General features: G+C 39.0%; 3 protein-coding genes across 5 annotated transcripts; all 3 read left to right on the top strand.

The window, feature by feature from the left end:
- Positions 1-55,943: 55,943 nt before the first annotated feature.
- LOC145103582 (transcription factor TCP10-like) lies at positions 55,944-60,128 on the top strand. Of its 3 annotated transcripts, none has more exons than XM_079040899.1 (3): positions 55,944-56,698; positions 56,790-56,903; positions 60,007-60,128. In XM_079040899.1, the coding sequence occupies exons 1-2, from the start codon at positions 56,077-56,079 to the stop codon at positions 56,861-56,863; spliced, it is 696 nt and encodes a 231-aa protein (XP_078897025.1). In that variant the 5' UTR covers positions 55,944-56,076; the 3' UTR covers positions 56,864-56,903; positions 60,007-60,128. The 3 variants fall into 3 exon arrangements, 2 of the variants coding, with proteins under 2 accessions (XP_078897025.1, XP_078897024.1); XR_013706691.1 differs by having other exon boundaries at positions 55,946-56,698; positions 56,797-56,903; XM_079040898.1 differs by lacking the exon at positions 60,007-60,128 and having other exon boundaries at positions 56,790-57,066.
- Positions 59,429-63,714, top strand: LOC145103613 (transcription factor TCP10-like). The gene is made up of 2 exons (XM_079040900.1): positions 59,429-60,584; positions 63,593-63,714. Exon 1 carries the CDS (start codon positions 59,758-59,760, stop codon positions 60,388-60,390), a length of 633 nt encoding a protein of 210 aa, XP_078897026.1. The 5' UTR covers positions 59,429-59,757; the 3' UTR covers positions 60,391-60,584; positions 63,593-63,714.
- Positions 63,188-64,217, top strand: LOC145103629 (transcription factor TCP10-like). Its single transcript, XM_079040901.1, has one exon. The coding sequence runs from the start codon at positions 63,344-63,346 to the stop codon at positions 63,974-63,976; it is 633 nt and encodes a 210-aa protein (XP_078897027.1). The 5' UTR covers positions 63,188-63,343; the 3' UTR covers positions 63,977-64,217.
- Positions 64,218-72,089: the final 7,872 nt, after the last annotated feature.

The following is a 72,089-nucleotide window of genomic DNA, read 5'->3' as shown; positions in this document are numbered from 1 at the left end:
ACTAACATTGTTAACTTTAAGACATCCGCAGACGTACTCTTACCTCTGTTGCTAACAGCTGGGTTATAGGAATAGTTAATCCCTTAAAGTATACCTGTAATGGTACCAACCGTTGACATCAGTGGATGTGCTTTTACCTCTGTAGCTAACAGAGATTCTAGGAATGGTCAATCCCACAATCGTATCCTTTGGTACTAGGATATTAAATCCATTCTATCTCGTAAAATATGTGATTGTATCACAAGGTAAAGGTAAGAATGAGGCTTTCATAACAGAGTCGATACATATAAAATGTAATAGGACTCCTCCTGATATATCTATGCAAAAGTACTCCTATAAGTGTGATCATGTAATAGTATAGTAGAGTACTGAAATGTTCTACGTGTGCTAGCTGTAATGTGTGTTCTCTCTATCTAGCAAGTATAGTAATGTACTTTAATGTTCTACGTGTGCTAGTTGTAATGTGTGTTCTCTCCATCTAGCAAGTATAGTAATTGTACTGTAATGTTCTACGTGTGCTAGCTGTAATGTGTGTTCTCTCCATCTAGCAAGTATAGTAATTGTACTGTAATGTTCTAACAGGTATTGACTCATGAATGAACTGACTCATTTGTATGATATCGTGTTCTAGTAATTGTTCTAGTATCTTCCTAAACTACCCATATGGTAGTTTACTAGTAATCTATCTGGTAAGTATAGACATGGATGTATACCCTTGCTACCCAAGGGCATATGTTGAACTGGAAGGACCTTTTATGACTATATATGTACACATGATATATAACTAATATTTAAACGACTTTCGGAGGAATACCCGATATCCCACCAGACCACATCTCAAGGCGCGAAAAGGAAATAGGGTGGATAGCATTCCTAAGTCTTTTAAACATTTCTTATATAACTATACATATAGAGGCATGCAATTTATAATATAACAGTATAAATAAGTTTTGTAAGACATTTGAAACATAAACATTATTCTAGGAAAAGATTGACTTGATGTCAATCTATAAAACAATTTGAAGGCATAAGTTTTGATAAAACAGTTTAAGTATAAGGAAACATTTGTTTGAAACACGGTTGTAAATAAGTTTGAAAGGTAATTTACGGAGTAAGATGTACAGTGTAATAAGGAGTTTAAAACATATAAAATTTTTATAAAAATCATTTGAAGGAAACTGTTTGGTAAAACGGCTAATGAGTAGCCAAATTATTTGAATGTTGTATATTAATCACATGTGATTGATGTAATAAGTAATATAATCCTACTTACAAATCACATGTGATTGACATAATAAGTAGCATGATTCTACTTGTATCCCCCCCCCCCCATAAAACATTTAAAAATAGTTTAAAACATTAGTTAAAGGGTATGAACTCACCTGCAGTAAGTGACTGGAATTGAACGGACTGCTATCGTACGGAAGGATCGGACAAGTGCTTGGTGTCAAGTGGAGACTTAGACACACACAATGATCCTAATTACATATGAAAAAATATGTATATAAATAATTAGTGATTATAACACTAATTATACAAGTAATAACATTTAAACGCGAGGAAAACACTTTTGGTCGAGTGCTAGGAGGCTAATGGGTTGCAACAAAGGAGTGCAATGCCCCTAATGGAAGTTTAAGGTCTAATGACCATATTCATTGGAGTTTACGGCCCATGGGAGTAAGCTCTTGGCCGTAAACTCTCAACCAAGTCTTGAAATGGTGTTTAGAATTACTACAACTCTAGTGGGAATTGATTCAACGCTTATACAAGTGTTTGGGCACCATATTGACTCCTTTGGGGAGTTTACGGCCCAAAGACCCTTTTCCCTTGGATTTTACGGCCGTAAACTCCGTTGGGAGGGTTCTTATGGTGCTTTCCAGTCTCTATAATAACTAGGAACAATTCTAGGCTTTAGTACTTGGCTTTAGGAGGGTTTATGGCACCATTTGGTACCATTTTATGGAGTTTATGATCTTGGAACCTTTTGGGCCGTAAAATCCCTCACACATGGGGTTCTAAATGTTTTAGCTAGTCTATAACTCATCTAGGTACATGCCCAAATTGTCTCTTGGCTTCAGGAAGTGTTTAGGGTGTCCTTTGACCCCTTTAAAGGAGTTTACGGCCCAAGAAATACTCTTGGCCGTAAACTCTTCAACACTTGTGCTTTTCATGAGTTTTCTAGGTTCTAAACACTTAGGAGTACATGCCAAAAATAAAGTCTAAGCCTTAGGGAAAGTTTGAAGGCATTTTGGCACCTAAAACATGGAGTTTACGGCCTAAGGAGCTTCTTGGCCGTAAACCCCCTTCTAGCCATGATTTCTAATGGTTTTGTTGGTATAAAGCATGAGTTTAAGGCTTCTAGTTCGAGTTCTAAAGCTTTGAGGGTCATTTGAACCCTTAAGGACATTAAAATGGAGTTTACTCCCCAAGAACGTTCTTGGGCGGTAAACTCCCGGATCTCACTTATTTGGCAAGCAATCTATGTTATTAAGCTTATAACAAGTATTAAAACACATCTAGGAAAGTAGACTCACAATCTGGGATGAAAACCCGAAGATCCGTGAGAGAGAAATTGGCTTTTCTCTAATTGGAATTCAACTAATGAACCAATTTGGTTCAGAATTCTATTTATAGTCCTCAGATTTTTGGCAGAAAATATTTCTATTCTCGGAATGGATTCTATTGACCTAGAGTAATGGAATTACAGTGTTGCACAAAATCCTAGTGCATCCACTCTCCTAATATCTCTTTAGGTGTAAAACCCTGAAAACTGCCAAACTTACACTCGAAATTTGAGTTTTCACTATAACTGCTCTACTTCTATTGGCTTGGTGTGGTTTGATTAGAATGGAAATTTCGGGTTGTCACAACATCCCCCTGTTAAAGGGAATTTCGTCCCGAAATTAGAATTTTGGCATGGAAATATGTACGAATGATCGAGACGTGAGGAGGAAACTTCCTAATCGATTGGTTCTAGCGCACTTAAGTGAAATCAGGCTCTCGGTTGGCATTCCAACGAACCTTCACTAACTGGCGACGGCATTGCTTCGTCCGCTTGACCTCTCGGTCGAGGGTCACTACGGTTCTAATACGAAGGCGAGGATCCCGACGAGTGGACTTGTAAGAGTCCTAACGGAAAGGTATGGTTTCACGATCGAGATGCGAAGAGTAGAAAGTACGTTACTGAGTTCGCGGAGTAGGTCTAGTTTGTGCGAGGCACATAACCGATTCTAATAAGAATCTCGGAGGTCCTGTCTAACTTGGATTTAGCTTTCCACGCTTTACGAAGCATATTAAGCCATTCCCAGAGTGAGTTATCCTAAGAACTTGGTCAGTCACTTGGAATCTCAAAGGTTCCTTTTCTTGCGTAACTTCCCAGTCAAAGGCCACCCCTTGCTGGGTCAAAGTCGTACGAGTTTCTGTAGCTTGCGAGGAGTTCTGAATGAACTAAGGCGGCAGGTCGGTAAGACCTAGAATTTGGCGAAAAACTGTCGGCGTCTCTGGTGTCGATAAATGCTCAACGGTTTTGACAAATTGAAAGAGTACTCATAATTTCTCACATTAATAACAGTGTGTCATAGAAATTGACTCTTCAATTTCAAAACTCGTGCCTAAAGAACTTTGCTAAAAGTTCCTCTGTAGGAAATGTTTCCATGGGTTTTCTTCTTACTACGAGGGTAGATAAGTAAGTCATTACATGGAGAAATGACGAACTGGTCCAAGTAAGAGAGACGTACCCTATTCGTTTAGCTCATGAAAACTATGGGCGTATTGGTCCTATCCGAAGGGTATCACTACAGACTCGAAGTGTCCGCATCGAGTTCAGGAGATACTCTTCCGGACATCCTTCTCTAACACTCGAACTGGTGATATTCGGATCTTAGATCCATTTTTGAAAGAAATTCTTTCCTTGCGTTTGCTCAACCATTTCATCTATGCGAGGCAGAGATAATGATTTCTAATGAAAAATCATGACGGAGTCCTCGATATCCGAGGTACATACGATGCAATCCGTCGATCTCTGGAAGAATATGACTGGGGTTCTCCAGGGTGAGAAGCCTAGTCTTCTAATTCTATTTCCGTGTAGTTCGCTAAGTTGTTTGTATTGTTCTGGTATCTCCGTGGGTGTTTAAACTATAGGGTGATCTGTTTACGGGATTCGTATTGTTCTAAGTTTGTTCACAAGATGATGTGATTACTCGTAGGCTTAAGCAGTTCTCCGTCCTGAAGTTCTATTAGAATTCATACATGGTTTCACAATCACAACTTCGGGTACACGAGTCGTATATAATTAAGATTGAAAAGGTAGTTGAATAACTGATTCCTCTTTAAGCTCACATCCCATCGGGGAAAAAGAAGTTAAAGTGGAATCATGAATTCTAAACCTGTAGAAGCTTGATTATATATAACTCTTACGTATACCTTCCTCAGTGATAGATCAATCGCATGAATCCTTGGATTGAACTTGACGTACTACACGAGTGGTACTTCGGGGATTTCTTCGGAAAGAAAATAACTAGGTGGTACTTCTGGCATGAGTACTACGGCGTTCTAATATGACGGCTTCGCTGGAAAAGTGATTTAGAAGAGAGAGATGTACGTATGAAGTTGTTTTGGTGAGGATCAAATTTAATCGAGTGGTATGATAATGTTGGAATCATACTGAAACTTAAAGACATTAGATCCGAATATAAGACGATTACAGACAAAACACAACCGTTCAACCATGAACAGAGTTACAGTACTTTAGATTTACCACAAGACTATTGCTGCGAATAAGATATACTACAAAAGACAAGTATACGCAGCACGAGAATTCCTATACAGACAGGATCTCGCAAAAGGTAAGACTCTAGTTGCACTAGTTTTAGATAGTTTATAAGTCTGTTACAGCAAAACGCCTAAATTACATTTAACATGGTTCCGGAGCAGGCTCTCCTGCAGCTGTGATCCTGAGAATCTTCCCGTCTGCGCCAGAGTTTTGCATTATCGGGCAATCCTTCTGGAGGTGTCCAATTTCACCGCAGTGGTGACATATATGGGCAGTACCCACATTGGTGGTGGAAGTGAAACGTCGAGTAGGAGTTATGGGGACGCGGGTTCTTTCCTTTTTCGGGCAATCTCTTTTATAGTGCCCAAACTCACCACAGTGATAGCAAGTCTGGTTTCCATCGGCGTTGGGCGAGTTGTTGATCGGTCTTGATAGACTCTTGCGGTAATGTTTGGTGTGCCTCTTTTTGTTGCAGTTTGAGCACTGCTTCCCCCGACAAGGTCCAAGGTGGTGATAATTACATTTGATGCAGTTTGGGAGATTTCCAGCATATTGTCGGGCTGGGTTAGGGACAACTGGTATTTCCGAAGAGATGGTAGTAGGAGGTACAAATGTCGTAGTTGTGAATTTCGTTACCCAAGGTTGTTTCTTGTTCGCTCCTTTACGCGATTTGTCCTTCTTTCTATCCCAAAACTTCTGTTTGTTACTCTTCGTCTCGGAACTCGGGGTGCCGTGGTAGTTTGCTGCTCGTTGCGGTGTTTGATTGTTACTCAGGTTGGAATTGTTGTTAATAATCCCACTAACATTCGCATTGCTAGCGTTAAGGTGGGTCAGAATAGACGACACGGCAGCCGAGACTGCAGCTTGAAAGGTAGCTGCATCTATCTGAAGAGTTGGTGTTTGGTTGAAGGGTTGATCGTCTTTCTTTGGCGACATGATTCTGTAACACAAAAGATAAGGATTTTGTGAGCGATTCTGGTTGACCCTTGATGTACTTAGATTGTTCTTGAAAAGAGTAAGAGTATGTTCTCGAAAGTTTGACCTACATCCCTATGATGCAGTCCTAGTACAGAATGAAAGTATGTTCGCGAAGGTTTGACCTACATCCCTATGATGCAGTCCTAGTAACGGGTGGAAGTAAGTTCGTAGGATGGTCTCAAAACGTTCGTCGTTCGAGCTGAGGTATCGTGGGTTGGTGAATAACAAGATCCAACCACTGAAAGAGACTTGGAAATGTCCCCGGAGCTAAATTACTATAGTCCAAATGATTTGACTAAACCATGATTCAGATAGACTCAAATGAAAGAATGATAAGAGTACTTAAATGAATAATGACACAGAAGTTAGCCGGCTGTCAATATCTTTGATATTCACGATGTAAAGATTCTGGAAAATGACCTTGTAAAGGTCTCACATCTTATCCACAGAAGATAGTTCCTGACAGCATAAAGACCTAACTAAAGTACTTAAGGTACAAGATAATTTCATAGAAAATGCCACTTCAGGAATAGACAGAAAAATACGATTCTTCTTTATAAGAAAATAAAGTAAAGTGTCTACTACTGGCGACGATCATCCCTCTGGTGAACTCTCAGTTCAGCCAATTGACGTTCCATGTCAAGTGGGTGTCTTTCGAACACCATCTGGCGTACTCGGAGTTCTATGACTTCGGCTCGTGATTCAGCCAGTGCTTGCAGCAGGGTTTCATGGTTTCTCTCTGATCTCTCGTGTGCATCTTCTAGATGAATGGTGTGGAGGGTATGCATTCTAGCATAGGCGACTACTTCTGTAATCTGATGTAGGGCTGTCTTGCCTTGAATCTCATTTCGGGTCACTCTGCGGACCAAGATTGGCAAGACTACCTGCTGAGCCCCCATTGTTCAAGTGGCAAAAGCTTCGGTCGCCATTAAATGGCATGGGCTGAGCTTGTCCTTGGCTCCATGTTTCCAAGCATTCCACTCACTCAGGGTCGGGCCATGAAAAGGCCGGACGTGGGTTAGGAATTTGGAAAGGGAGCTGCTCGGGGTAGGTTTTTATCCTCTGCTTCGGAGTTAGCATCATATGAAAAGTCCTCGTCATGGTGATCATTCAAGGGGATAGGATGATCATTCACTGGTTCTTCTCCAAACCAACCAGCTATAACTTCGTTCGGAAGATACTGGTTGCTGAGGGGATGGAGTCCAACTATGTTTTCTATGCGAAAATTTAGGGTAAGAGGATAATTATTAGACGAACTATGTAGATAATTATTTAGAAAACCTTCATTAGTTACATCGCTATTTGTGAAGTGCATACCAGCTATGTGTAATCTAAACAGGATAGACCTTCGAATAAGTGACCTTAATTCCAAATTCACACAGAATAGGGGTAAGGCAAAATTATCACAGATTCTAAGTCTATAACATCCTAATTACATATAGCCTTAGTGTATCCACTTAGCAACTATCAACTTAGTAATGAAGATCCCGTTTTAAATTCTCAAGTATAAAGTACTTATAGTAACACCAAATACTCCTATAGTATTTTAATTTTTAATGTTATGTTCTATTGTTCTCATTGTGGTAGGGTTGGTAAGATTTTAGCATTGTTGCAACCACACACTTAAACTTAGGCACATGCTAGTCAACCCTCGGATAATATAGGTGATCAAGCTATATCTTCCTAGTTTTGACCATATGTCTCTAAGCCCACTTGTGTTGTCCAACAATCTTAATTCTTTTTTACTCTCCTAGTGACACTGATTTTAGTATGAATGCAGCACGTATACTTTATTAAATATTTTATTATTTAAAGTATAAACTCTTGGTCAGAGTATTTTTAATCCCTTATGTATTTATAGTTAGTATATCTTTTATGGGTTGATATACTTAATTCACTATAAACAATGCTCTGATACCAATCTGTCACACCCCAAAACCAAGAACGGCGGCAACATTCTGGGGCGGAGGACGTCATGTATAATATCAACAACAATGTAAAGTAGTAAACAAGCAACAACATCATCCATTGCATTAATAATATAATTATTATACATATATGTTCTGTCAAATTTTGATAAACACTAAAGCATAAATCAAAATGAAAGATAAGTCTTGAACAAGCTCCATCTTCCTTTCTCCTTGCATCGGTACCTGTCTATGATGACCTGAGGATACAAGTAATTTTGAAAGCGAGTATCAGCTTTGAAGCTGGTGAGATCATAAGTATTAATGTGTCTTAATTTGTAAAACTTATAATTTTTAAGACTTGACATTGTTTTGAAAGAAAGCTCGTATAAGTATGAAAATGTTTGTAGATCAACTGTAAATGTTTGAAAAACCCTAGAAATCCCTATGATTCCTATTAGTAACAAAAGGAGTCTTCTACCAAGACTTAATTGTTCTCAATATAATCTTCTACCAAGACCTAGCTGTGTTACTATTATTATTATTATAAGAAATTGTATCCTTTGGTACTAGGATACCTAAATATAATTCACCTCATTGGTTATGTGAATGAGTCACAAAATAAAGGTAATAATATAACTAACCTGAATATTACCCTTTGGTACTAGGGTAACTAACATTGTTAACTTTAAGACATCCGCAGACGTACTCTTACCTCTGTTGCTAACAGCTGGGTTATAGGAATAGTTAATCCCTTAAAGTATACCTGTAATGGTACCAACCGTTGACATCCGTGGATGTGCTTTTACCTCTGTAGCTAACAGAGATTCTAGGAATGGTCAATCCCACAATCATATCCTTTGGTACTAGGATATTAAATCCATTCTATCTCGTAAAATATGTGATTGTATCACAAGGTAAAGGTAAGAATGAGGATTTCATAACAGAGTCGATACATATAAAATGTAATAGGACTCCTCCTGATATATCTATGTAAAAGTACTCCTATAAGTGTGATCATGTAATAGTATAGTACAGTACTGAAATGTTCTACGTGTGCTAGCTGTAATGTGTGTTCTCTCTATCTAGCAAGTATAGTAATGTACTGTAATGTTCTACGTGTGCTAATTGTAATGTGTGTTCTCTCCATCTAGCAAGTATAGTACTTGTACTATAATGTTCTACGTGTGCTAGCTGTAATGTGTGTTCTCTCCATCTAGCAAGTATAGTAATTGTACTGTAATGTTCTAACAGGTATTGACTCATGAATGAACTGACTCATTTGTATGATATCATGTTCTAGTAATTGTTCTAGTATCTTCCTAAACTACCCATATGGTAGTTTACTAGTAATCTATCTGGTAAGTATGGACATGGATGTATACCCTTGCTACCCAAGGGCATATTTTGAACTGGAAGGACCTTTTATGACTATATATGTACACATGATATATAACTAATATTTAAACGACTTTCGGAGGAATACCCGATATCCCACCAGACCACATCTCAAGGCACGAAAAGGAAATAGGGTGGATAGCGTTCCTAAGTCTTTTAAACATTTCTTATATAACTATACATATAGAGGCATGCAATTTATAATATATCAGTATAAATAAGTTTTGTAAGACATTTGAAACATAAATATTATTCTAGGAAAAGATTGACTTGATGTCAATCTCTAAAACAATTTGAAGGCATAAGTTTTGATAAAACAGTTTAAGTATAAAGAAACATTTGTCTGAAACACAATTGTAAATAAGTTTGAAAGGTAATGTACGGAGTAAGATGTACAATGTAATAAGGAGTTTAAAACATATAAAATGTTTATAAAAATCATTTGAAGGAAACTGTTTGGTAAAACGGCTAATGAGTAGCCAAATTATTTGAATGATGTATATTAATCACATGTGATTGATGTAATAAGTAATATAATCCTACTTACAAATCACATGTGATTGACATAATAAGTAGCATGATTCTACTTGTATCCCCCCCCCCCATAAAACATTTTAAAATAGTTTAAAACATTAGTTAAAGGGTATGAACTCACCTGCAGTAAGTGACTGGAATTGAACGGACTGCTATCGTACGGAAGGATCGGACAAGTGCTTGGTGTCAAGTGGAGACTTAGACACACACAATGATCCTAATTACATATGAAAACATATGTATATAAATAATTAGTGATTATAACACTAATTATACAAGTAATAACATTTAAACGCGAGGAAAACACTTTTGGTCGAGTGCTAGGAGGCTAATGGGTTGCAACAAAGGAGTGCAATGCCCCTAATGGAAGTTTAAGGTCTAATGACCATATTCATTGGAGTTTACGGCCCATGGGAGTAAGCTCCTGGCTGTAAACTCTCAACCAAGTCTTGAAATGGTGTTTAGAATTACTACAACTCTAGTGGGAATTGATTCAAGGCTTATACTTGTGCACCATATTGACTCCTTTGGGGAGTTTACGGCCCAAAGACCCTTTTCCCTTGGAGTTTACGGCCGTAAACTCCCTTGGGAGGGTTCTTATGGTGCTTTCCAGTCTCTATAATAACTAGGAACAATTCTAGGCTTTAGTACTTGGCTTTAGGAGGGTTTATGGCACCATTTGGTACCATTTTATGGAGTTTACGGCCTTGGAACCTTTTGGGCCATAAACTCCCTCACACATGGGGTTCTAAATGTTTTAGCTAGTCCATAACTCATCTAGGTACATGCCCAAATTGTCTCTTGGCTTCAGGAAGTATTTAGGGTGTCCTTTGACCCCTTTAAAGGAGTTTACGGCCCAAGAAATACTCTTGGCCGTAAACTCTTCAACACTTGTGCTTTTCATGAGTTTTCTAGGTTCTAAACACTTAGGAGTACATGCCAAAAATAAAGTCTAAGCCTTAGGGAAAGTTTGAAGGCATTTTGGCACCTAAAACATGGAGTTTACGGCCTAAGGAGCTTCTTGGCCGTAAACCCCCTTCTAGCCATGATTTCTAATGGTTTTTTTGGTATAAAGCATGAGTTTAAGGCTTCTAGTTCGAGTTCTAAAGCTTTGAGGGTCATTTGAACCCTTAAGGACCTTAAAATGGAGTTTACTCCCCAAGAACGTTCTTGGGCGGTAAACTCCCGGATCTCACTTATTTGGCAAGCAATCTATGTTATTAAGCTTATAACAAGTATTAAAACACATCTAGGAAAGTAGACTCACAATCTGGGATGAAAACCCGAAGATCCGTGAGAGAGAAATTGGCTTTTCTCTAGTTGGAATTCAACTAATGAACCAATTTGGTTCAGAATTCTATTTATAGTCCTAAGATTTTTGGCAGAAAATATTTCTATTCTCGGAATGGATTCTATTGACCTAGAGTAATGGAATTACAGTGTTGCACAAAATCCTAGTGCATCCACTCTCCTAATATCTCTTTAGGTGTAAAACCCTGAAAACTGCCAAACTTACACTCGAAATTTGAGTTTTCACTGTAACTGCTCTACTTCTATTGGCTTGGTGTGGTTTGATTAGAATGGAAATTTCGGGTTGTCACAAATCACAATCCAGACCACCCAGCCACCATGAAGGTACGATGACTACGAAATGAATTTTTATGTCGAAAATATGCAGCTGCTTTTGTCCCTAAATAAAGATGAATTGTCAAGCTATCACGAAACACAAAAAACTCCACACAAGGTAAAAGCGATAATGGAAGAAATCAAGTCCATTGAGAGGGATGGCACTTTGAAGTTAGTCTCAATACCCAATAATACGACCATTATCTGCCTAAAGTGGGTTTTTATGGTTAAAAGGTATTTGAATGGCTCTTTTAGAAAGTACAAAGCAAGGCTCGTGGAAAAAAGGCTACTTACAACAACTTGTTATACACTTCGACAAGGTGTTTACACCAGTTGTTCTTATTGAAACCATTCAAATTCTTATTGTTCTTGCAGCTTCAAAAGGTTGGGAACTACACCACTTAGATGTAAAGTCTGCCTTCTTGCATGGCAAATTACAAGAAGAAGTATTTGTTCATCAACCATAAGGTTTTATGAATAAGGTTAGAGAAGACTCGGTTTACAAATTGATAAAAGCTTTGTATGGCTTACGACAACAAACATGCAGTTAGAACATCAAGCTAGATGGAATTTTGAAAGAAATGAAGTTTCAAAGATGTATGTAAGAACAGGATGTTGATCGAAGATGCATAGGAACATATTTAATTCTGGTTGGTATATATATTGATGATCTAGTGGTTACAAGAACAAACATAAGCATCATATCCATGTTCAAGTAAGAAATGGCTACAAACTTTGATATGACTGATCTGATTGTGCTAAGATATTCTTTGGGCATTGAAATATATCAACGAAAGGATGACATCATTATCACACAAGAAAACTATGCGAAGAAAGTACTCAAAGAGGTTGGCATGCATGACTATAATCCAACACTAGTTCCTATGGATTAAACGTGAAATTCTCAGAAGAATATTAAAGAAGAAAAAACATATGCCACAGAGTATAGAAGTATTGTGGGAAGACTGAGATGGTTACTGCAGACAAGACCTAATCTCTCGTATTCAGTTGGCATTACAAGTAGGTACATGCAAACTCCAAAAAGGTCTCATATGGAAGAAAAAAAAATATGAGGTAATCAAAGGAACTTTAGGATTTGGAATAAGGTATGATCGTGGTGAACTAGTGAAATTAGTTACATATAGCGATAACAACCACAATATTGATCATAATAATGGAAGGAGTAAAACTGGTCACATTTTCTATCTTTGGAAGTCACTTGTGACTTGGTGTTCATAAAAACAAGAAATGGTGGCATTATATTTGTGTGAATTAGAATATCTGGTTGCATGTGCAACAAGTTGTTAAGCAATCTGGTTACTTGATTTTCTTTAAGAAGTAACTGGATCTAAGTTATAGGAGGTGGTAATTAATATTGATAACAAATCTGAAATCATATTGGTAAAAAATTCTAATCTATCATGGCAGAAGTAAGTATATAAAATCTTCTTATCACTACATTCGAGAACACTTTGAAGAGAAGGAAACCGTGGTAGAACATGTCAGCAGGGAAGGAACGATATGCAGACATTCTAACGAAGGCTCTTGCCAAGATCAAGTTTATTGAGATGCGCTAGCTTCTTAGAGTAGAGGACCTCTCAATTTCCATTATGAAATTAGGGGGTGAATGTTGGAAATTTCTGAAAGACTCTTTTCATAATGTGTTGATAAGGGAAGTTTCTATACATACAAGTAGGTATTAGAATCGAATACAAAGTCCTTGTTTGACAAGCTATCTATATATGTGTTGTATATATATATAAAGGTTTGGATATGGATTCATGATATCATCATATTAAGGAGAGGGTTATATCAAAGTCTGAGTGATTTCTTTCAATATTACAAGTTAATTTCTTTAATCTCTTATGTGTTTCTGTTTCAGTTATATTTGTTATATATATATATATATATATATATATATATATATATATATATATATATATATATATATATATAAAACCTTATAAAGCGTAATTGGTTAAATGTTGAATTTTAAGTCGTAAAAACCATATGGCGATATTTATCATTAGTTTATGCATTAAAAAATATTGAATCTTATCCGGTCAATAAGATTCAAAATTTCAATAAAATAAATGGTTGAAGGTTTTTGGCAAAATGTTCCGGATATAAAGGTGATTTTACTCAACCACTTTAAATATCTCAAGCTAAACTATAAGAAGTCATCAAAATTTGAATATTTCAATTTTGAACAACCAGTACACTCCAACAAAATTGGCCAACACTATGTACACTTTGTATATCATCTTCACCCAATTCAATCTGTTACAACATACAACTAATTCCACACAATGATCAACACCACCATCACTGGTTACAACCTACCATTATCACCATCCTCACATGCCCTCTTTAATACCACTGAAATACTCAAAGACCTGTTGTCGTCAACAAAGCCTTTGGAAAAACCCTAGACATCAACACATCTCCACTCACCGCTATCTCCACCACTATGAGCTTCTTTTCTATTACTGGCTTTCTCTCTCTCATTCTGGATATAAATAACAAATTTTCTCCTAACTCAGTTTCCATTGTATTGTGCACGTCAAATTAATCAAAATGGTTATAAGTGGAGAGTTGTTAATCCGGGTTTGTTGGTCCTCCTTTCCTCTCTCTATATATTTAACTTTCTATTTTCGTTTTATCATAATCTTATTTATCTGGTGGTTTTAAAAATTTTGTTTAAAATTCAGAACATATGGAGTGTTGTTATTGTTAGAAGATATGAAAATTAGGAATTGCTAACAAATATTTCTTGAAAAGTCACTTTGTGATTTACTTTCTATGTAGATAAGTTCAAACACGAATTAATCTTTTAGATATTGCTTCAATATGTGTTCTTATTTTTAATGTGTATGATTTTATATATATCATTTTAGGTTGAATCTTTAGAACTCATATAATATATTTATCATTTGTTGAATCCTATTTGTTTTAGAGCCATATTATCTTTTATTAATACATTTTGAAAATTCATAGGTGTGAGACAACAAGCATTCGACCAGAGGATGTCATGCCATTTAGGAGAGTCTAAAGAAAGATTCAGTACTAGGTGTAAAACCCGTGTAATATACGGGTTGATTAAAAAAATATTAAATATCAAAATATAAAAATTAAATATTTTTTAAAACAAAATTTTGAAATAAGGAATGAAAAACATATTAATTGCAATTTATTATCATATTTATTACATTTAATACTTTACATATATATACATAAGTATTATGTGACTTTAATTTTAAAAATTGAAAATTCCAGAAATTGACATGTGAATTTTATTTTATTTGAAAAATATCACAAAATGATAAGTGTCAAAACTTATGAGAGATTGACATGTGACAAATTTGATTTTCATTTATTATAGTAGATTTCGTATAAAATGGTGAACCCATATGGAAGATCCGCCCAAGAGGTACAAGAAAGGAATCTTGTAGGTCATGGTTTGGATCATTATCTTAAAGGATTGAAATTAGAGTACCCTACAGTTAAAACCAGGCAAACACTTTCATTTCCATTACCATATTTTTCTTAACTTATCAATTGATACAATTAATTTGATGAAGATTTTGTGTACTAAATTTTAATTATAGGTATACAACAAACTATCCATCTTTAAAGAACAATATATTTGGTGGACCTTGATATGTTTTATTTGTTACATATACATTTGACGAATAATAAAAGGATGATAAGTAAATAAATAGGTTTTTTTTCTTATATAGCTGTGATATTCAGTTTGACATAAAAGACCCGTATGAAAATCGTGTTATAACAATGAGGCTTTATAGGAGGATGAAATCCCAGGGTCAAAGAAATTTGAAATACTCACTTGCTACATATCCATAAAACAAGAATAACATTGCTTCATAGAGACAAAGGTAACTCAAGAAGATGAGTCTTGATGAACTGTTGGAGATCTCAAGGTTTAATTACTACTGTTGGTGCTTAGAGGGGTTTGGTGCAACCAAGTCATTACAAGGGTATTTTTTAATTCTTTCATGAAAATAATGTGAAATGTGATATGATATAATGTAAATGTTTTGTGATGTTTCTTTTAAAAATGAAGGCAACACTGGAAAAGTTAAACCTCATATTTGTGGTTTTACTTTTTTTGCTTTGTGATTGTTGATTGTTGATTTTTATGAATATGGTTGAATTGGTAAGAAGATGACAATGTGTGTTAAAATGACCTTTTTATACTTGGAGTACATACTCATCAATAGTGTAGTTCAAACTTTACAAATGTCTGTAAAAAAAACCATGACATAATTTGAATAAGTAGTGTGTAAAATTTGATTCAGAAAGTGTGTTTTATCTATTTGAATCCACATTAACTCATGGAATTTGAATTTTGCATCTCGATTGCTTTATTTTCCTAATTTCCCAAGGATGAGGGGAGCTTATGATTTATGTTTACTTATTTTGTTGGAAAAATCAATAAAATAAGCTTAAGTTTCTCTTTATTATTATTATTTTTTTTTTTGCCTTTTTAATCTCATAATTATTGTGAACTTGACGGCGATATATTTTACTTTTTACATTTATTTATCAATTTGATAAAACAATTGAAAATAATATTTAAATTTATACAAAATGATTGTCCAAATTTATAGATATTTGACAACTTCTACAAATTAGTATAATAAATCTATAATAACTAACAATGTCACTAACCATAATTAATGTAACATCCCAAAATTTCTCAGGTATTTCCAAACCCTCCTCTATCATTACATTGTCAATTATAGTCCTTGGGATTGAGAATGAAGAGCCAAGATAAGTTTAAGGGTCAAACTTGCAAATTTTGGCCAAGAGGGAGTACGTTGCGCATACGTAATTATACGCTAAGCGTACTATGGTCCGCCTTAGTACACTGGGCGTACTAACATCAGGATGAAACCCTAATGTTTAGGGTTTGGGGCCTATATAAGCAACATTATGAGCACCAAAACCTCTCTAACCATAGCCACCACAGATTCCATTCGTTCTCCCCAAACCCTAGCCTCTCCTTTGTTTGTTTAAGCTTATTTGGTGTGTTCTTGAGTGTTTTAAGAAGAAGGCATAGCATCGAAGTGTTGGAGAAGAAGATCAAGCTTGTGGATTTGAAGTTAGCTTGTGCTCAAGAAGCTCCAGAAGGTATAAGTTCCAAACTTTATGCATATATGCAGAGATCTCATCATTTTACTTTATTAGAAGCATTTCTTGTCCCAAAAGGCATGAGGTGGTGCATGTTGTGATTTGGACGAAAAGAAATGTCCTTCCAGACTCTTGAAGGGACCTTGAATGATAAAAGTGAGGTCCCATTAGCTGAATGTGTCCCATGCATGGAAAAATAAGGTCTTAATGGATTAAAACCAAGCATTAATGACTGTATGGACGTCCAAAGTGATAAAGGTCATGACTTTATGGATCCCAGGCATGTTAGATCTCTGGATCTGAAGTTTGGGCTTAAGTGCTTAAGCCATTAAACACTTAACAAGGTTTTGGCAAGCTGTCCAGTACGCCCAACATAAATCCACTACACCCAACATATTGGGTTAACCACCCAGATGGTGATTAACGTCAAGATGAGTATGCCTCGCGTACGTCCTCTGTTGGGCCATTGACAAATGGGCTTCGGGTTTTGGGCTGTTTATGGTCTAAATGGATTTGGGACTTTGCTGGACTTTGTAAATAAGGGGTTTTTAGCTAGGTAGTGATAGTGGATCATGGGGTTAGGCCCAATTAGGAGGTTGGGCCCAATTTAGTAAATTGGGCCAATTGTGGACTTTATAGTTGGACTTTCAAGTCAAGGGCTTGCTAATTGGGCCTTGGCCCAATAAAGAAAATGGACTTAATGTGTGTTGTGGACACTTAGTCAAGAAGGGTATTTTGGGTATTAACTTTGTATTGATTATGTGATGGTTCGGGAATCCCGGGTGGGACAGCAGTTAGAGATTTACAACATTTTAGTGCTACTTGCAAGGTGAGTTATCCTCACTATACCCAAGGCTCTAAGGCACCAAGGTTGGGCCTTTGAATTGTTATTTGGTTATGTTATGCTAGCATGATCTGTTAGATCTGTATCCTAGAGGGTAGGATGATATCATGTAATATGTGGTATGACCTGTTAGTTCGGTATCCTAGAGGGTAGTATAGTATTGTGTGGTATGTGGTACGACCCGTTAGATCAGTTGTTGTCTATAGACTGTTATGTGATTATCTGTTATATGCACACATGTTTGTTTGGCGGTTGAGGCTTATCTGCTTTGTGCGAAAGCCAATAGGCCTAGGCATTTCAACCTGTTGGTTATGGGCCATGAGTATTCCATCCTGTGGATGACTGGACTCATAGTATGTGGGCATTCCAACCTGTTGGTTGTGGGCCTGGGGTATTCTATCCCGAGGATGATTGGACCCATATTATGTTGGCATTCCAACCGGATGGTTGAGGGCCTGGGGTATTCCAACTCGATGGTTGACTGGAGCCATAGTATGTTGTTTATAATTATATATGTGTTATTGTGGGTATGGGTATTTTGGGGGAAATCACTAAGCTTTCGGGCTTACAGTTTCAGTTTATTGTTTCAGGTACAACAGGGATCGCAGCAAGGCGAAGGCATGATTGTACAGCTCCTCATGATTTGCTTATGTTTCTGGGAAAACTCTGATATTAGATGTTTTGAAAACAAACTTTGTAATGATAAATGGTTTTAGATGTTTGAAAAAGTTTTAATTTGGCATGAAATTTTTGGGTGTTAGAAGTTGTATCAGAGCCTTGGTTTGACTGAATTGCCAGAACATTCGTGTGAATCTAGTCTCAAATCAAGGAAAGATTTTCAAAATGATTTCTAAATGGTTTTCAAAATATGTAAAGGATGATGCAGGGTGTACGATCAGGCGAAGCTAGTATTTAGACCCCAAAATACCATACAGTTATTTGATTATGTGATATGTTAGAACATCATGCTAGTGCTAGGCTAGGGATCTTCAGGAATTGTATGATAGAATTGCCTGATTACATGATGCCTGCTACCCTAGGGTTTCTTTTAAATGAAATTGACATCATTACTGTAGTTGCTTAGTGTATGCATCACAGTTATACATAATTAATATCTTATAGCCTAAGAATGTTTTATTTAGCCTTATGTTCTGTTATTGTTTGGTTGGGGGCTTAGGGTAGGATCGGATATTCGAAACTCAATAGGCTCCAGCGTTATGTGTGGCTAGCATACACTAGTGTTGCGGGGTTGGTGGAAGTTTCATGGATGAGTGGGTTATGTGAGACCGGTAGGTCAGTTGTGAGACAGTTAGCCTTCCTCTAGGAGTGAGGTTGAGCGACCACCAGGTGTATGAATATTGTTAGGGTGTTGTGGTGAAACTTGAGACAAATATAGGCAGGTGTGGAAGGTAGTAGGGGCCCATACTACTGAAAGCACATGACCCATATGCGTGGCAAGGAAGTCACAGCCCCTAGGGTTTAGGCGGAGTTGGTTTCGCGGTTATTTATGTGGATTTATTGATATCTTCCTGTTATATTTGTAGTATGGTGGTTACGAGGCATTTTGTGACAGGATCTAGATCGGGATCAGGACACGGTGGTCAAGAGGCCCCAGTAGCACCTGAGGTTATCTGCCAGGAGGGGCCATTGTTGACAGAGGATCGAGTCAGGGAGATCATCCGCGAGGAGGTGGTCGAGATTGTCCGGGGTTAGATTCCGGAGTTATTTGGGACTATCAAGTCCTCTTTGATGGAGTACTTTGATGACAGATATGCAGCCCTTACTGAGATAGTTGCGGCTTCAGCCACCGCGGTTGTAATAGCAGCAGAAGGGGGAGCGGGCCGAGTTTTTCAGTAACAGGACTTCGATAACATGAAGCCCCCAACTTTTGATGGTACTCAGGATCCCATTGTAGCCATGAGGTTTATGTCGTATGTGGAGGGGTGTTTCTTTACATGTTCATGTTCTACTGACCAGAAGGTCAGATGTGCCCTGAACGTGTTGAGGTCCGGGGAATAGAAATGGTGGGGATTGATGACGGGGTCGTATACGGAAGACCCGATTGGGATGCAGTTCAAAGACATGTTCCGTGCTCAATACATTCCGAGGGTCGAGTGTGAGCGGTTATCTCAGGAGTTTTTGGAGCTAAGACAGGGTACTGAGACGGTGACGGAGATCACCCGTATGTTTACTCAGAGGGCGATGTTTTGCCCGGAGTTTGCCTCGAAGCAGGCTCAGATGACACGCTATCTGAGCATGCTTAAGACTGACATCCGTCAGTTTGTTACCACTTAGAGATGCGCTACTCTGCTGGAGTTACAGGGGGCCGCCAGGCAGCGTGAGTTAGAGATTAAGCTGCAGTTGAGGGAGCAGCGGCAGGCCCCGACGCAGTTGCAGCTGGCGCCGAAGCAGTACAAGACCGTTGATACCAGGACTGGGGGACAGCCAGGCCACACCTATGGGAAGTACAGAAGGGCTCGTTCAGGGACGTGCCGAGCATGGAGTGGGTGCCACCGATGTGGCAAACAGGGCCATCTAGCCAGGGATTACAGGCAGCCGACTCTGACTTCCAGAGTCAGGCTTTGATATCATTGTGAGCAGGTGGGCCACATGAAGACCCAGTGTCCTCTATTAGCCGCCAAACCGGTGCAGGCTCTAGCGCCGACTACTTTGAGGATCACGGATGGGAGACCATTCAGGGTAGAGCCTCCGAAGGCTCAGGTTCGTGCCTTCCAGCTTATAGTCGAGGAGGCCAGGGCAGCACCAGATGTGGTTACTGGAATGTTTCTATCATTACTCTTGTTTGTTATATATGTTATATGCTTATCTGTTGTACCTGTGATAGGTACGTTTTTAGTAAACTCCTTACACACATTGGTGTTATTTGACTTGGGGGCGAGTCGGTCATTTGTATCTCAGACTTTCAGTTGGGAGTTCAATATGCCAGTGGGTGAGCTAGAGTGTCCGGTGCGAGTCTCCATCGCCAACGAACATGGGATTTCTGATTCTTCGGTCTACCGAGGATGCGAGTTGGAGATTTTTTAGAGTGCCCTTTCCGATAGACTTGATATCGGTTCCCATGGGGGAGGTGTGTGTGATCGTAGGGATGGATTGGCTTAGTCGGTTTGGTGCCATGATAGACTGTGAGGGTCAGGGGGTGGTAGTTCGCACCCCAAGTGGGGGAGAACTGATTGTATATGGCTAGGGCACCAGAGTGGGATCAAGGTTCTACTTGGCTGCCAGGTATCGACAGTAGATTCAACACGGGTGTGCGGGTTATCTAGCGTATGTGGTGGATATGCGGGCTAGGGAACTAACTCCAGTTTCAGAGGTTCCAGTGGTTAGAGAGTTTGCTGACGTGTTCCCGGAGGATTTACCAGAATTACCTCCGGAGAGGCAGGCCGAGTTACGGATCAACCTGGTACCGGGTGCGGCTCCTATCGCCAAGGCGTCGTACAAAATGGCGCCACCCGAGATGGAGGAGCTTTCATCACAACTGCAGGAACTGCTGGGCAAGCAGTTCATTCGACCTAATAGTTCTCTATGGGCAGCACCGATCCTCTTCGTCAGGAAGAAGAATGGATCGCATCGGATGTGCATTGATTATAGGGAGTTGAACAAGTTCACAGTGAAGAACCGTTATCCACTCCCGAGGATAGATGATCTCTTTGATCAGTTGCAGGGAGCATCTTGGTTCTCCAAGATAGATTTGAGGTCGGGATATCATCAGGTCCGGGTTAGAGAGGAGGACATGGAGAAGACCCCATTTCGGACTCGTTATGGTCATTACGAGTTCGTGGTGATGCCGTTTGGGCACACCAACGCGCCGACAGTATTTATGGACCTGATGAATCGGTTCTGCAGATCGATGTTGGCTCCTTCGGTCATCGTGTTTATAGATGATATCTTGGTGTATTCCAAGACTCGTTAGCAGCACGAGGAGCACCTCAGGGAGTTGTTGGGAGTTTTGAGACGAGAGCGGATATATGCAGAGTTCTCGAAGTGCGAGTTTTGGTTACGGGAGGTCCAGTTCCTTGGGCACCTCGTTAACCAGGATGGGATTTTCGTCAACCCAGCCAAAATTGAGGCAATCATTTAGTGGGAGGATCTGAAATCTCCCTCGGATATCAGGAGTTATATGGGATTGGTAGGGTACTACTAGAGATTCATACGAGATTTCTGCAAGATTTCAGTACCCCTCACTCGTCTAACGAGGAAAGGGATGGATTTATGGTGGGGCCCTGAGCAGTAGAGGGAGTTTGAGACCCTCTTTTAGCGTTTATGCGAGGCTCCAGTTCTGACACTCCCGGAGGGAGTTAAGGATTTTTTGGCGTTCTGTGATGCATCCATCATAGGTTTAGGGGCGGTCCTCATGCAGAGGGGACGAGTGATAGCCTACGCATCGCGACAGCTGAAGCTACATGAGATGAGATATCCTACTCATGATTTAGAGCTGGGAGCAGTGGTGTTCGCTCTCAAGATATGGAGACATTACCTATACGGGGTCTGTTGTACGATATATACGGACCACAAGAGCTTAATACACATCATGGATCCGACGAACCTGAATATGAGACAACACATGTGGCTGGACATAGTCAAGGACTACGATTGCGAGATCCTTTACCACCCCATTAAAGCACATGTGGTTGTGGATGCTTTGAGCCGCAAGTCAGCTGGGTATTCCACCCCAGTGATATGTACGAGGATAGCGGTGGATTCTTCGCTTGTGAGTTTGATCAGAGATGCTCAGGTCGAGGGTATGCGGCCAGAGAACTAGAAACTGGAGAGGATCAGGGGTGAGAACACCCGGTTTGTGCAGGATAGCCAAGGATTATTAACCCAATGCCGTCGGTGTGGGTTCTGATGTCTGGTGGGATCAGACAGACCGTTATGGAGGAGGCTCATAAGTCTCACTTCTCTGTTCACCCGGGGGCCACCAAGATGTATAGAGGCCTGAGCTTGAATTTGTTGATACATGAAGTGACCCTCTTAATTTTTCCTATCATAGTGTACAAACCTCCGCAGTCAAGCTTCCTCAGCAATCACAACCGAAGTCGTCTAAATCTACCGCAGTCTTCTTTCTTTACATAGTCTAATTTTTATCTATCTCTTGTAATACTCTCTATTGTCCAGTATGCCTTACATGGCTACTCTTAGAGAGTAAATCACTTGTATTTCTTGAGTCTCTATAAATAGAGCTCATGCTTTATCAATCAATATAGATCTCTCTTTACTCATCCCTAGATCTTAATTATCTTCAAGTTATCCTTACGCATCTCATATCTTTCTTACTCTCTAAAATCCACTCAAACACAACTGATTAATACTTCTCTTTGGAGCAAGTCATTTGTGACTCTATCACTAAGATTGATCTCACTCATTAACTTGGTTTGAATGCATTCCATGTTATGAATCAACTTATGTGTTTACTTGATATATCAACTACTGTCATTTATGTTTCTTTACATTTCCGCAACTAACTAGCTAACTAGCTAACATATTAACTTATTGTTGTTGAGCTTTTAGATCCTTTGAGATTAACTAATTCCGCAACTATACTTGTTCTAACGTTTGTTCAAGTGTGTCTCAAGTTTTTCTCTTAACAGTTGGTATCAGAGCCATGGTGGTTGCTTTTTGAAAAACGGAACTCTGATTTTTCAAAGGGCCTTCTCTACCACGGAAGCTCACTTTTTTTTAACAAAAAGAAAACAAAATGGCACAAGAACTTTCTCTAAGCGTTTCCAACAGTTTTGGTGGTTCAAATCGAGCTCCAATAATGGTTGCAAATGAATACCATTACAGGTCACAAACAATGGAAAGATACTTATGGAGACTTGGTAGAGATGTATGGTATCTTTAAACCGGTAACCTTCATCGGTATCTTTCAACCGGTAACCAACATCGGTATCTTGCAACGGGTAATCAACATCGGTATCTTGCAATCGGTAATCAACATCGGTATCTTTCAACCGGTAACTGGGGACAATTTCACCCCCTATCACTAGCATACAATCAACAGACATAAACATACAGTCAAGCATATTCGGGTACTGACCTACCCTTGGGTCCTACGGACCTTTATTAGGGAAACTAATCCCTACTATACACATAACATATCATCCAAATAAATCTCATAACCGACACATAACCAAACCAAGATAATTATCACAAAGACCATTATCTTATGAATACCCCTTATTGGTGGGCCGGTATTGTGGCCTTAGACCCACCCCTACTGGAAGGTAACTCACCTCAATGTCGTGCAGTGTTTGAATTATCCTCGGTGCACTAGTCGACTCCCTTCGACTCTTCGATCCCTACATGAGAACCGTCAAGTCAACACACAACAAGTACAACCCCAAACAAGGTCAGTCAAAGTCAACTTCAAGTTGACCCGACTCGCCGAGTTGAGTCTTCAACTGAATGAGTCCCTCGCCCTTTACTTGTCCTTATCCATGACCCGACTCGTCGAGTTAGGCCGTCAACTAGACGAGTTCCACCCTCACATGAACATCTCATGAAACTCATCCGACTCGCCGAGTTGATGAACAACTCACCGAGTTTACCTTCAACCGAAGAACAAGTTCTATCCTCGACTCGTCGAGTTCATCTTCATCCTTAAGAGGATTGCCTAGGACTCTCCGGGTTCGTTCTATCACTCGCCGAGTCTCATGAACTCCAGCTCTTAAACTAAGTCCAATGCATTGCGTCATTCTTTATGTCCTGCTACAACCTTTCTAACACCCCACTGAGTTCTTTTGACCCCCAACAGACATGGGACTCAAAATCTTGGACTCGCCGAGTCCCAAGAACGGACTCCCTGATTCAGTCATGTCCACAGTCTAAATCCATGATTTCTAATGTACAACACTTGTCCAAATGATAGATCCAAGCCCCTAAACTGGATCTAGCACGTAAAGTTACAACCTTTACTTGCATGAAAGGCACAATGAGCTCAAAAGACATAAAACATGCTCCTATGGTGCATGGTACCTTTCATGGGTGCAAAAGCAACCCAAATATGTCTTGTAAATCCTTTAATGACGTGATTCAGAAGCTCAAACCCCCAACCATGTTTGCAAACATGGTTGGCCACCAAAAATGGCTTATAACAGCCCTAAATCACCTCAAAGAGGGATCTAACAAATGAATGAGCAAGATTACAACTTTTTACCGTCAATGAGCTGCAGAAGGTGCACAAACTCGGGTTCCCTTGGTCTTTACTTGTTTCCTCAAGCCTTTCTCTTCCTCCTTATGGTCACAACTAGCAAGATCTACCAAAAATGCCTTAGTTCTTCTCAAAAACGGCTAGGGTTTGCTATGAGGGGTTTCTGGAAGCATAAAGGGGCGATGGGGGCTGCATAAGGTTCTTTAAATAGGGTGCAAACCCTCAGATTAGGGTTTCTATCCAGACAGAGCCTACTCGTCGAGTCTGAGAACCGACTTGCCGAGTCCATCACTTAAACCCCGTGTCTCGTCCCACTTCTACTCGACGAGTTGGTCCTTCAACTCGCCGAGTCCAAGGCCAAAAATGCACAAATACTAAAATAAAATACATACCAGGAACCAGGTGCTACAAATCTCCCCTACTTATTTTAGACTTCGTCCTCGAAGTCTGCTGCTCGACCATGAAACAACTCTGGGTAGTGCTTCATCATCTCGTCCATCGGCTCCCAAGACCATTCCGAGCCCTTCCGGTGCTGCCATTGCACCTTCACAAGTTCCACTCTCTTGTTTCTCAGATCCCTCGACTTCCGATCGAGGATCGCCACATGCCGCTCAATGTAATTCAGGCTGTCATCGACCCGAATATCCTCTAATGGCACCACTGCCGAGTCGTCCGCCAAACATTTCCGTAACTAGGAGACGTGAAAAGTATTATGAATCTGATTGAGTTCGGCTGGCAGATCTAACCTATATGCCACTTTGCCCACCCGGGCTATAACCCTGAAAGGTCCGATATACGTGGGGCCCAACTTGCCCTGTTTCCTGAATCGGATGACGCCCTTCCATGGCGACACCTTCAGGAGAACCATATCCCCGACCTGAAATTCCAGGTCCGATGGGCGTTTGTCGGCATAACTTTTCTGCCGACTCTGAGCAGTCTGAAGTCTGCTCCGAACCTGTTGAATCCTCTCTGTCGTCTTGAGCACCACTTCGGTGCTCCCCATGACCCTCTGGCCAACCTCACCCCAACATATCGGGGTCCTGCACTTCCTCCCGTATAACATCTCGAAAGGAGGACGGTTAATACTCGCATGATAGCTTTTATTATACGAGAATTCTGCCAACGGGAGGTAGGTATCCCAGCTACCTCCGAAGTCTAAAACACATGCCCGCAACATATCCTCTAATGTTTGGATGGTCCGCTCACTCTGACCATCCGTCTGCGGGTGAAAGGCGGTGCTAAAATGCAGACGAGTACCCAGCTCGTCATGAAACTTCCTCCAAAACCTGGAAGTGAACCACACATCCCTGTCCGAAATCACCGATACTGGTACTCCTTGTCGCGCCACTACCTCCCGAATATAGATATCGGCCAACCTTTCGGCTGAAATACTTTCCTGAATCGGGATAAAATGGGCGCTCTTGGTTAATCGATCGACGATGACCCAAATCGAATCCACTCCCTGCGCGGTCCTGGGTAGTTTTGTAATAAAATCCATCATAATGTCTTCCCATTTCCACAGCGGGATATCCAACGGCTGCGTCTTGTCGTGTGGTCTCTGGTGCTCGGCCTTGACCTTCCTGCAGGTCAAGCACCGTTCCACGTACCACGCAACATCCCGTTTCATGCAGGGCCACCAATATTCCAAACGAAGATCCCTATACATCTTCGTTGCCCCAGGATGAATGGGGAATCGAGATTTGTGTGCCTCCTCCATCAGAACCTGGCGCACACCCCTGTGATACGGCACCCACACCCTACGGTGTAGTGTCAACAGCCCTCGGCTATCATAATCGAAGGAGTAAACTTGCCCCAAAATCCGCTCGCTCTTCCGATGTTCCTCTTTCATGGCCTCCTGTTGGGCCTCCCGAATCCGCTCCAACAGCGGAGTCACCACTGTCATCCTCTGACAAATACCCCAGATCGGCGCCGCCTTGCTAAGATGATAGTTCAAGGACTACTGCTAAGATGATAGTTCAAGGAGATAGAAAGATTCATTCCCTATCTCTCTACAAGCTATATGGGGAATTGCAAGCACAAGAATCCACCGTACTCAAAAATTGTGCTGACTTCGGAGGACCGCTTGCTCTTGTAGCACAAGCTCCTCACAACCAGTCTTACTCTCCCTCGTATGATACTACACCGCAGTAATACGAAGCTGAATCAGAGTATGATGATGAAGAAAATTTTCAGAAAGTTATTGCTCTAGTCAACAAACAGTTCAACCGACTACCACCTCACTCTTTTTGCAAGAATCAACAATTCAACAAACCTCCTTTCAATCGTAACTTCAACCCACTAAACAATCACTCTCATCATCCTAAAAGTTCACATCCACAACCACAATCTCAAAACACTCAATCAAAGGAGACACTGCAGTCTATTCAAAACCCTGACTTTGGTACCCCTTCAGAAGACAAAAGTGACGTTGTAATATGCCACAAATGCAACAAAGAGAATCATTTTGCAAAAGATTGCAAAGCCAACATAGTGAAAGACAGAGCATTCTACCTTAGAGTGGCTCAAGAGCTAGAGGAAAAGGAAAAGGCTAGGGCATATGTGGCTCATGTTAAAAGAGACCATCAAGTTTGGTCATCCGGAGATGAAGAAGAAAACATCAGCAACATCAAAAGGAAAGGCAAGATCTGCATGCTAGAAACTACTGATGATGATGGCTCTACGAAGCTGGAAAGGAACTACTGCTACATGGCAAAAGATGGAACTCTAAGCATCGTCGAACAGGTAAAAATCATGATCCATACGCTAAACTATAACATGGATGACTGTCAACCTTTCATAGACAATCTTAATGACACATGTGTTGCCATCCTTTCAGACTACAACAAACCCTTAGATGAGAAGAACATAGCGTCCCAAGAGATGTTTCACGTGAGAGGACGACTAGACAACAAAAGACTCAAAATGGCTACAGTAGAAAGAGATTTAGAGTTAGAAAAAGATGCAAGAATGTTGAGTGAAACCCAACTAGAAATAGCTTTGAACCAAAGAGATTTAGCTCAGAGTGAGATTGTACGTTTAAATCTTTTAATAGAAAAATTGTTCAATGAAAGTGAAGCTATTGAAACTTTAGTTAATAATAGAACTGTGGATAATACATACAATTGGCGTTGGTCCAATGGATATCCTACCGCAGAGGATTCCTCACCCCGGTTTAACAAAGATCGACTTTATGTCCCTCCGGACCGAGAATTTCATTTTCCAGTCAATGACAAGACTTTTCCCGAAGATATCAGAAAACACTTCAGTAGACTTCATAATCTAAGTAATAATTGTTTCATTGAGGAATTTGTGCCTGAGGCTTCGGATCACACATGTGATCAACCTCTTATCTGTGGCACAATCAATCCAAATTCTCAGACCTCATCTATTGTTGATGAAGAAATTTTCATAGAAAGTCCCGAAGTCTGACAGGATTTTCCACCCTTTTCCTCGAACCGCAGTATCTCACACTACAGTCATGATTAGCTAAGTCTTCCTTACCAGAATCCACAATCAAAGGTTCTGTAACTCTTCAACCAATTCACCATGAACTACCCATAGAAAATTTTGAAGTAGGTCAATGTTCTCAAAATCCTGAATTTTCAAGTTCTGATGAGTCAAGCCTTCGGTGTCAAAATTTTTCAAAGACTTCCAGGAAACCGCAGTTAAACACTAAAGACTACGGATCTCCAAAAATTTTAGCAAAAAAGGTTTTCAAAGAGGATATTCGTTCTCGAGGCACAAATCGTCAAATCTTTTCTAAAAACAAAAAACATACCAGATTTACAAAATCTAAGAGTCCAGAAAAGTTTGCTTTTGCTCACTATTTTTCAAAAAACTCCCCCATCAAGAAACCATGCAAAAAGGAATGTGCTGTTTCAACATTCATTCCTAACTCATCTGACAAAACCCAAAAGAAAGAAAGGTCTTTTCAAAACAATGGTTTTCAAATCTATTCCTCGGATGATTCAAAATGGAAAGGTATCTTACCCACTCCAACACTTTTAAAATCACATCAAAATCTCAGCAAATGGAAACGCATTTTACCAAATCCCAAGAAAAGGTCCAAGGTGTCTACACGTGCAACATCTTCTTCAAAACAAACTTTTTTTAAATCCAACAGTTCACGTGTCAAATCTTACCAACCTCGGACCAGTCACAAATCAACCACACCCTTCCGACCGCTGACCAAACAAAGTGCCAAAACAAAAGACAAAATTTCAGCATGTGAATGTCAATGTAGTTGTCATAAAAAGTGTTCTCATGTCAAAACTGATCCTTTTCAGAAACCTCGTAACTTTTCAAAAAGGCACTACGCTCCAAAAACTCATAAACACCCAGGACTAGGATTAAAACTTGACACGAAATCAGTCCCTACAACCTCTTTTCATGCATCAATCAGAAGCTCATATATTGTCCCACGCTCCAAACTAGTTTGGATGCCTAAACTAACTGTGTAATTTTCCGGCCTTGTGCAAGGAGGAACACGAAGAAGAATGGTTAATCGATAGTGCCTGCTCCTTGCACATGATGGGAAGGTTAGAATACCTTCAAGACTTCAGGCCAATTTGCAACGGTGGAAAGGTCACTTTAAGGAACAATGACAATGGGATAATCCGAGGTTACGGTGTTCTCACTACGGGAGACTTCTCTATTCAAAAGGTTGCTTATGTAGACGGCCTTAAACACAATCTCATCAGTGTTGGTCAACTATGTAAAGCAGGCCATCGTGTTGAATTTGATGACCAGTTTTGCTATGTAATGAAAAGCAATAGAAGCACTTGTCTGATCAAGTCCAGGTCCGAAGGTACTATGTGCCCTCTGGATGTATCTTTGACCATAGGCAAACTGCAGTTACGCTTTCTATCCAAAGTCGTATCCGAAGTCAGCTGTCTATGGCACCGCAAGCTCGCTCATCTTAACTTCAGATACATTAACAACTTGGTCACCGGAGAACTAGTCAGAGGTCTACCAATCCTCAAATTCAGCAATGATACTCTCTGTTTTGGATGTGAATGTGGAAAGCAATTCAAGACAAGTCATCCCACGGTGATTGATTCCTCAATCTCTGAACCATTCGAGCTTTTATACATCGATCTCTACGGTCCATCTATAGTAGCCAGTCTTCATCACAAAAAATACATATTGGTTATTGTGGATGACTTCACACGTTTCACATGGGTCTTCTTTCCTCGACTCAAGTCAGAAACACCGCAGGTGTAACATCCCAAAATTCAAGCCCAAAAATTTCAGTTTTGAATTTAAAACATTTTACCAAAACATTGTCGATAAAACAACACCTTACAAAATCATAATGTTACGTCTCAAATCATGACATCAAAAGTAATAAAAATCAGAGTACAATCCCAGAAGATTAATGCGGAAACCATGTGTGTATGTGATGCGCTGCTACACCGCCGGCTCCTTCCCCTTAGACGAAGAGGTACCTGAAACCAAAACCAAAACTGTAAGCACGAAGCTTAGTGAGTTCCCCCATCATACCACATACCATACAATATCGTCGATATCTTTCAACTGGTAACCTTCATCGGTATCTTTCAACCGGTAACCTTCATCGGTATCTTTAAACCGGTAACCTTCATCGGTATCTTTCAACAGGTAACCAACATCGGTATCTTGCAACCGGTAATCAACATCGGTATCTTGCAATCGGTAATCGACATCGGTATCTTTCAACTGGTAACTGGGGACAATTTCACCCCATATAACTAGCATACAATCAACAGACATAAACATACAGTCAGGCATATTCGGGTACTGACCTACCCTTGGGTCCTACGGACCTCTATTAGGGAAACTAATCCCTACTATACACATAACATATCATCCAAATAAATCTCATAACCGACACATAACCAAACTAAGATAATTATCACAAAGACCATTATCTTATGAATACCCCTTATTGGTGGGCCGGTATTGTGGCCTTAGACCCACCCCTACTGGAAGGTAACTCACCTCAATGTCGTGCAGTGTTTGAATTATCCTCAGTGCACTAGTCGACTCCTTTAGACTCTTTGATCCCTACACGAGAACCGTCAAGTCAACACACAACAAGTACAACCCCAAACAAGGTCAGTCTAAGTCTAGTCAAAGTCAACTTCAAGTTGACCCAACTCGCCGAGTTGAGTCGTCAACTCAATGAGTCCCTCACCCTTTACTTGTCCTTATCCATGACCCGACTCGTCGAGTTGGGCCGACAACTAGACGAGTTCCACCCTCACATGAACATCTCATGAAACTCATCCGACTCGCCGAGTTGATGAACAACTCGCCGAGTTCACCTTCAACCGAAGAACAAGTTCTATCCTCGATTCGTCGAGTTCATCTTCATCCTTAAGAGGATTGCCTTGGACTCTCCGGGTTCGTTCTAGCACTCGCCGAGTCTCATAAACTCCAGCTCTTAAACTAAGTCCAATGCGTTTGGTCATTCTTTATGTCCTGCTACAACCTTTCTAACACCCCACTGAGTTCTTTTGACCCCCAACAGATATGGGACTCAAAGTCTTGGACTCGCCAAGTCCCAAGAACGGACTCCCTGATTCAGTCATGTCCACAGTCTAAATCCATGATTTCTGATGTACGACATTTGTCCAAATGATAGATCCAAGCCCCTAAACTGGATCTAGCACGTAAAGTTACAAACTTTACTTGCATGCATGGGACAATGAGCTCAAAAGACATAAAACAAGATCCTATGGTGCATGGGACCTTTCATGGGTGCAAAAGCAACCCAAATCTGTCTTGTAAATCCTTTAATGACGTGATTCAGAAGCTCAAACCCCCAACCATGTTTGCAAACATGGTTGGCCACCAAAAATGGCTTATAACAGCCCTAAATCACCTCAAAGAGGGATCTAACAAATGAATGAGCAAGATTACAGCTTTTTACCGTCAATGAGCTGCAGAAGGTGCACAAACTCGGGTTCCCTTGGTCTTTACTTGTTTCCTCAAGCCTTTCTCTTCCAACTTATGGTCACAACTAGCAATATCCACAAAAAATGCCTTAGTTCTTCTCAAAAACGGCTAGGGTTTGCTATGAGGGGTTTCTGGAAGCATAAAGGGGCGATGGAGGCTGCATAAGGTTCTTTAAATAGGGTGCAAACCCTCAGATTAGGGTTTTTGTCCAGACAGAGCCTACTCGTCGAGTCTGAGAACCGACTTGCCGAGTCTATCACTTAAACCCCGTGTCTTGTCCCACTTCTACTCGACGAGTTGGTCCTTCAACTCGCGGAGTCCAAGGCCAAAAATGCACAAATACTAAAATAAAATACATACCAGGAACCAGGTGCTACAAATCTCCCCCACTTATTTTAGACTTCGTCCTCAAAGTCTGCTGCTTGACCCTAAAACAACTATGGGTAGTGCTTCATCATCTCGTCCATCGGCTCCCAAGACCATTCCGAGCCCTTCCGGTGTTGTCATTGCACCTTCACAAGTTCCACTCTCTTGTTTCTCAGATCCCTCGATTTCCGGTCGAGGATCGCCACAGGCCGCTCAATGTAATTCAGGCTGTCATCGACCTGAATATCCTCTAATGGCACCACTGCCGAGTCGTCCGCCAAACATTTCTGTAACTGGGAAATGTGAAAAGTGTTATGAATCTGACTGAGTTCGGCTGACAGATCTAACCTATATGCCACTTTGCCCACCCGGGCTATAACCCTAAAAGGTCCGATATATGTGGGGCCCAACTTGCCCTGTTTCCTGAATCGGATGACGCCCTTCCATGGCGACACTTTCAGGAGAACCATATCCCCGACCTGAAATTCCAGGTCCGATCGGCGTTTGTCGGCATAACTTTTCTGCCGACTCTGAGCAGTCTGAAGTCTGCTCCGAACCTGCTGAATCCTCTTTGTCGTCTTGAGCACCACTTCAGTGCTCCCCATGACCCTCTGGCCAACCTCACCCCAACATATCGGGGTCCTGCACTTCCTCCCGTATAACATCTCGAAAGGAGGACGGTTAATACTCGCATGATAGCTTTTATTATACAAGAATTCTGCCAACGGGAGGTAGGTATCCCAGCTTCCTCCGAAGTCTAAAACACATGCCCGCTGCATATCCTCTAATGTCTAGATGGTCTGCTCACTCTGACCATCCATCTGCGGGTGAAAGGCAGTGCTAAAATGCAGACGAGTACCCAGCTCGTCATGAAACTTCCTCCAAAACCTGGAAGTGAACCACACATCCCTGTCTGAAATCACCGATACTGGTACTCCTTGCCGCGCCACTACCTCCCGAATATAGATATCGGCCAACCTTTCGGCTGAAATACTTTCCTGAATCGGGATAAAATGGGCGCTCTTGGTTAATCGATCGACGATGACCCAAATCGAATCCACTCCCCGTGCGGTCCTGGGTAGTTTTGTAATAAAATCCATCGTAATGTCTTCCTATTTCCATAGCGGGATATCCAACGGCTGCGTCTTGTCGTGTGGCCTCTGGTGCTCGGCCTTGACCTTCCTGCAGGTCAAGCACCGGTCCACGTACCACGCTACATCCCGTTTCATGCAGGGCCACCAATATTCCAAACGAAGATCCATATACATCTTCGTTGCCCCAGGATGAATGGGGAATCGAGATTTGTGTGCCTCCTCCATCAGAACCTGGCGCACACCCCCGTGATACGGCCCCCACACCCTACGGTGTAGTGTCAACAGCCCTCGGCTATCATAATCGAAGGAGGAAACCTGCCCCAAAATCCGCTCGCTCTTCCGATGTTCCTCTTTTCATCGCCTCCTGTTGGGCCTCCCGAATCCACTCCAACAGCGGAGTCACCACTGTCATCCTCTGACAAATACCCCTGATCGGCACCGCCTTGCGGCTAAGCACGTCGGCCACCACATTGGCCTTTCCCAGGTGATATAGGATCTCACAATCATAATCTTTTACTACATCAAGCCACCGAGGCTGCCTCATATTCAGATTTGGCTGGTCCATGAGATACCTCAGGCTCTTGTGGTCCGTGTAAATCATACGACGAACCCCATAGAGGTAATGACGCCAAATCTTGAGGGCGGACACAATAGCCCCCAGCTCCAAATCGTGAGTCGGGTAATTCGCCTTATGAGGCATCAGCTGCCTCGAAGCGTAAGCAATGACATGCCCTCTTTTCATCAATATTGTGCCCAAACCCGAGATGGACGTATCACAGTACACGACGAAATCCTCCATGCCCTCTGGCAGGGCTAAGATTGGCGCCTCACACAATCTCTGTCTCAGTGTCTCGAATGCGGCCTGCTGATCAGGCCCCCAGCGAAAGACTATGGTTTTCCTCGTCAGCTTGGTCAGGGGCACGGCTATCTTTGAGAAGTCCTGAATGAATCTCCGATAGTAGCCTGCCAATCCAAGAAAGCTCTGAATCTCAAATGGAGACCTCGGGACTTCCCACCTCATCACGGCCTCAACCTTGGTCGGGTCCACCGATATCCCGTTCAGGTTGACAAGGTGCCCGAGAAACTGCACCTCGCGCAACCAAAACTCACACTTGGAGAACTTGGCATACAAGCTCACCCTCCTCAATGTCTCCAGAACCTCTCGCAGATGCTCTTCATGCTGCTCTCGCGTCTTGGAGTAAACCAAGATATCATCAATAAACACTATCACCGACCGGTCTAAAATTGATCTACACACGCGGTTCATGAGGTCCATGAACGCGGCAGGAGCATTGGTGAGCCCAAAAGGCATCACTACAAACTCATAGTGTCCATAGCGCGTCCAGAACGCAGTCTTTTGTACATCCTCCTCTCTGACCCTCATCTGATGATACCCTGATCGCAAATCAATCTTGGAGTACCAAGATGTTGCCTGTAGCTGGTCAAAGAGGTCATCAATCCTCGGGAGTGGGTAACGGTTCTTCACAATTACCTTATTCAGCTCCCGATAATCTATACACATCCGATGCGACCCGTCCTTCTTCACAAACAGAATCGGGGCTCCCCAGGGAGAACTACTCGGTCTAATGAATCCATTGTCTAATAGCTCCTGCAGCTGTAAAGACAACTCCTGCATCTCAGGAAGAGCCAACCGATACGGTGCCTTGGCTATCGGAGCCGCACCAGGGACTAAGTCGATCCTGAACTCCACCTGTCGCTCTGGAGGTATCCCAGGCAACTCCTCGGGGAATACATCCGTGAACTCTCGTACTACGGGCACATCTCCCACCGTCGCCCTACCCACCTCCCGGGTATCAATAACATAGGCGACATAACCTGTGCAACCCTGCTGGAGGTAGCGCCTTGCCCTCGTTGCCGAACATAAAGCTGGTCCTCTCTGTGGCCCTTCGCCCTGAACCACCAGCTCTCCCCCACTTGGGGTCCTAATCTGTACTGACTGCTGCGCACAATCAATCACTGCCCCATTGGGGCTCAGCCAATCCATACCAATAATAACCTTGTTCCCCCGTAAAGGTATGGGAACCAAGTCCACCAGGTAACGTTCCTCGAACAGCCTCAAAACACAATCGTTGTTGACCTCTGACACTCGTACTGACCGGTCGTCCGCAATCTCGACCTCTAGAGGGCAATCCAACATGCCCGAAGACTCCGGAAACTTCTTGCTGAGCACAAGAGAGACAAATGATCGAGTGGCACCCGAATCAAACAACACCTGAACAGGGATATCGTTCACATGGAACGATCCTAAGCAAAGCACATAATATATCAAAACCACAGCGACATAAAGCATAAAATAAGAAATCATACCCGTCACCACATCGGGTGCAGCTCGTGCCTCCTCGGCAGTCAGCTGAAATGCTCGGCTCCGAACCACTGGAGCCTCCACCTTGGCCTTCTGACCGCCGGTGCCGCTGCTGCTGTCAATCTAGGGCAATTGGCCTTTTTATGGCCCTTCTGATTGCAATGAAAGCAAATCAGGTCAGATATCTGAATCGTAGGGGTAGGGGCAGTACAATCTCTGCCAAAATGCCCAACCTTGCCACACTTATAGTAGCCATAACCCGGCCCAGTGCGACAAGCTCCCTCGTGTGTCCGACCGCATTTCCCACAGCGGTCCCGCCCTGACTGGCCTTTCGGCCTACCATCGGATCCCTTGAGCTTCTTCCCCGAAGCCCCCGTCATCATCCCTCCACTGCCTTTCTCTTCCGGATGTACTCCAGATCAATCTCCCTCTCCCTAGCCCTGGCAATCATGGAATCCAGGGTAGGGCAAGCTGAGAAACTAAAATGCTCCCGAATGTCAGCTCGTAGCATATCATGGTAGCGGGTCCTCCTCATGTCCTCATCTCCTGCATACTGGGGCACCAATAGCGCCCTCTCCCGGAACTTGGCGGTGATCTCCGCTACTGTCTCAGTCGTCTGTCTCATATCATGGAACTCCCTGGCCAACTGCTGAAGCTCCACCGCAGGTGCGAACTCAGGCCTAAACCGATTCATAAAATCCGGCCACGTCATAACCTCAATAGCCGAGGCTCCCAGAGAGTCACCAACCGACTCCCACCAATCTCTGGCCCTTTCCCTCAAGCATCCTGTTGCATTCCTCACCTTCGATCCCTCGGGATAGAAGCTAGTCAGCTGTGCAGACTCAATGTCTGCAATCCATCATCTGGCAGCAATGGGGTCCTTCACCCCATGGAAATCTGGTGCACCACTCCCTCGAAAGTCCTTGAAGGACAGCGTGCGCGTACCCGCCTGGCTAGACGCCATATCACTCCTGTATGCTCGGAGGAGATCCTCCATCAGGTCCTTAATCCCTTCCTTGATCGACCCGAAAATGACAGGGGTCGACTCAAGAACGCCTCTCGTGATCTCCGACGCGATGAACTCGCGCAGCCCGTCATCAGCCTACTCGGATCCTGCACCCGAGCCTGATCCTGATCCGGAACCTCCTGCTCCATGTCGTGTAGTCACCATGCTGAAAATACACGCATAAAATGTCAGGATCATACATACTCTCGAGAGGTCTAACACACTCCCCAAGGTTCCTGATTCTGTCTCAGCCTTCCTTGATTCGAGTACGGGTCCTCTGCTTTCAGTAGTACGGGCCCATACTACCTTACACATCTACCCGTGCTTTCCTCAAGGATTGCTTCGACTTTGCCAAGTCCCTTTTACCGATACCCTTTCCACTAACCTCATCCTAGGCTTCCCTAGGGCACTCTCCGACCTACCCTCCGCCATCAATTGCACTAGGAGTCCCCACCACCTCCCCCTAACTAGCTTGCGGATCCTGTTACATATATGTTCCTTATTTAGTTGAAGATGGCCAGAACCCCCATAGCACAAAGCAAGGAGCATTCGTGCATTAGGTAACCAAAAATCAGGCATAACCTACTCAGGCCATCCTACTGTTGACTAAACAATCCTAGCATATAGCTCATACAACAGGCGTATAAGGCATCCTCCCTAGACCCTTAGCCCTAACTAGCATGCAATTCTCAGAATTATATATCAGGCACACTAGGCATCCTCCTAGATCCTTAGTCTTATTCTAGCATGTAGTTTTCCGAATCAGAACCATGTAACATAACATAGCAAGTATGGGTATCTTGGGCAAAACTTACTTGAGCCCGGTCGGTCGCACGCATCACACACTTCGTCTTTCTCAAAATCCTTCCGTTTAGGTTTTAGAAAACCATTTTCCTTGTAAAAATCTTTTAGTCCCTCAGTTTGAGTCCAGACACTCCCGAGGGTGTGTCCGAATCCCTCAAACCAGGGCTCTGATACCAACTTGTAACATCCCAAAATTCAAGCCCAAAAATTTCATTTTTGAATTTAAAACATTTTACCAAAACATTATCGATAAAACAACACCTTACAAAATCATAATGTTACGTCTCAAATCATGACATCAAAAGTAATAAAAATCATAGTACAATCCAAGAAGTTCAATGCGGAAACCATGTGTGTATGTGATGCGCTGCTACACCGTCGGCTCCTTCCCCTTCGACAAAGAGGTACCTAAAACCAAAACCAAAACTGTACGCATGAAGCTTAGTGAGTTCCCCCATCATACCACATACCATACAATATCGTCGGTATCTTTCAACCGGTAACCTTCATCGGTATCTTTCAACCGGTAAATTTCATCGGTATCTTTCAACCGGTAACCAACATCGGTATCTTGCAACCGATAATCAACATCAGTATCTTTCAACCGATAACTGGGGACTATTTCACCCCGTATCACTAGCATACAATCAACAGACATAAACATACAGTTAGGCATATCCGGCTACTCACCTACCCTTGGGTCCTACGAACCTCTATTAGGGAAACTAATCCCTACAATACACATAACATATCATCCAAATAAATCTCATAACCGACACATAACAAAACCAAGATAATTATCACAAATACCATTATCTTATGAATACACCTTACTAGTAGGTCGGCATTGTGGCCTTAGACCCACCCCTACTGGAAGGTAACTCACCTCAATGTCGTGTAGTGTTTGAATTATCCTCGGCGCACTAGTCGACTCACTTCGAATCTTCGATCCCTACACGACAACCATCAAGTCAACACACAACAAGTACAACCCCAAACAGGGTCAGTCCAAGTCTAGTCAAAGTCAACTTCAAGTTGACCCGACTCGTCAAGTTGAGTCATCAACTCCCCGAGTCCCTTACCCTTTACTTGTCCTTATCAATGACCCGACTCGTCGAGTTGGGCCGTCAATTCGACGAGTTCCACCTTCACATGAACATCTCATGAAACTCATCCGACTCACCGAGTTGATGAACAACTCGCCGAGTTCAACTTCAACTGACAAAAAAGTTCTATCCTCAACTCGCTGAGTTGATGAACAACTCACCGAGTTCATCTTCATCCTTAATAAGATTGCCTTGGACTCTCTGGGTTCGTTCTAGCACTCGTCGAGTCCCATGAACTTCAGCTCTTAAACTAAGTTTAATGCATTGGGTCATTCTTTTTGTCCTGCTACAACCTTTCTAACACCCCACTGAGTTCTTTTGACCCCTAATAGATATGGGACTCAAAGTCTTGGACTCGCCAAGTCCTAAGAACGGACTCGCCGAGTCAGTCATGTCGACAGTCTAAATCCTTGATTTCAGATGTACAAAACTTGTCCAAATGATTGATCCAACCATGTTTGCAAACATGGTTGGCCACAAAAAATGGCTTATAAAAGCCCTAAATCACCTCAAAGAGGGATCTAAATAATGAATGAGCAAGATTACAACTTTTTACCTTCAATGAGCTGCAAAAGGTGCACAAACTCGGGTTTCCTTGGTCTTTACTTGTTTCCTCAAGCCTTTCTCTTCCTCCTTATGGTCAAAACAAGCAAGATCCACCAAAAATGCCTTAGTTCTTCTCAAAAACGGCTAGGGTTTGCTATGAGGGGTTTCTGGAAGCATAAAGGGGCGATGGGGGCTGCATAAGGTTGTTTAAATAGGGTGCAAACCCTCAGATTAGGGTTTTGGTCCAGACAGAGACTACTCGTCGTGTCCGGGAACCGATTCGCCGAGTCCATCACTTAAACCCCGCGTCTCGTCCCGCTTCTACTCGGCGAGTTGGTCCTTCAACTCGCCAAGTCCAAGGCCAAAAATGCACAAATACTTAAATAAAATACATACCATGAACCAGGTGCTACAGCAGGTGTTGATCAACTTCATCAAGGAAATCGAACTTCAGATCAAGTTACCAGTCAGACGTATCCGAAGTGACAATGGAACCGAGTTTACTAATCATCTTCTAAATAGTTTCTTGGTTTCCAAAGGGATTACACACAACTTCTCAGCTCCTTACACACCACAACAAAATGGCGTAGTAGAACGAAGGAACTGTACTCTAGTAGAAGCTGCCAGATCAATGCTCAATTTTTCAAATATTCCTCTCTACTTTTGGGCCGCAGCAGTGGCCACAACTTGTTTTGTTCAAAATCGAAGCGTTGTATGCAAACGTCTCAACAACACACCATATGAAGGTCTTAACAACCGCAAGCCAAATGTTTGATTCTTTCATATCTTTGCGTGTAGATGCTTCGTAATAAACAATAGAGATCACCTCATTAAATTCGCACCAAAGTCTGATGAAGGCATCTTCCTTGGCTACTCCACTAACAAAGTTGCTTATCGAGTTCTCATTAGATGCACAAGGTTGATAATTGAATGCTTCGATGTAAAGTTTAATGACTATCACATCCGCAACTCCGCTCCGTCAACTGAAACCACCGCAATTCTAGAAAGTGATATTCTTGCCTCTTCGGGTCCATTAAATCTAGTTGAAATAAACTATGATGATCTCTTTGATCTTATTGATACAGCCAAGCTATCTAAAGTTCTCGTGTCTCTAGAAGCTCAACATCCGAAGAAGTATCGCTAAATACTTCCACCTCGCCGGTTGAAGGGGGAAACTCCACTCCAAACCACACAACAACCATTGAGGTTCCAGTACCAGAAGATGAAGCTCCAATTCGCAGAGACTTTCAACAATCAAACGTTTCTTCGGATTCGGATGATGAAAACATAAAACACATTGACACAAGAACAGACTCAAGGGTTATCATACTCCCATCCGCAATCTAGGGGGAACCTTCGCAGGTTCAAGGCAAACTCCGTTCTACATTCCAGTGGGAACCTTCGCCATCTGACCAAGTTAAATCTAATCATGCCTTTCCAGTTCAAGACACTTCAGCAGGATGTTCTCAAGTCCAGGGGGAACTGCCTTCTCCAACTGTAGAGTCTTTTGATATTGAAGACATTCCCTCCACCGCAACTATTGATCATCTGATACCTCGTCAACATGTATGGATGAAAGACCACCCACCAGGTCAAATTATAGGCAACCCATCCGCAGGAATCCAAACTCGATCATCCAAGGACTTATCCGATCATTGCCACTACGCAACGTTCTTGTCCTCAGTCGAACCTCGATCGATCAAAGAAGCGTTACTTGAACCAGACTGGATTTCCGCAATGCAAGAAGAACTGGAAGAATTCAAAAGGAATAAGGTATGGCAGCTCATTCCAAAACCGCAAGGCCACACCATTGTTGGCATAAGATGGGTGTACAAGAATAAGTTAAATGAATATGGTGCGGTCTTCAGAAACAAGACAAGGCTTGTTGCCAAGGGATATAGTCAACTTGAAGGCATTGACTATGATGAAACGTATGCTCCGGTAGCATGAATGGAAGCCATCTGGATCTTCTTACCATACTTAGCACACAAAAACATCAAGGTTCATCAATGGATGTGAAAAGTGCTTTTCTCAATGGGGAATTAAAAGAAGAGGTTTATCTTCAGCAACCTTCGGGTTTCGAAAGCGTTGAATTCCCAGACCACTGCTACAAGCTTGAAAAATCAGTCTACGGTCTAAAACAAGCCCCTAGAGCATGGTATGAGACTCTATCTGGATTTATTGTCTCTTCCGGTTACAAACGAGGAGTAATTGATCCTACTTTATTTCGAAAAGCAAATGGTGATCATCTAATGCTTGTATAAATATATGTGGATGATATCATCTTTGGCTCAACTGATCAAAAGATGGTGGACGAATTTGCTAAGCTCGTGACCAAAAAGCTCCAAATGAGCATGAATAGAGAGATTAACTTCTTTCTAGGACTTCAAGTGAAACAAATCCCTCAAGGGATATTCATTCATCAAGAAAAATACACCTCCGAACTATTGAAGAAATATTCAATGGATAATTGTTCTTCGGCTAAGGTCCCCATGGCCTTCGGTTATAAGATATCTACTGATCCCTCAGGTGAATCTGTTGATCACAAGTCTTATAAAGGTATTATTGGCTCTCTGATGTACCTCACTGCTGACCGACCGGATATAGTCTTTGCAACGGGTGTATGCGCAAGGTACCAGGCTGACCCAAAAGTGTCTCATATGAACGCAACCAAACAAATCCTACGGTACTTAAAAGGAAGCAAAACTATTGGATTATGGTACCCCGTAGGAAATGATTTCAGTCTTCAAACATTTACAGATGCGGATCATGTCGGATGTAAACTTGATCGTAAAAGCACCCCAGGTGGGTGTCATTTTTGGGTGGAAGACTAATCAGCTGGTCCTCAAGGAAACAAAACTGTGTATCATTGTCTACCGCAGAAGCTAAATATGTGGCCGCAGCTAGCTGTTGTTCTCAAGTCTTATAGATGAAAAACAACTACTAGACTACGAATACAGAATTCTACGGATACCAATCTATTGTGACTCTGAAAGTGCCATAGTGATTTCTCACAATCTTATTCAGCACTCCAAGACCGAGCATATTGAACTACGGTATCACTTCATCAAAGACCACATCCTGAAAGGTAACATTGAACTAATTTTTGTCCATACTCATGAAGAGATTGCTGATGTATTCACAAAGGCACTTGACTCTACAAAACTCAAAACTTTCTTACAAATGTTAGGAATGATGAATCCGGACCCACAATTATTTTTGAATTAATAGGTATCGCAAACCACCCTCGGTCTCTGTTGCGGTTCTTGTTGAAGTTATTTATGTTAGATGGTTTTGGTACATCCTTTGTACCGCAACCGTATATCATAATTATACTTCAGTGGTCCTTATTGTTTGTTATTACTAATCTTTGCTCAAGTGTTCATCTCAGTTCATCTACCTCAGTCATTCATCTGACTGCATATGATCCATCCGCATTGAAGTGTCTATCCGCAGTCACTTTAATTGATTTTCAGACTGTTACATTCTTTTGAAAAACAAAATAACATGGTGTGCTATTTAATGATCCTTCGTTAAATAGAGAATACATTAAAGTAAAACATTCTTTGTGCATCTGTCTCATTCTTTTGATCAAACCTTGTGTCAGACCTATTTTAGGTATGATGACGAAAAGAAAGATTTTCCAAATCAAATCCTTTTTAATCTGTCTCTTCCTATTACCCTAAAACATCAAATCCGTTACAACTTCCCATTACCCAACGGATTGATCTCACCCTCACCACACGTTCACCAGACGTGGTCATAAATCTGACATTTTGTTAAATGCAAACCTTTTTTTGTAAATCCCAAAATTCAGATTTAATCCCTTTTTTCTTAATCTGTGGCTGAGATAATGCTCTTAATTCAAAATAAACACCCAAACGTTTTACCCAAATTCACTTAGGGCAAAAATGTTTCCCGCTCCCTTAAACCACTATAAAACCCCTTTCTTCTTCCCAAAGAAAAGTTTACGCCTTCTAAACCATAAACCTTTCTCTTGCATTCTGTTTTTTTTTCTTCCTTCAAAGCTCCTTCGAAAACTCAACAATGGTGAAATCCGGTGTATCCAAAAAACCTTCCAAGGCATCTGGATCAGTGAACCCCACTGGTTCAGACTCTGCCTCAAGACATCTCACACCGACGATTGCATCAAGCAACTTCAGAGCCATGTTTGAAGAACATTCTTTATACAATGCCCCCACAAAACTGATGATCAAGTTCCTGTCCAATCACCCACTGTTTGGACCCTTCGATTCGTTCACAGACATTGTTCCTCTCTCAAACCTCTTCAAGTGTGCTTTTTCAACCTATCGACCACTCAAGAATCTTCAAGAAGTGCATCTCAATCTAGTCAACGATTCTTTGGTCATCTTGACCAAGGGGAAATTTCTCATTGCAATAAACCTCCTTGTTCATCCATCCATCAAGGTCTTTACTCCATCAATGGTGGATATACTGCCTGCGCTCTATCAAATGGGATACCAAAAGAAAATCAAAGGAATTGGGGAATTCAAGAAAAACCAACTGCCTGCGGTCTGGCAATTCGTTTGTCATTTCATTATCCGCGGTCTATCCGGCAGAACCGGAGGCACAGACAACATGGGACACAAGCTCCTAGAACTCGTATGGAGCATCTTCACGGGTCATGATGTCAACTACGGTCAGATCGTATGGGATGATTTTCTGTAGTACATTCCAAAAGAAAGCCCACGAGAGAACCCTACCGAACTCACCTTTGCAAGGTTTTGGTCTCTCTGCATTTCTGACCTCCATGCGGATGCAGGAATCAGCATGGGCAACGACATCAACTTCATTGTCACCAAGGATCTTAAAAGGTACAATCCCTCATCTGATTAGACTGTTTTTGGACCAATTAGAAGACTACCCACTCACATTCTTTCTACCCTCGGTCTTGAGACTTTTGATGTCTCAGATCACATTGAGGCTACGGAAGGTATTGCCCCATACCTTCCTACCCCGCCTCTTCCAACCCAATCCATAGTCATTTATCCTGCTAGTACCGTAGTCCCATCTTCCACAACTCTTTCAAACATTTCATTATCCCAAAGGCGCAAGCAGCTAGTCTCTGCTCGTCAAGGCCCCCGCAACACCAAGAAACAAGGAACTCCTAAAAAGGATGCTGCCAAGCCATCCAATCCCTCCAAGAAAAGAAAAACTCCACCAGTGATAACTGTAGTCGAACCAAGCAGACATCTCTCCAGTAGTGACTTTGATGAGGATGATCAACCTATTGCAATCCTCAAGAAACGCAAAACCGATCCCACTAGCCATATGTGTGACCAGACTAATACCTCAGCCTCTCAACAGGCTCCGGTAGTCCTTGGAATGGTCGCACGTCCACTTGAAACAACCATCCTATACCACTCAGGCGTAAGCAGTGCGTCTGATTCACCACAACGTGGAGACTCCCCCCTAGGTCAATCCCAAGAGGATGGCTCAGGCTCCCGCCCTAAGGTCTCCGGGGCTTCTGGTCTTCATTTCTTTTCCCCTGAGGAGTTGCACTCCATTCTTTTGTATGTCACCCAAACACGTCAAACACTATCCTAGCTAACCGCAAGGAGATTCTTCAGCCTTTGCCAGAACTGAGTCGAGGCCAGACTTGACTTTAGGTCAAGTCTGGACCAAGGAAGCTTAGGAAATCCTACTCTGCTTACATCCGTAACAGGTGGTTTAGGCACGGTGAGCACAAATGTGAAAGGATCCGTGAACCCGAGGGACACCTCGGTGTGCTTTCAAGGAACTGACGACATAGATCTGAATGACTCATGGAGTAAGTATCAGCCATCCAATGAAGCCGAAGCCAAGAAATATGCCGCTTTCTGTAGGGCATTCCAAGCAAGAAAAGCAAGACAAACAAAGCAACTTCAACAGAAACAACAAGAAATTCAATTTGTGGCTAAGTATTGGGCAGACGCAATCAACAATGCCAATACCGTAGCTACTTTCTGCTAGGTCCATGCCCTGATGGATAACATGGCTGATACCATCCACAAGGCTCAAGAGGTGACTGCTGATCAGACTCCCTCAAAGCCTCCTCCATCTCCAACTGCCAAAGACTCCCAAGATGCAGGCACCGAAATCGAAGTTAGTTCCGCTCCCACCTTCGGTTTTGACGATGTTGATCTTCAAGAGGTCGATCAGCCAAGTCCTTCGGATGATGACCTCATGATGTACGTTGAAGAAGAGGAATCGAGTGGATCTCAGCACTCAACCTCCAAGCCAAAGGAGAAGAAAAAGAAGAAAAAGATAGTCGTCTCAAGATAAGAATTCCTCAATATTTAATCCAAGGTTGACCAAATTTTGGCCGCATTCAAGTCTACCCAACCGCAATCTGAAGACAATCCTGTGCCGTAGTCCATGATCGAAAGGATTGAATGACTAGAAGGAAGGGAACGATTGGCTGCTGAGAGAATTTCTCTCAAGGTTGAAATAGGGATAAGGTCCCTTGATAACAACCGTCAAGCGGATTACAAGGAATTTATGGCTGCTACGGAGCACCTTATATCTGAGGTATCCGCAATAAAGGACAACTTGCAGTCAGCCGTTGCGGATCAATCTACTCTGTCCCAGAAACTGATAGCTGAGACTCACACTGCATATGAGTCCACTATCTCTCTCCTCCATACAACCATCAACAAACTCAAATGTTCATTATCATTCAAATATCATGGCCCCGAAATTCTCCAACTAACAAAGGAGATTCATCGACTGTTCTTCAACACCACTATTCCTGACAATCAGCAACTGGCTTAGGTGCTCAAAACTCATTTCTAGGAGGTGTGTGCTAAAGTAGATGGCCTTAAACAATGGCTTAAGGAGTCTCCGGGTCTGAACTCCTCAAGAGGCGGAAGTGAAGAAGGAGACCATCGAGAAGAAGACAATGAAGAAGAACATCATTCCAACAGCGCTTCTCAGAAAATCCCTTCACCGCAACATCACTCTCCACCACCGCAACAAAAAATTATTCCTTCCCCTGAAAAACTTGAAACTCCCCCACACTTCAATAATCTGGCGGATCACATGTCCTCTCCAAGCTCAAATGACTCCCTGTAATTAAGCAGAAGAATGATGACTGGAAAGTAGCTAAACTTGCAGAGCTCATATGGAGAGAGTGCGGTTTTGACACTGTGATGGATGAATCCTTAATAAACTCCTAGATCAATCCCCACCGCGGACTTCTTGATGACGACTACAAACCATACCTCACGTATGTTGAACCTCCTTCGGATGGCTGCTGGGATGTCCCTATCTCCCCAAATGCTAAATACTTCACAGTATTTGAGCAGTTTGACCGCAACCTTCCTGATCACAAGAGACTGCCAATGGAGTTCGAGATACTTAACCAATTCTATGCCAAGCATGCCTCTCCCATTGAGAAGATCTAGTCCAACGACAGACCTTCAGCAATCAAGAACTTCAAGCCTTACAAATCTATGAAGGCTGAATTTGTGCAATACACACTCACTAGAAGGAATCATGACTATGTCCGCACCCAAGCTGACTGCCCCTGCATGAACCCATAAGAAGTCTTCCTGATAGAAAAGGTGTTCCAGAACAAGTGTGAAAAGCATCTGAAGATGAAGATGGCACTTGATAGGGCAAGTACTTATCTGAAAGAGACTGTTTGTGATTTCACAAAGATCGATGCGGATATCCACCCAATCATTGCCAAAAAGATTTATCTACCTCCTCTTGATCCTGCACTGATGCCAACCGAAGGTTATGAGGAAAGATCCCTTGGTGCTACAAACTTTCCTTAACTTGGAGTCATCTTCAAAAGGAAGACTGATCAAGTCAAGTACTTCATCTTCATGGCCTCCATGAACCGCCTCACGAAGAAACAACTTGAAATCTGTCGAATCGCAGTGAAAAAATCAAAGCATACAACTGCCAAAGTCAAGTTCGAGATTTTAAGAAGGATCACTTGGTTGGAAAATGTCAGGAAGTTTTGGTGGATCCTGATCAAGTTCCTTAAACTTGATAAGTGAAGAAAATTATAGGTCACTTAAGGGGAAATTGTTGATACATGAAGTGACCCTCTTAATTTTTCCTACTGCAGTCAAGCTTCATCAGCAATCACATCCGAAGTCGTCTAAAGCTACCGTAGTCTTCTTTCTGTAATTAGTCTAATTTTTATCTGTCTCTTGTAATACTCTCTATAGTCCAGTATGCCTTGCATGGCTACTCTTAGAGAGTAAATCACTTGTATTTCTTGAGTCAATATAAATAGAGCTCATGCTTTATCAATCAATATAGATCTCTCTTTACTTATCTCTATATCTTAATTATCTTCAAGTTATCCTTACGCATCTCATATCTTTCTTACTCTTTAAAATCCTCTCTAACACAACTGATTAATACTTCTCCTCGGAGCAAGTCATTCGTGACTTTATCACTAAGATTGATCTCACTCATTAACTTGGTTTGAATGCATTCCATTTTATGAATCAACTTATGTGTTTACTTGATATATCAACTGCTGTTATTTATTTTTCTTTACATTTCCGCAACTAACTATCTAACTAACTAACATATTAACTTATTATTGTTGAGCTTTTAGATCCTTTGAGATTAACTAATTTCGCAACTATATTTGTTCTAACGTTTGTTCAAGTGTGTCTCAAGTTTTCCTATCAACAATTTGTATCAGAGCTGTACCTTGAAGATCTCATGATTAGTTCAAGGGAACGACTCTCGTTCGGTGATTATCTTGTGATTTTTCCGTGTTTCTGCAAGAAAAAAATTTCGGGTTTCTTACCGGAATTTTTTTTATGAATTTTGTTCTTAGTTCTATCTTCTGGGTGATTCTATCTTAGTAAAAATAAAATGTTGTTGCTGCTGCTCGTTCTATGTATTGCTGGAAAAAGATGTTCTTAAAAGATTATTATTTTTGCTGTTGAAGAAATGAAGAAATTTGGTGAAGAAATTATTTTTGTGGTCTCCAAAAGGTTGAAGAAATTGTTCCAGAAGCTCTTTTTTCTTGGATGAGAAGACACAAATTTAATGGACTTATTTTCAAGAGAAGTGGATTTTATTTTTCCCAACAACTTTTTCTTCACAAGAGGTATAAAATTTCTATTCTTCTAACTTTTCCTACTATGAATCTAATGTTGAAGACCATTTGGACGTAAATTATGTTTGTGAAAAGCATTTTGTCCTTTTTACTCTTTTGGGTAAAGAGTAATTCACTTATATTTGCCTTGTCAAGCAAAAACCATGTGACATTGTCCAATCCCATCACCTTTTCTCCCTAAAAAAAAACCTCGTGCACACTCTTCTTTTTGCATTCCCAAGACCCACCTTTGACTTAGAATGTTTTATAAAAAGATTCTCTCATTAAAATATGAATAAATGGCCTTTGCGGTACCATTTTTCATGAAAAAATAGCATTTTCGTCATATATTCAGCCCTTCTTGGAGCCCAGAACCGCAGCCAAAAACTGCCTACCGGAGTCTCCTAAGAAGCCTCCCCGCAGCCCCTCTTAAGCCATGATCCGAAGCCTCTTGACCGCAGCCTAAACCCCCCTTGCTGATAGACCGAAGTCTGGACTCCCTACCATAGCCATTCACTTCTTCCGGACCGAAGTCTTCTTGGCTCGGACCGCGGCGCCAGACCGCAGTTGCTATCCGCAGTTCGGACCGCAGGCTAACTTACCTTCCTTCGCACCGCAGTCAAACCATCCGCAGCCTTGCCCATCTGATCCACAACCCTCCCATATCACCCGCACCCAAGACCACGCACCGCATCGTCCTTGACCCGCAGCACCCTTAGACCTCAGATCCTCTCTCCAGTGCCCCCCTCCACCCTCCTTCTTCTCCTTCTTCTCCTTCTTCCTTCAGCCCTCCCTTCCTCCTCCCCCCTCCTTCCCTCCTTCTTTTTTTCTCCCCTCACCTCCTTTTTCCCTTCCTTTTTTTTTAAAACCCTTTTTTTAGAATTTTATTTTTTTTAATTCATTTTTTTCTGCATTATTTTTTTAATTAATTAATTTTTTTTCCAACCAATTATTTTTTTTTACACCAATTTTTTTATTTAGCCATTTTTTTATTATAACCATTTTTTTATTAAAACCAATTTTTTTAACACCAATTTTTGCCACCACCTACCCATGGATTTGTCACATTGGTTATTTACTTCATGTCGATTATTATTATTGGAAGAATACTCCTACCGCAGTCGGACTTCATATTATCTTTTTGTGATGCTTGCACAACAACAACGATTGATCAACAAAGTTTTCTCGCATTCTTCACATTATGGGATTTTATGACTAGTCGCTCTTGATTTTTGGTTGACGAATCACGTATCTTGAGCATGTGGACTTTATTCTCTATTGAAGACCACTTCAAGTGTTCCGGCACCGTAGTTTGGATATTTGGATATATTTTTGGCACAACAGATTTTCTTAGCACTGCTTCAGCAACTATGTCACCCGCCTCCTCATGACCGCAAGAGTATCTTTTTTACTCTGTCTCGTTTCTTATCGAGACCCTTCATACATCTAGGGAGATCTTCTCTTAGCTCTTGGTATCTGACACCCTCCATCCGATGATTTGTTGATTTTTGATATCCGGTCATTGGTTATCAAAAATAAGGAGAGAATATCATCTAGATTTTGTTATTATTGTTTGATTTTGGATTTTTGAAGACTTTTGAAGAAGATTGTTTATTTAGTGATGCAATGTGGCACTTATTTTTGGTCTTCACGGATCAAATTTTTGGCATTACTCGATGTTTCTCGATTCAAATTATTTATTATTCGGACTCTACCACAGGATGATTTTGTGTTCGCATCTGGTTAAGTTCTTATGGTTTCACGAGTTTGGATTTGTGATATGTTGAAGACGAAGATTATTTTGGAAAAGTGAGGTGGCACTTATTTTTGATCCTTGGATCAAATTTTTGGCATTTCTGGACCATGTTTTTGGACTCACATTATCTTTATCCGGACAACATTTTATGGATGCTTCACATTTTTAGCAGGTTATTCTTTGAAGAATTTCGGTGTATTATGATTCGAGAACTCGAGATGTTTTTCAGACTTTTGAAGCCGAAGTGTTTCTTTTATTGGATCTTCTACTTGCTCATGGTGACCTCCTTCTTCGGGTGATTATGACTGGATTGAAGGTTTGGATCTTATCTTTTCTACTTCATTGGTTGTGCTTTCAATCCGAAGACCTTCATTATTAGAGATTCATTGTCAGTTTCAGAATTCACAGACACTTCAGAGTTTCAGAGACATTTCAGCACTTGATTTCATTTTATTACCACACTTGCTAGTCGGATTACTGTATTATAGCCTTGTATCACTTATTGTATCTCTCATCATTCGTAAGCATTTAGGGAGAGAATGTTGGTGCATGTAAATGCTCCACAAATAATGAGTGTTTATTAGGTTGTAATTTCCCTTTATTGTATTTTGTGGTGTAAATACTCTCCCTCCTATATAAAGGGAGAGTTGGTCATTTATTCTTTAAGCTAGCTCACTTTTTCTTATTTAGGTTACTTTTCACTTCCAAAATATAATCTCTAGAGAGAGAAAGTTGGTGGGTTCTCCCACCCAGGGAGAGTTTCTCTCCCACCATGTTCTTCATGAATATCAATATTATTCTCTCTTTGTTCTTAGTCTTTTTTATGAACTCATAATATGTTCTTCGTGTTCATACTTCCAAAAACACGATTAATCTTGAGATATCTTACTTCCGCATTCACCGTTCGTTATAAAAATGGATTCCTACAGAATTATTGGTGGCCATGTATGAAGCGGGAAACTGCTTGGTACGTCGAGAGGTGCTTGACCTATAGGATGGTCAAGGCCGAGCATCAGAGGTCGCTTAGTATGCTACAGCCCCTAGAGATTCCAATGTGGAAATGGAATCAGATCAAGATGGATTTCATTACCAAACTATCGAGGACAACAAAAGGGTTTGATGCTATATAGGTCATCGTAGATCGATTGACCAAGAGTGCCCATTTCATGGCTATGCAGGAGAGTTCTTCGGCCGAGAAGTTGGCCGACATGTATGTTTGCGAGATCGTTGCTCACCATGGGGTTTCGGTCTCCATTGTTTCCAACCGAGATGTTAGATTTACTTCTTGTTTCTGGCAGAAGTTCCACGAGGAGCTGGGGACGCGATTGCACTTCAGCACAACATTCCATCTACAGACAGACGGCCAGATCGAGCGGACCATTCATACCCTCGAGGACATGTTGAGGGCATGTGTCATTGATTTCAGTGGGAGTTGGGATTCCCACCTACCGCTTGCAAAGTTCGCCTACAACAACATCTATCATTCCAACATTGACGCCCCACCTTTCGAGCTGTTGTATGGGCGAAGATGTCGCACCTCGGTTTGTTGGGGTGAGGTTAGACACGGGGTGATGGCACGGACGGAGGTAGTCTTGCAGACCACCAAGAAAATTCAGCAGATTAGGCAGCGACTGCAGACTGCTCAGAGTCGGCATAAGAGTTACGCCAACAGACGTCGATCTGAGTTAGAATTTCAGGTGGATGATGTGGTACTTATGAAGGTATTAACCTGAAAGGGTGTGATCCGCCTCAGGAAGAGGGGGAAGTTGGGTCCCCGCTTCATTGGACCATTCAGGATTATGGCCATGGTTGGCAAGGTAGCATACAGGCTAGAGCTACCAGAGGAGCTCAGCCGGATCCACAACACCTTCCACGTTTCGCAAATATGAAAGTGCATTATGGACAACAGGCAGTGGTGTCGTTGGAGGATATTCAAGTCGATGAGCGCCTGAATTACATGGAGAGGCATGTGGCTATACTAGAGAGGAAGAAGAAGGTCCTAAGGAACAAGGAGATACCATTAGTGAAGGTGAAGTGGGAGTACGTTGCGTGTACATAATTGTACGCTAAGCGTACTAAGGTCCGCCTCAGTACGCTGGGCGTACACTTGTGTACGCTGGGCGTACTAACGTCAGGATGAAACCCTAATGTTTAGGGTTTGGGGCCTATATAAACAACGTTTTGAGCACCATAACCTCTCCAACCTCAGACTCCACAGATTCCATTTGTTCTCCCCAAACCCTAGCCTCTCCTTTGTGTGTTGAAGCGTATTTGGTGTGTTCTTTAGTGTTTTAAGAGGAAGGCATAGCATCAAAGTGTTGGAGAAGAAGATCAAGCTTGTGGATATGATGTTAGCTTGTGCTCAAGAAGCTCCAGTAGGTATAAAGTTCCAAACTTTATGCATCTATGCATAGATCTCATCATTTTACTTTATTAGAAGCATTTCTTGTCCCAAAATCCATGAGGTGGTGCATGTTGTGATTTGGACGAAAAGAGTTGTCCTTCCAAACTCTTGAAGGGACCTTGAATGATAAAAATGATGTCCCATTAGATAAATGTGTCTCATGCATGGAAAAATAAGGTCTTAATGGATTAACACCAAGCATTAAGGACTTTAAGGACGTCCAAAGTGATAAAGGTCATGACTTTATGGATCCTATGCATGTTAGATCTCTGGATCTGAAGTTGTGGCTTAAGTGCTTAAGCCATTAAGCACTTAACAAGGTTTTGGCAAGCTGTCCAGAATGCCCAACGTAAATCCAGTACGCCTAACTTGTTAGGTAAACCACCCTGATGGTGGTTAACGTCTGGATGAGTACGCCCCGCGTACCAGAGGAGTACGCCCCACGTATGTCCTTTGTTGGGCCATTGACAAATGGGCTTCGGCTTTTGGGTTGTTTATGGGCTAAATGGATTTGGGCCTTTGTTTGACTTTGTAAATAAGGGGTTTTGGCCCAATTAGGAGGTTGGGCCCAATTTAGTAAATTGGGCCAACTATGGACTTTATAGTTGGACTTTCAAGTCAAGGGCTTGGTAATTGGGCCTGGGCCCAATAAAGAAAATGGACTTAATGTGTGTTTTGGACACTTAGTCAAGAAGGGTATTTTGGGTATTAACTTAGTATTGATTATGTGATAGTTTAGGATTCCCGGGTAGAACAGCAGTCAGAGATTTACAACATTTCGGCACTACTTGCGAGGTGAGTTATCCTCACTATACCCAAGGGTCTAAGGCACCACGTCCGACCCTTTGAATTTTTATTTGGTTATGTTATGGTAGCATGATCTATTAGATCGGTATCCTAGAGGGTAGGATGATATTATGTGATATATGGTATGACCTGTTAGTTCGGTATCCTAGAGGGTAGGATGCTATTATGTGGTATGTGGTACGACCCGTTAGATCAGTTGTTGTCTATAGACTGTTATGTGATTATCTGTTATATGCGTACATGTTTGTTTGGCGGTTGAGGCTTATCTGCTTTGTGCGAAAGCCAATAGTCCTGGGCATTCCAACCTGTTGGTTGTGGGCCGTGAGTATTCCATCGCGAGGATGACTGGACTCATAGTATGTAGGCATTCCAACTTGTTGGTTGTGGGCCTGGGGTATTCCATACCGAGGATGATTGGACCCTTAGTATGTTGGCATTCCAACTGGATGGTTGAGGGTTTGGGGTATTCCAACCCGATGGTTTACTGGACCATAGTATGTTGTTTATGATTATATGTGTGTTATTGTGGGTATGGATATTTTGGGGGAACTCACTAAGCTTTCGGGCTTATAGTTTCAGTTTATTGTTTCAGATACATCAGGGAATCATAGCAAGGCGAAGACATGATCGTACAGCTCCTCATGATTTGTTTATGTTTCTAGGAAAACTCTGATATTAGATATTTTGAAAACAAAATTTGTAATGATAAATAGTTTTAAATGTTTGAAAAAGTTTTAATTTGGCATGAAATTTTTAGGTGTTACAATTAACCATGATATTTTTTAAATTAATATAATATAATAGAATAGAACAATTTTAAGCAGAAAAAATTAACACAAAAAAGTTTATATGAAGAAAACAAAATCTAAGGTTGTATAAACTTTAATAATAGAATTAATATATGATAGTTTATATTTTTCTATTTATATTTATACTACATGTAATCAATAATCCAAAAATATTTAACCCGTGAAATAGTTAATTAGTTTTTCCATTTATAATGAGGATTTCCACATCAATGCCAATGTGGGTTTTGAAAAGAATAATGTTATAAATAATATATGACAATCCATAAACAAGTTCTTAACAATAGTTATAATAGATGATGAGTATGGCAGAAAACTTTAAATTGTCCTTAGAAATATATCATATTTTATGGATTTAAGGGAATACTGGTCATTTAAAAAAGAATTAACCATTTAAAAGACCAAGCATGCTAAGAAATGAAACCCATTTAAAAAAGAAATAATCATTTAAAAGATTAACCATGCTAAGAAATAACACCATATGAAACAAATAAATAATTGTCATCAACATATGATACATTTTACAAAGGATATGAACCAATAGTTATGTTTTGCATTCATACATCATTTGACCCTATTGACGGTTTAACGTTTATATAAACTCTTTTTTTTACTTAATTAGTCTAAACTAATAATTAGGTACTAAGGTAAAAACAACTTTAAATATATTATCATTCTATATATTTAACAATTATGCTTATAAATTTATAGTTTTTTACTTAAGCTATCATACTTGAAAATATAGATAAACTTACTAGCCGTTGCATTCTCCAACATAAAATGACCAAAACTCACAGATAGAAACTATCCGTTGAAATTAACTAATTGACACAAAACAGTCCGTTAACAGGAAATCGTCACATAAAAACTATCTGTCAAAATAAATTATTCGTACCCGTCGTTTGACGCGGATAAATAGCTACCATATATATATATATATATATATATATATATATATATATATATATATATATATATATATATATATATATATATATATATATATATATATATATATATTCAAAACAGAATTCGATGTACTAATTTATCTAACTCTATTTTAGAGTTAAAGAGTTAAATGAATCGATAAAAATGAAGTATAACGTTGATACGACAATATATTAATATTTTAATTAATAGTTAAACTATAACGTAAAAATCCATAAAGCTTTTAAAACAATTCTAATAAATTATAAATCATTTTAAATCGGCATACCATAACAATGGAAATATCGCAATTGCTAATCTACCATAACGAATAATTTATAAAGGACGTTACTGTAATAATAATAATAAAAAAAAATGAAAATAGAATGTTTGAAATAGGTCATACGAGGGGGAAAAGTAAGTTTTATATCCAATTAAATAAATAGATGTACATTATCATTTTATGTATTTAACTCTTTTTATATAATGATAGATTTATTTATTTATTCATGTTTGGGAATTGGTATGCTACCCTCATTCACATGCCAAAATAATTACTTCAATGTACAGACTCTTTATACCATGTGGAGTGTAATCATCTCCCCTTTCTTACTTTTATCAAATTTTAACCAAATTCAAACTGAATTTCATATATTCGTTTTCCACTATTTTTATGCTAATTGTAAGGATCCAATACACATCAAGAAATCATTATGTATTTATAAGATCTATCAATACACATCAAAAATCCCTTTGTTTTCTTTACAACGTTCAATGTTTATTTTAGCCATTGTATTTTTATTTGTCTAATTTATGGTCTTATTTTTATTTGTTTTCTACAACATCATTTTATATTTAATTTTTTTCTTATCAAGCCACTGAATTTTGTAAAATTTACCAATGAAAATCGTTTTATATGTGGATAACATTGCTATAATTAGATAGATTCTTCAAAATACAATGTTATACATAATTATTTAAAATTCAATAATGATTTTGATAAACAAATCAAAAGAAGTACATTTCTATTTTTGTATTGGGCTTTTGACATAAAAGTTCTTTAAGTTTATCAGATTTTGTTGGTTTTGTCCTTATGACGATTTTTTGCTCGTTGATGTCCAAAATTTGCCAAGTTTTTTTTCATTTTTGTCATTTCTACAAATCTTTTATGTTCTTACCCTAAGTATATTTTTCAAATTTGCAAATTAAATCCTTAAGTTTACAAATCTTATATGTTTTTATCTTAATTATGTTTTCCAAATCTGACATGAAAGTCCTTAAGTTTGTTAAATTTTGTCGGGACACCTACTATTATAGGTAGAAGGGGAAAAACGAAAAAAACTTGGTAACTTTTGGACATTAATGAACAAAAAATCGTTACAGGGACAAAACCAACAAAACCTAAGAAACTTAAGGACTTTTATGTCAAAAGCCCTTTTGTATTTAACCCTGGAGAAAAATTCATATATATTACACCTCACTATCATTATTTAAGTTACAATAATCACTTTTGAAAGTCGACTAAACCTTTCTTTTCTTTATACATGTCATGTGCTCTTTAAAACAAGTACCAACTCTCTTTCCTATAATCATTTCAACAAATTAACAAACACCCATGATTCATTTCCACTTGAACATGCATGTTTTCATCATCATCATCACACACACACATAGTGTAAATTAATCCATAAACTACTTAGAAAAAATAGATAAAATGTGTAGCGATTCAAAAGAGTATGCAATTACATCTCAAGATGAGAAAGATAGTTAGGTCAGTTGGTCGAAAAGACAAGCACAGCAAGATTTGTACATCAAAGGGGGCAAGAGATAGACGCATTAGGTTATCAGCCAACACTGCAATTCAATTCTATGATGTGCAAGATAGGCTAGGATATGATCGACCTAGTAACGCCATTGATTGGTTAATGAAAGAAGCCAAATCCGCCATTGATGTACTGAATGCTGATCAATATCATCATCTTCAGGAATTGCTACAACCGGATACAACAACTTATGTTTTCAATCCTTCAGAGGCATTTCATCGAATACCTGAAGATCGGGATCAGCAGAATTTGAATCAAGATCAAATCAATAGTTTCAATAGCTACCCATTTGAGGTCATCAGTTCAAGAAATGAAAATGAATTACAAGGAGAAAACGTGATTCCTGTTCCTCGAGATATTAATTTCGCATGGAACACAAGTTATAACGCAGGAGAAAGTTTTGAGCTTGTGAATAGGGAACCCCTTCAATCCAATTTCCATCGTCTAATTGTTCATACACCCAGCAATGAATTCATAAATCATGAAGATGGGTTACTGGGGTTTTCGTTTGAGCAGGAAATTCCAGTTCAAACAGGTAACAGATGATTTTTTTTTCATATAGGTAGAATGTGTTTTTAAAGATTCGTTCTTTTTCTGATTTTTCACATCGTTTGTTCTTTTCGGAGCTTCAAGAGAAAGAAGATGGCCGAAAGTTAGATCAATTGGGATCAAGAAAGGATCAAGACTAATCTTAGATTGATCAAAAACAGGGAAATCGATTTCTACTCTTGCATTATAAGGTAATGTAGTTATACCTTATTAGCAACAAATTGGTTATTTTAGAACATTTTAGCATGTTTTGTTATAAGAACAAAATTTTAATAATTGTAACTTATACTTGCTTACTTCATGTTGTAGCATTAATTAATGTTTAATTATCTAATAATAATATTACACGTATAATGTTGTATGTTTGAATGATAAAATAATTACATATTAGGTGGTTGTTTAAATTGGAAAAAGTGTAAACACTTAACTTAATAAACAAATAATTCAAACTGAATTAAATAAATTAATACTTTTAAGAAGACAACCAAATTGCAAGAATGTCATTTCTAACTTTTGCAAGTTTGATTAGAAAAGTTTGGATTGGCATCAATGGTCTAATAGTATAACTTTGTTGTAAGTATGGTCCAAAAAATTTTAAATTTTATAATGATGGATTAGCAACTGGTATTTTCGTTTTTTCAAATTTTTTAATACAAAAGGATAAACTTTTCTTTCTCTCATACACATGCAAAGAGTACACACATTAAATAACAAAGAGAAAATTCATCAAATAACTAAAAGCAAGGGATTGTTTGTATTAAATAGCCATGAAAAACACAATTTCATCAAATGACCACGACTTCAGTAGAGAGAGGCTCTGCAGAAGTCCTTACGCTCTGAGGAATCGAACATGTAGGGAAAAAGACAAAAAAAAATGATTTTACCTCGTTTCAAAGAGAGGTGCTCTGCGGGAATTATTATGCCTCTGTGGAACCAATGTGCTTTGAGGAAGTGATAGATAAGGACATTAATATTTTTTTCCAACATTTTTGCAGAGTTGGGCTCTACATAACAATGTATTGTTAATTACTCTTGTGCGGAAATAGTTATCGGAGCTGTTTTGAACAATTAATGACTTTTTCTTCATTTGACCCTATTGACGGTTTAACGTTTATATAAACTCTTTATTTTACTTAATTAGTCTAAACTAATAATTAGGTACTAAGGTAAAAAACAACTTTAAATATATTATCATTCTATATATTTAACAATTATGCTTATAAATTACTAGCCGCTGCATTCTCCAACATAAAATGACCAAAACACACAGATAGAAACTATCCGTTGAAATTAACTATTTGACACAAAACAGTCTGTTAAAAGGAAATCGCCACATAAAAACTATCTGTCAAAATAAATTATTCGCACCCATCGTTTGGCGCGGATAAACGGCTACCATATATATATATATATATATATATATATATATATATATATATATATATATATATATATATATATATATATATATATATATATATATATATAACGTTGATACGACAATATGTTAATATTTTAATAGTTAAACGATAACGTAAAAATCCATAAAGCTTTTAAAACAATTCTAATAAATTGTAAATCATTTTAAATCGGCATACCATAACAATGGAAATAATATCGCAATTGCTAATCTGCCATAACGAATAATTTATATAGGACGTTACTGTAATAATAATAAAAAATAAAACTGAAAATAGAATGTTTGAAATAGGTCATACGAGGGGGAAAAGTAAGTTTTATATCCAATTAAATAAATAGATGTACATTATCATTTTATGTATTTAACTCTTTTTATATAATGATAGATTTATTTATTTATTCATGTTTGGGAATTGGTATGCTACCCTCATTCACATGCCAAAATAATTACTTCAATGTACAGACTCTTTATACCATGTGCAGTGTAATCATCTCCCCTTTCTTACTTTTATCAAATTTTAACGAAATTCAAACTGGATTTCATATATTCGTTTTCCACTATTTTTATCCTAATTGTAAGGATCCAATACACATCAAGAAATCATTATGTATTTATAAGATCTATCAATACACATCAACAATCCCTTTGTTTTCTTTACAACGTTCAATGTTTATTTTAGTCATTGTATTTTTATTTGTCTAATTTATCGTCTTACTTTTATTTGTTTTCTACAACATCATTTTATATTTAATTTTTTCTTATCAAGCCACTGAATTTTGTAAAATTTACCAATGAAAATCGTTTTATACGTGGATAACATTGCTATAATTAGATAGATTCTTCAAAATACAATGTTATACATAATTATTTAAAATTCAATAATGATTTTGATAAACAAATCAAAAGAAGTACATTTCTATTTTTGTATTGGGCTTTTGACATAAAAGTCCTTTAAATTTATCAGGTTTTGTTGGTTTTGTCCATATGACGATTTTTTTTTCGTTGATGTCCAAAATTTGCCAAGTTTTTTTCATTTTTGTCATTTCTACAAATCTTTTATGTTCTTACCTAATTATATTTTTCAAATTTGCAAATTAAACCCTTAAGTTTACAAATCTTATATGTTTTTATCCTAATTATGTTTTCCAAATTTGACATGAAAGTCTTTAAGTTTGTTAAATTTTGTCGGGACACCTACTATTATAGGTAGCAAGGGGAAAATCGAAAAAAACTTGGTAAATTTTGGACATTAATGAACAAAAAATCGTTACAGGGACAAAACCAACAAAACCTAAGAAACTTAAGGACTTTTATGTCAAAAGCCCTTTTGTATTTAACCCTAGAGAAAAATTCATATATATTACACCTCACTATCATTATGTAAGTTACAATAATCACTTTTGAAAGTCGACTAAACCTTTCTTTTCTTTATACATGTCATGTGCTCTTTAAAACAAGTACCAACTCTCTTTCCTATAATCATTTCAACAAATTAACAAACACCCATGATTCATTTCCACTTGAACATGCATGTTTTCATCATCATCACACACACACACAGAGTGTAAATTAATCCATAAACTACTTAGAAAAAATAGATAAAATGTGTAGCGATTCAAAAGAGTATGCAATTACATCGCAAGATGAGAAAGATAGTTAGGTCAGTTGGTCGAAAAGACAAGCACAACAAGATTTGTACATCAAAGGGGGAAAGAGATAGACGCATTAGGTTATCAGCCAACACTGCAATTCAATTCTATGATGTGCAAGATAGGCTAGGATATGATCGACCTAGTAACGCCATTGATTGGTTAATGAAAGAAGCCAAATCCGCCATTGATGTACGGAATGCTGATCAATATCATCATCTTCAGGAATTGCTACAACCGGATACAACAACTTATGTTTTCAATCCTTCAGAGGCATTTCATCGAACACCTGAAGATCGGGATCAGCAGAATTTGAATCAAGATCAAATCAATAGTTTCAGCAGCTACCCGTTTGAGGTCATCAGTTCAAGAAATGAAAATGAATTACAAGGAGAAAACGTGATTCCTGTTCCTCGAGATATTAATTTCGCGTGGAACACAAGTTACAACGCAGGAGAAAGTTTTGAGCTTGTGAATAGGGAACCCCTTCAATCCAATTTCCATCGTCTAATTGTTCATACACCCAGCAATGAATTCATAAATCATGAAGATGGGTTACTGGGGTTTTCGTTTGAGCAGGAAATTCTAGTTCAAACAAGTAACAGATGATTTTTTTTTCATATAGGTAGAATGTGTTTTTAAAGATTCGTTCTTTTTCTGATTTTTCACATCGTTTGTTCTTTTCGGAGCTTCAAGAAAAAGAAGATGGCCGAAAGTTAGATCAATTGAGATGAAGAAAGGATCAAGACTAATCTTAGATTGATCAAAAACAGGGAAATCGATTTCTACTCTTGCATTATAAGGTAATGTAGTTATACCTTATTAGCAACAAATTGGTTATTTTAGAACATTTTAGCATGTTTTGTTATAAGAACAAAATTTTAATAATTGTAACTTATACTTGCTTACTTCATGTTGTAGCATTAATTAATGTGTAATTATCTAATAATAATATTACACGTATAATGTTGTATGTTTGAATGATAAAATAATTACATATTAGGTGGTTGTTTAAATTGGAAAAAGTGTAAACACTTAACTTAATAAACAAATAATTCAAACTGAATTAAATAAATTAATACTTTTAAGAAGACAACAAAATTGCAAGAATGTCATGTCTAACTTTTGCAAGTTTGATTAGAAAAGTTTGGATTGACATCAATGGTCTAATAGTATAACTTTGTTATAAGTATGGTCCAAAAAATTTTAAATTTTATAATGATGGATTAGTTCAAATTTTTTAATACAAAAGGATAAACTTTTCTTTCTCTCATACACATGCAAAGAGTACACACATTAAATAACAAAAAGAAAATTCATCAAATAACTAAAAGTAAGGGATTGTTTGTATTAAATAGCCATGAAAAACACAATTTCATCAAATAACCACGACTTCAGTAGAGAGAGGCTCTGCAGAAGTCCTTACGCTCTGAGGAATCGAACATGTAGGGAAAAAGACAAAAAAAATGATTTTACCTCGTTTCGAAGAGAGGTGCTCTGCGGGAATTATTATGCCTCTGTGGAACCAATGTGCTTTGAGGAAGTGATAGATAAGGACATTAATATTTTTTTCCAACATTTTCGCAGAGTTGGGCTCTACATAACAATGTATTGTTAATTACTCTTGTGCGGAAATAGTAATCGGAGCTGTTTTGAACAATTAATGACTTTTTCTTCATTTGACCCTATTGACGGTTTAACACTTATATAAACTCTTTATTTTACTTAATTAGTCTAAACTAATAATTAGGTACTAAGGTAAAAACAACTTTAAATATATTATCATTCTATATATTTAACAATTATGCTTATAAATTTATAGTTTTTTACTTAAGCTATCATACTTGAAAATATAGATAAACTTACTAGCCGATGCATTCTCCAACATAAAATGACCAAAACACACAGATAGAAACTATCCGTTGAAATTAACTATTTGACACAAAACAGTCCGTTAAAAGGAAATTGCCACATAAAAACTATCTGTCAAAATAAATTATTCGCACCCATCGTTTGGTGCGGATAAACGGCTACCATATATATATATATATATATATATATATATATATATATATATATATATATATATATATATATATATATATATATAGGAAGTATAACGTTGATACGACAATATGTTAATATTTTAATAGTTAAACGATAACGTAAAAATCCATAAAGCTTTTAAAACAATTCTAATAAATTGTAAATCATTTTAAATCGGCATACCATAACAATGGAAATAAGATCGCAATTGCTAATCTGCCATAACGAATAATTTATATAGGACGTTACTGTAATAATAATAAAAAATAAAAATGAAAATAGAATGTTTGAAATAGGTCATACGAGGGGGAAAAGTAAGTTTTATATCCAATTAAATAATTACTTCAATGTACAGACTCTTTATACCATGTGGAGTGTAATCATCTCCCCTTTCTTACTTTTATCAAATTTTAACCAAATTCAAACTGAATTTCATATATTCGTTTTCCACTATTTTTATGCTAATTGTAAGGATCCAATACACATCAAGAAATCATTATGTATTTATAAGATCTATCAATACACATCAAAAATCCCTTTGTTTTCTTTACAACGTTCAATGTTTATTTTAGCCATTGTATTTTTATTTGTCTAATTTATCGTCTTATTTATTTGTTTTCTACAACATCATTTTATATTTAATTTTTTCTTATCAAGCCACTGAATTTTGTAAAATTTACCAATGAAAATCGTTTTATATGTGGATAACATTGCTATAATTAGATAGATTCTTCAAAATACAATGTTATACATAATTATTTAAACTTCAATAATGATTTTGATAAACAAATCAAAAGAAGTACATTTCTATTTTTGTATTGGGCTTTTGACATAAAAGTCCTTTAAGTTTATCAGCTTTTGTTGGTTTTGTCCCTATGACGATTTTTTGTTCGTTGATGTCCAAAATTTGCCAAGTTTTTTTCATTTTTGTCATTTCTACAAATCTTTTATGTTCTTACCTAAGTATATTTTTCAAATTTGCAAATTAAACCCTTAAGTTTACAAATCTTATATGTTTTTATCCTAATTATGTTTTCCAAATTTGACATGAAAGTCTTTAAGTTTGTTAAATTTTGTCGGGACACCTACTATTATAGGTAGCAAGGGGAAAATCGAAAAAAACTTGGTAAATTTTGGACATTAATGAACAAAAAATCGTTACAGGGACAAAACCAACAAAACCTAAGAAACTTAAGGACTTTTATGTCAAAAGCCCTTTTGTATTTAACCCTAGAGAAAAATTCATATATATTCCACCTCACTATCATTATGTAAGTTACAATAATCACTTTTGAAAGTCGACTAAACCTTTCTTTTCTTTATACATGTCATGTGCTCTTTAAAACAAGTACCAACTCTCTTTCCTATAATCATTTCAACAAATTAACAAACACCCATGATTCATTTCCACTTGAACATGCATGTTTTCATCATCATCACACACACACACAGAGTGTAAATTAATCCATAAACTACTTAGAAAAAATAGATAAAATGTGTAGCGATTCAAAAGAGTATGCAATTACATCGCAAGATGAGAAAGATAGTTAGGTCAGTTGGTCGAAAAGACAAGCACAACAAGATTTGTACATCAAAGGGGGAAAGAGATAGACGCATTAGGTTATCAGCCAACACTGCAATTCAATTCTATGATGTGCAAGATAGGCTAGGATATGATCGACCTAGTAACGCCATTGATTGGTTAATGAAAGAAGCCAAATCCGCCATTGATGTACGGAATGCTGATCAATATCATCATCTTCAGGAATTGCTACAACCGGATACAACAACTTATGTTTTCAATCCTTCAGAGGCATTTCATCGAACACCTGAAGATCGGGATCAGCAGAATTTGAATCAAGATCAAATCAATAGTTTCAGCAGCTACCCGTTTGAGGTCATCAGTTCAAGAAATGAAAATGAATTACAAGGAGAAAACGTGATTCCTGTTCCTCGAGATATTAATTTCGCGTGGAACACAAGTTACAACGCAGGAGAAAGTTTTGAGCTTGTGAATAGGGAACCCCTTCAATCCAATTTCCATCGTCTAATTGTTCATACACCCAGCAATGAATTCATAAATCATGAAGATGGGTTACTGGGGTTTTCGTTTGAGCAGGAAATTCTAGTTCAAACAAGTAACAGATGATTTTTTTTTCATATAGGTAGAATGTGTTTTTAAAGATTCGTTCTTTTTCTGATTTTTCACATCGTTTGTTCTTTTCGGAGCTTCAAGAAAAAGAAGATGGCCGAAAGTTAGATCAATTGAGATGAAGAAAGGATCAAGACTAATCTTAGATTGATCAAAAACAGGGAAATCGATTTCTACTCTTGCATTATAAGGTAATGTAGTTATACCTTATTAGCAACAAATTGGTTATTTTAGAACATTTTAGCATGTTTTGTTATAAGAACAAAATTTTAATAATTGTAACTTATACTTGCTTACTTCATGTTGTAGCATTAATTAATGTGTAATTATCTAATAATAATATTACACGTATAATGTTGTATGTTTGAATGATAAAATAATTACATATTAGGTGGTTGTTTAAATTGGAAAAAGTGTAAACACTTAACTTAATAAACAAATAATTCAAACTGAATTAAATAAATTAATACTTTTAAGAAGACAACAAAATTGCAAGAATGTCATGTCTAACTTTTGCAAGTTTGATTAGAAAAGTTTGGATTGGCATCAATGGTCTAATAGTATAAATTTGTTGTAAGTAAGGTCCAAAAGATTTTAAATTTTATAATGATGGATTAGCAACTGGTATTTTTGTTTTTTCAAATTTTTTAATACAAAAGGATAAACTTTTCTTTCTCTCATACACATGCAAAGAGTACACACATTAAATAACAAAGAGAAAATTCATCAAATAACTAAAAGTAAGGGATTGTTTGTATTAAATAGCCATGAAAAACACAATTTCATCAAATGACCACGACTTTAGTAGAGAGAGGCTCTGCAGAAGTCCTTACGCTCTGAGGAATCGAACATGTAGGGAAAAAGATAAAAAAATGATTTTACATCGTTTCGAAGAGAGGTGCTCTGCGGGAATTATTATGCCTCTGTGGAACCAATGTGCTTTGAGGAAGTGATAGATAAGGACATTAATATTTTTTTCCAACATTTTCGCAGAGTTGGGCTCTACATAACAATGTATTGTTAATTACTCTTGTGCGGAAATAGTTATCGGAGCTGTTTTGAACAATTAATGACTTTTTCTTCGTTTTTTTAATGGAATTATTGGTATTTTAACATTTTTACTGACTAGAAACTTTTTTTTTTCATTTTGTGGATGTTTTAATCACTAGAACTCTTTTTGGTTATCTATGCGGAGAGTGTTCCGAAAGAATGAGTTTTATGATTCTGTGTATGGGAGTGTTGTGGCAGTCGATTAATGAAAATGAGGTTTACGTTAGATATAATGTTAAACTTTTTGGTTTAAATCTTCCTCCTAACTGTCACCATCAAATGTTATTACAAATGGTTATAAATAAGGCAAACGTATTCAATAGTCATATATATTTTCCTTTTAAACACCCGTAATGTGGTATGTCATGGAGCTTGCAGATGAATCGTATGCATTTCAACTGAGGCATGTAATGTCTGAAACAAAGCAAACAATGCATTTATATTGGAGATTTGGAAACCACTTGGATCGTGTGAACACTCTCCGAACTGGTATTCTTACCCTATGTCTGGGTTGCAAGAAATCCATGCTAGGATAATCCAAGAATACACTTACGATTCAAGGCACAAAAGTCATAAATCAAATTGCTAGAAGGATTCTATGATCGTATGAAGGAAAAGAGAGCTAATGATTTTCATGTGTCTCTTCTCAAAGAGAAGGGTCGTTTATATAATAAACGAGATTAGGGTTTCTCTTAGGGTTAGCCGTCATGGGTTGCTTTGGAAGTAAGCCAGGAAATACGAAATTTAATAAGGATCTAGGGTTTCAAAAACTAATGAATTTCGTTAGTATTACCATAATCACATCAAGAATCTGAATTTTCTACTATGTTCCCATATGTAAAATTCGGAGAGGATTTGGGGCGTTGCCCCAAACCCCGCAGGGGCTCTGTCCCTCGACCTCGCCCGCTAACCAGTCAGCAGGACCCTAGCTAGGGGCTCTGCCCCTTGGACCCCGTGCCCTCGACCTCGCCCGCTAACCAGTCAACAGGACCCCAGCTAGGGGTTCTGCCCCTTGGACCCCGCTAGCGGTGCTGCCCCTAGACCCTGCCAAAAGGGCGCTGCACCTCTAACAAACCAGGACCTTTTTTCTTTTTGTTGGAGTTACTTGGGACATGTTGCTGCTTACGTTTTCCATGTCCTTTGTGGTTCTGATTTCTTGGTTTGTTTTCAACCATATGAATCGAGGGTTGTCCAGATTCAATTTTTCCTATGTATTTATCAGATTTGTCACTTTCCTTCGTACGAATAGATTCTTCAATACGAATATGATTAGCAAGTTGAACCACAAACAGTTCCTCATTTTGATGTTTAAACTTATGTTAGAAGTCTTTTGCAGGATGTAGGAAGTTTGACAATGATGGTTGACACAACAATGGATTCATTCATATTCATACGGTACAATTTAAACTGACAATATATGACAAGGAGTTTATACGGTGTAGTTTAAACTGACCATATATGCCAAGGAGTTTATACGGTGTTGTTTAAACTGATCATATATGCCTTATTCAAACGGTGCAATTTAGATCACATGTTAGTTCTAATTACATAAAATGACATGGTGACACTAAAATCACCAACATGGTGAAGTTTCAAAACCACGAGTTTATTGGAGCAAAAATTAGTAGAGGTTGTGGAGAAATACAATCAGGCGGAAAACGGTCCTGTGGACAAGGAAATGACGTGGTGGTGGGTTATCAAAAGCGAGCGTTAGTTCCTAGTAACTTTGTATCAGATAATGATAAAGAACCAAATTTGTGCATGATAGAATTAGAACAACAAAATTTATTCGAGTTTGGAGAAATAACTAATTTTGATGATTAATTATCTGATAAAAAATCAATTAAAGGATGGTCGAAAGATGAGTACACGCAACAAAAAATTTCTTTTAACCCATGGTATGTATTCCTCCCATTCCTGATTGTCCAGAACCTATTCTTGAACCTGGACCATTTCACAGTTTATGTATGAATGATAAAATATTTGTGAAACAAACCTATAACACCAAAAAAGAGTTAACATCTTCTGTCAAATTCAAAGCGGTTAAAGAAAAAAAAAATTCAAATTAAGGTAAAAAAATCAACAAAATCTCGACCCCGCCCACTGACTTGTCAGCAGGACCCCATCCAAGAGCACTACCCCTTGAACCCTGCTAGGGTCGCTGCCCCTAGAACCCGCCAAATGGGCGCTGCCACTTTGGAAACCCCAAACCCATGGGTGTTGCCCCTGGACCCCCAACTTGTTGTCGAACTGACTTCAAATTTGATCTTGTACATACATGCAATCTGCAAAAACCCGTACATATATTAGAGTACAATTTATGAAGCCCCTTTGCTTACATGTTAGATCCAATTACATAAAATGACAGGACGACACTAAAATCACCAACATGGTGAGTTTTCAAAACAACGAGTTTATTAGAGCAAAAAGTAGTAGAGGTTGTGGAGAAATACAATCTGGTGGAAACTGTTCTTGCGGACAACAAAATGACGTGGGAGTGGGCTATCAAATGAGAGTTGTAGTTCCTGATAACTTTGAATAAGATAATAATTAAGAACCAAATTTATGCATGACATAATTAGAACAACAATATTTATTCATGTTCGGAGAAGTACCTAATTTCGATGATCAATTATAATTGAAGGCTGGTCGGAAGATGAGTATAAGCAACGAAAAATTGCTTTTAACCCATGGTATTGTATTTCTCCCATTCCTGATTGTCCAGAACGTATTCTTAATCCTGGACCATTTCAGAGTTTATGTACGAGTGATAAAATATTTGTGAATCAAACCCATAACACCAAAAAAGAGCTAACATCTTCTGTTAAATTCAAAGCGCTTAAAGAAAAGTTTCAGATTAAGGTACAAAAGTAAACTAAATATCGACCTCGGCCGCTGACCTGTCAGCGAGACCCCGTCCAGGGGCTCTACCCTTTGTACCCCGCTAGGTTCGTCACCCCAAGACCCCGCCAAAAGGTCACTACCCCATTGGAAACCCCGGAGCCAGGGGTGCTCCCCCCGGACCCACGACTTATCGTTGGCAAGCTTCTAATTCAATCTTATACATGCGTGCACTCTGCAAAAAATTGTAGATGTATTAGAGTACAAATTATGAAGCCAGCCTACATGTTAGTTCTAGTTACATAAAATGACATAGTGACAGTAAAATCACCAACATGGTCAAGTTACAGAACAACGAGTTTATTGGAGAAAGAGTTAGTAGAGGTTGTAGAGAAATACAATCCGGTAGAAACCGTTCCTATGGATAAGGAAATAGCGTGGGAGTAAGTTATCAAAATAGAACTGTAGTTCCTGATAACTTTGTATCAGATAATCATCAATAACCAAATTTGCAGAAGACAGAATTGGGACAAAAAAAATTATTTGAGTTTGGAGAAGTTCATGATTTTGATGATCAGTTATCTAATGAAAAAGAATTGAAAGCTAGTCAGAAGATGAGTACACGCAACAAAAAATTGCTTTTAACCCATGGAATTGGGTTCCTTCCATTCCTGATTGTCCAGAACCTATTCTTTAACGTGGACCAATTCACAGTTTAGGCCCAAATGATAAAATATTTGTGAATCACACCTATAACACCAAGAAAGAGCTAACATCTTCTGTTAAATTCCAAGCGGTTAAATATATGTTTTAGATTAAGGCACAAAAATCAACCAAATATTGACCCCACCCGCTGACTTGTCAGCGAGAACACAGCTAAGGGCCTTGATCCTAGGAGCCCGCTAAGAGTGCATCCCCTAGACCTTGCCAAAGGAGATTTACTCTATTAGAAACCCCAGACCAAGGAGTGCTACCCGCGGACCCTCGATTTATCATCAAACCGGCTTCTAATTCAATACTTATACATGCGTGCACTCCGCACAAACTTGTACTTACAATAGAGTACCAATAAGGAATCACCTTATCTCACATGTTAGTTCTAATTACATAAAATGAAATGGTGACACTAAAATGACCAACATGGTGAAGTTTCACAATAGCGAGTTTATTGGAGTAAAAAGTAGTAGAGGTTGTGGAGAAATACAATCGGGTGGAAACCGTTCCTGTGGACAAGGAAATGACGTGGGACTGGGTTATCAAAAAAAGAGATTTTTTTTCATGATAACTTTATATAAGATGATGATTAGGTATCAAATTTTCACAAGACATACATATAACAAAAAAGTTTATTCGAGTTTGGAGAAGTACCTAATTTTGGTGATCAATTTCTGATGAAAAATCAGTTGAAGGCTAGTCGAAAGAAGAGTACACACAATGAAAAATTAGTTTTAACCCATGGTATTAGGTTCCTCGCATTCCTGTCTGTCTAGAACCTATTCTTGAACTATGACAATTTCACAGTTTAGGTATAAATGATAATATATTTGTGAATAGAACCTATAACACCAAAAGAGAGCTAACAACTTCTGTTAAATTCAAAGCGGTTAAAGAAATGTTTCAGATTAAGGTACAAAAATCAAGCAAATCCTGACCCTGCTCCCAAACCTGTTAGCGGGACCCCAGCCAGGGGCACTGCCCCTAGGACCCCACTAGGGGTGCTGCCCTTTGGAAACCCCGGGCCCAGGGGTGATAACCCGGACCCTAGACTCATCGTCGAACCGACTTCTAATTTGATCTTATACATGCATGCACTCCGCACAAACCCTTACTTATAGTAGTATACAAATAATGAATTCCCTTTGCTCACATGTTAGTTCCAATGAAATAAAATGACATGGTGACACTAAAATCACAAACATGGTGAAGTTTCAGAACAACGAGTTTATTGGAGCAAAACGTAGTAGAGGTTGTAGAAAAATACAATCTGGTGGAAACCTTTCCTGTGGACAATCAAATTAAATGGGTGTGGGTTATCAAAAGATAGCTTTAATTCCTGATAACTTTATATAATATAATGATCAAGTACCAAATTTATGCAAGACAAAATTAGACTAGCAAAATTTATTCGAGTTTGGAGAAGTACTTGATTTTTATGATCAATTATCTTATCAAAAATCAATTAAAGGCTAGTAGGAAGACAAGTGCACGCAATGGAAATTTGCTTTTTGGGTGTTATAGGTTTCATTCACAAATATTTTATCATTCGGACCTAACCTGTGAAATGGTCCAGGTTTAAGAATAGGTTAACGACGAAAGTCATATTTAGAGCCGAAGTACTGCCCAAATTAATATTTTAGCCCCCGATTATTTCACGGTGAGTTCAATATATAGGAACAATTGTATGTTATGTGTTATACGTGCTATGTGCTTTTCAGTGTTATTATTCTGGGTTATTTTCTCGTGTTATTTTTATTCGCTATTTTTAATAAGCAAAGATATACCTTTGACCTTGTGATCAGTGAAAGGACTTAGATTCACGGTGGTACTGGTATGTAGCCTCTAGCCATGTAGAACATGTCTCGTAAGAGAATGACTTCTATTCTATGGCATTGGCAGAAGGTTAGATAGGACTGGTATGTAGCCTCTGACCATGTAGAGCATGACTCCGTAAGAGAATGAACTCTATTCTATGGTATTGGCAAATGGTTAGACAGGGCTGTAAGCCTGAAATCTACCAAAATATTAATCCGAAGTTGTATATCTTCTGTGCCGTTTGGGCCAAAAGCTTTATTGATGTATATCAAGTAGTGAAATTGTTATGTCTCATTGATCGTAAATCTTTGAATCAAATCTTGAGTTGATATTGAAAGCGTAACATATGATACGCATATGCTATTGTTGTTCTTGTTCCCTTTTGCTTCTGTCATATTGGTATATATAAGGCATAAGATTATATTGTATCTATTTATTGAATTCACTAAGCGTTATCGCTTATCCCTCTCAAAGTTTAACAATTGCAGGTGATGAGTATCCAATTTAGTTTTATACTGCTGAAAGATTTAGAATAGTTAATATTATTTCTTTGTATTCTAATGTTCAAGTATGTATATGAATAATAGATTCCTGGGTAGATATGAAATGTAATAAAACTTAGTCGGTTTGTATCCAATCTTTTGTAATCACTTTATCAATATAAAATATTGTTTTATAAATATGCATGTAGCATGTTTTGAGGAAGTAACTTAAGAATAATGTTGGAATAGTATGAAAGTTTGGGTCTTTCATAAATACGAAAGTTGGGGTCTTTCAATCATGGTATCAGAGCAATGGTTTAAGTGAACTAAATATCACGGATTGGTATTTAGACTTAAACTGTTAGAAGCTCAATATATGAGCTGATTCATAATAAGTATATGGATACAAACCATAAGAAATATTTAAGTGGGGGATTGGGCAATGATAAACCCTAGTATTCTAAGATATTAAGTTACTTCAGAATTTTAAGAAAATTAGTTTAAGTAAACTAGGAGTTTTGAGAATTTCTAAGCTTAAACAAGAATTTTTAAGTGAAGATGATACAATATGTATCTGGTATATTTTAGGTTGAATACCTAATGGAATCAAGCACTAGAATATTAAGAGGAGATATGCCTTATATTCTAATATGTGCTAAATGACAAATGAATATAGCATGCCTTAAGGTGCTTATCTATAATTGCTATTATTTGAGAAAGCTTAAGGTCTGTTGCCATCCTTGGTTTAGAAAATTTTATGTTCAGAATTCTAAGAATTTTCATAATAGAATTTTTCGAAGTGATAAAGAGACTTATGATAGTTGACATCGATAAGTTTATAAATAAACGATCGCGAGATATCGTAAAATAATAAATATGAATTATTATCGTAATAAGTGTATTAATGCCAATAGAGTGGTAATATACATTTAAAGTATGTTTGATATATAATAACATCTTTGGAAGAAAGATGTGCTTTTGAAAAACGTTTGGGCGAGACAAATGTGTTGGTGCAAATCCACAAAGTTGTTTCCACCGCTGTTTAGATTGAAGTAGTGATTGTTTAGAGAGTCAGAAGAACCGAAGATGGCGGTCAATACTTCAATAGTATCTCAATTGATGTGGTACAAGATTAGAAGAATTAAATGAAGATCAAAGGAATGACTAATGAAGGTTTTCAGACTCAATAGGCCAAGACTTTGTGA

This window comes from Lactuca serriola, chromosome 1 (genome assembly GCF_051521515.1).
Source record: "Lactuca serriola cultivar US96UC23 chromosome 1, Lser_US96UC23_V15, whole genome shotgun sequence".
NCBI classification, from domain to species: domain Eukaryota; kingdom Viridiplantae; phylum Streptophyta; class Magnoliopsida; order Asterales; family Asteraceae; genus Lactuca; species Lactuca serriola.
This window is presented reverse-complemented; position numbering and strand designations above follow the sequence as displayed.

What these genes read in the sequence shown, in the direction of transcription:
- LOC145103582 (XM_079040899.1), top strand. Translation starts at nt 56,077, where the DNA reads ATGCAATTACATCTCAAGATGAGAAAGATAGTTAGGTCAGTTGGTCGA. An exon ending in GGAAATTCCAGTTCAAACAG is followed by an intron (nt 56,699 to 56,789) that starts GTAACAGATGAT and finishes TTCTTTTCGGAG; the next exon opens with CTTCAAGAGAAAGAAGATGG.
- LOC145103613 (XM_079040900.1), top strand. Translation starts at nt 59,758, where the DNA reads ATGCAATTACATCGCAAGATGAGAAAGATAGTTAGGTCAGTTGGTCGA.
- LOC145103629 (XM_079040901.1), top strand. Translation starts at nt 63,344, where the DNA reads ATGCAATTACATCGCAAGATGAGAAAGATAGTTAGGTCAGTTGGTCGA.